This window comes from Manacus vitellinus, unplaced genomic scaffold, assembly GCF_001715985.3.
Source record: "Manacus vitellinus isolate BGI_N305 unplaced genomic scaffold, ASM171598v3 scaffold_30_pilon, whole genome shotgun sequence".
Lineage (NCBI taxonomy): Eukaryota > Metazoa > Chordata > Aves > Passeriformes > Pipridae > Manacus > Manacus vitellinus.
Window position 1 is genome coordinate 833,390 of NW_021940291.1, and position 68,196 is coordinate 901,585.

The 68,196-nt window shown below is 52.4% G+C and overlaps 4 protein-coding genes across 8 annotated transcripts; 1 reads left to right on the forward strand and 3 right to left on the reverse strand.

Moving 5' to 3' along the window:
• Nucleotides 1-5,261: 5,261 nt before the first annotated feature.
• Nucleotides 5,262-16,174, reverse strand: IFITM10 (interferon induced transmembrane protein 10). Its single transcript, XM_018076008.1, has 3 exons — nucleotides 16,081-16,174; nucleotides 14,717-15,131; nucleotides 5,262-6,137 (listed from the first exon to the last, which is right to left on the reverse strand). Exons 1-3 carry the CDS (start codon nucleotides 16,104-16,106, stop codon nucleotides 5,988-5,990), a joined length of 591 nt encoding a protein of 196 aa, XP_017931497.1. The 5' UTR covers nucleotides 16,107-16,174; the 3' UTR covers nucleotides 5,262-5,987.
• Nucleotides 16,175-20,422: 4,248 nt separating this feature from the next.
• Nucleotides 20,423-36,579, reverse strand: CTSD (cathepsin D). The gene is made up of 9 exons (XM_008922018.4): nucleotides 36,221-36,579; nucleotides 35,608-35,761; nucleotides 33,205-33,328; nucleotides 31,462-31,580; nucleotides 27,671-27,870; nucleotides 26,385-26,507; nucleotides 25,061-25,205; nucleotides 23,969-24,067; nucleotides 20,423-23,300 (listed from the first exon to the last, which is right to left on the reverse strand). The coding sequence occupies exons 1-9, from the start codon at nucleotides 36,280-36,282 to the stop codon at nucleotides 23,139-23,141; spliced, it is 1,188 nt and encodes a 395-aa protein (XP_008920266.1). The 5' UTR covers nucleotides 36,283-36,579; the 3' UTR covers nucleotides 20,423-23,138.
• Nucleotides 36,580-45,972: 9,393 nt separating this feature from the next.
• On the reverse strand, nucleotides 45,973-53,549 carry LOC103756056 (cytosolic 5'-nucleotidase 1A). Of its 5 annotated transcripts, XM_029961053.1 has the most exons (9): nucleotides 53,438-53,549; nucleotides 53,047-53,122; nucleotides 52,495-52,643; nucleotides 50,806-50,866; nucleotides 49,910-50,077; nucleotides 49,415-49,544; nucleotides 48,716-48,838; nucleotides 47,435-47,613; nucleotides 45,973-46,910 (listed from the first exon to the last, which is right to left on the reverse strand). In XM_029961053.1, the coding sequence occupies exons 4-9, from the start codon at nucleotides 50,848-50,850 to the stop codon at nucleotides 46,608-46,610; spliced, it is 948 nt and encodes a 315-aa protein (XP_029816913.1). In that variant the 5' UTR covers nucleotides 50,851-50,866; nucleotides 52,495-52,643; nucleotides 53,047-53,122; nucleotides 53,438-53,549; the 3' UTR covers nucleotides 45,973-46,607. The 5 variants fall into 5 exon arrangements, with proteins under 5 accessions (XP_029816913.1, XP_029816912.1, XP_029816915.1 ...); XM_029961052.1 differs by lacking the exon at nucleotides 53,047-53,122 and having other exon boundaries at nucleotides 52,495-52,703; nucleotides 53,438-53,546; XM_029961055.1 differs by lacking the exon at nucleotides 53,047-53,122 and having other exon boundaries at nucleotides 53,438-53,530.
• Nucleotides 53,550-56,586: 3,037 nt separating this feature from the next.
• SYT8 (synaptotagmin 8) lies at nucleotides 56,587-59,541 on the forward strand. The gene is given in 10 exon segments (XM_018087928.1): nucleotides 56,587-56,692; nucleotides 57,066-57,223; nucleotides 57,369-57,464; nucleotides 57,695-57,862; nucleotides 58,085-58,252; nucleotides 58,444-58,561; nucleotides 58,722-58,792; nucleotides 58,795-58,804; nucleotides 58,951-59,084; nucleotides 59,173-59,541. Coding segments are annotated over 10 exon segments (1,263 nt in total). The 3' UTR covers nucleotides 59,407-59,541.
• The last annotated feature ends 8,655 nt before the right edge of the window (nucleotides 59,542-68,196 follow it).

The window sequence follows — 68,196 nt, forward strand, 5'->3', positions numbered from 1 at the left end:
CAGTAGAAGTGGCTCAGCACTGGCAGGGTGCTGAACCGCGCGTGCACCTCGCAAAAGCAGCCACAGCACAGTTAATCGCAGCAGTAGCAGGCTGGAGGGCTGCGTGCTGTGCCATTCAGCTCCACGCATGCTGCAGAAACATTCATTCTGTGGCTCTCACTGCGCCGCCAGGCGCTCCTGCCAGAGGGAAAAAGGAAAAATAACCCATCATGCATTGAATAAATTCCCTCTGATTCCCTCTGCCCTGGACATGTTGCAGAAAAGCTGGGCTGTAGCGTGGAGATGTGCCAAATGTGGGGCAAGGTTGCTGAGTGCTGGCACAATGGGTCAAAGTCAGGGGATGGGAGGGGTGGAGGAGCAGGACCTTTGCACTGGCACGAATCTATCCTGACAGAGGAGCCCATGCTGGCAGCGTCAGCTGAGCTGCACGGAGGTGTTACAGTAACTGTGCTCAGGTGCAGGAAGTGTACCTGCTCCTTCGCCCCCAGTGCCGAAACAGCGTGCTGTGTTGGCACACACTTGGGTTTGCTCTGGGCAGTGATGGTAGGCGAGTGGCTTAGGTGTGCCTAGAAGCTGTCCAGGGTCATATTCACTTCTCTGGAGGCAGTGGGAGAGGAATAAGAGAGAGGACAGGGAAAGGGAATGAGGAGAGACACCAAATGGTTTTGTTTTAGTATATTCAAGTCTTAAAAATAATCTCTGCCCAGTGCTCCCAGACAAGTGCTTTCTTCTCTGTATGTGAATTGGGGATGAGAAAAACATTACCCTGGGCCAGCAGGCAGCACAGAGCTAGGCTCTGTGAATGGATCTGTCAGGTCCAGACCCTTTTTCTCTACCCTTGTGCTGGTTTTTGTTAGGCTGCTCACCAGTTGCTAGGTTTTTTTTGTTTTGCTTCAATCATTTTCACTGATGAGAGCATCTGCTGCCATCTGTGCCTCCCCCTCCTCCCACCGTCAGGGCCGCGGTCTGCCTGCAGAGCCAGGCACTCCTCACTGTCCAACCTGCCGCGCGTATCTGGGGATGGAGAGGAGGGAAGGGGCAGCTCCATCAGCGCCCTGCTCTTCCCCTGTATCTGCCAACCATACCTGACTGCTGCAATTGCACCAGTCACAGGATGCCCACAGTGCCAAGGTCCCAGAACCTGGTGGCGCTAAGCAAGGCTGCAGTTCCTCCTCTGAGAAGATATCAAGCCATGAGACAGTGCTGGAGGGGAAAACTGAGATGAGAGGGCTTTGGTAAGGTCACCCAGTACAGCAGCACGTGGCTGGAAAGGGAGGTGAGAGCTGCTACTTGCTGGACATGTGACTCTGCCTCCCGGCCCATGAAATGCCTGGGCAGCAGGGTTATGATGCTACAGCTTGGTGTCAGCTTTTGCTGGTGGCTTACACACCATGCAGAAGAATAGGGGTTGCCATTTGCATCTCTCTCTCTCTGTTAATTTGGGTATCCAGGCTGAAGGCTGCTCTGGCCCTGACTCACCATGCTTTGCCTTCATGCCTGGCAGCTCACCCCTGACAAGGGAACTCGCAGATGCCAGGAGGCCAGGAGGTCCTTACCTGAATTAGCTCTATCTCACCATGTTTATTACTGCCAGCCCATAGATAAAGGGGAGCTGTGGGGTCGCGTTTACCAACAAAACCCAAACCAGTTCTCCCCAGCCGGGATTCGAGGTGCTCTTGTCTGCAAACTGGTTCGGTGGCATTTGCACAGGAGCGTCATCACTGAGCCGTGCGTGGCAGCCGGGGCAGAGGCGCGGGTGAGCTCTGAGCCTTGCGTAAGCGCCGCGGGCTTTGCTCACACGCGCTGCTTGGCCCGCAGCCACCTTCCCCTGCCAGCGTGGAGGGTGAATGTGTAACAGCGCCCGGGACCTCGCCTGACGCACGCGCCCCGGCTGGCACGAAGGGGCACATCCCTGCGGGAGGCTGGGGACCCGCTCCTGGCTGGTTTTAGGGCTCAGGAGCCACCCTCACCCCACAACTGCTCCTTGCACAAGCCAGCGCTTGCCCTGTGTAGGGACTCGCAACTCTCCGGGGGTGAGGCTCGGGGCGGGGAGTCCCCGAGGAGCGTGGATGGACCTCTGCTCCCTCCAAGGGGCGAGTGCCCGGAGCCTCCAGGCCCGCCCCGTGGCCGCGGAGATGGGCGGTGCGCTGCCGGCTGCGGTGGAGCGGTGTGAGGGGGCCCTCTGCCTGCCTCCCGCAGCAGGGCAGCTCCAGCTTGGAGAGGAGACGTCCCCCTCTCTGCCTCCGTGACCTCCTCCTAGGTGCTGGGCCTGCCATCAGGGTACCCGCGAAGCCATTTCATCGCCAGCCTGAACGAGCCCCGTCCCGCAGCATTTCCTCCCCAGACGAGGGTGCCCCTCACCAGACTCGGTGACCTTTCTCCAGTCTCATTCCAAACGCTTTTCAGCTACCAGGGGCAAAAAACAGCGGTAGTGTTTTAGGCAGAACTGTACAATGTCACCTAAAAGGGAACAATGGCTCCCCTCCTTCCCCATACCTCCCCTCGAGCTAAAGAAAAAGCAAAAAGCAATCCTCATCAAGCTGTCAGGCTCAGTTTCCCGCAGGAATACAATTGAATCTCTATATGGCAACGTGACCGTCAGTTCTTCCCCATATGAAAAGATGCTTCTCAAGCTGCGTTCGGCTGTTCCGCTCTTCCACCCCCTCCTCTCAGTTTTCCTTCCCGCCGCTGAATGCAACAGAGGCTGCGGCTTCGCAGCCAAAAAAAGGTGCGATTTGGAGAGTGTGGTGCGACGTTGTGAGTGGCAGAAGTGAAAAGGCAGAGAAGCAACTCTTGAAAGCCTGCCTTCTGCTGTGGCGGGTGTCAGCCTTGGCAAAACCTGAACTTCCAGAATTTTCTTGCAAAATTAAAAAAAAGAAAAGCAATTAGAGGACCTGTCGGATTTGGCTGCTGCTTTTCTTTCCCTTGTTCCCTCAAAATGAAAAAAAAAAAAAGTTCTTTCTTTCACTTAACAGCACAGTTGGTGCAATCTGGGATGTACTTGCCTGACAGTATATGGGAACGCAGTTTTGCTGTCTCAGTTTGGGGTTCCATGACACTGACAAGATGAAATGAATGCTGAATACCTTGATGCTGCTGCACTTGGAACACTCTTGCATGAATAAATTACTTTTTTTTTTTTTCTGCTAAGCAAGCCTGGAAAAATTTATGTGTCCCTCTCATTTTCCCCATTTTGGGGGTGCTTTCCTCCTGCTGTGAGTTTGGAGGAGTCCATTAAAATGAAGGGGGGGGGACACTAAGAGAGAGGAAGGCAAAGTGCAGGGGCTTTGCTGCCCCCCAACCCTGAGCTGCAGATGAAGCCGAGGTGAGGGCTGTGGTGGAGCTGAGCATCTGCCTGGGGTCAGTCATCCCTTCCTCCAGCCACAGGGTTACTGCATCCTTCTCTGCTGCTCTGTTCTTGTTTGAGGCAGGTACAGGTGGACCTACAACCTGCCACAGCACAGTGATTTCACCTCCTACAACATGGCAACAAATAATAAATATGATGATTAATAATATTAGCCCTCCCTCTCCATCCCTTATGGTTTATACATGCAAAAATGCTGCAGAGTCAGTTCAGTATTCCCCGTGGTTCATTAAACCAGCATCCATATTCCCACAGATAAGGTGGTCCATCAGGGGAAGGGATGATAGTAGCTCATTTGTCACACTTGTTAAATGTAGAAAAGGCTGGCTTTGGGTCACTTCCAGTTTTGTATCAGCTCTGCCTTAATCTGAGCAGCCTCGTGCCTGCATGCCAAGCAGGGCAGCTCTCTCCTGTGTAGCATGGGAGATGGGAACAGTGGTGTTGTCCCCACAAGGTTTCACAGAGTTGGGCGAGGGTCTCTGAGTGCAAAAGCATTTGCAACATGGCTCCAGCGAGTTCCAGCTCATAGAAAGGAACACACTCCTTATTCCAAGAGGTGCCAGGCACATTGGTTCCACAGTGATCTAAGCCTTTGGCTTTGAGCCCCTGGTACTGCGTGCATGGTCGCCCTGTCTGAGTTATCCCCCAGGCTGCAACATGAGTAATTTTGTCTGTACCCTCTTTGGAGGCATTGCCATCATGGCAGGACACCTCCTTACTCTGCCTGAGACAAGGACTGGATATAGCCTCTAGGTATACCAGGATGGAAATGCTGATGGCTATGACTGCTCAGGTCTTGCTTCAGGGAAGGGAGCGAGAAGCATGCAAGAGAGGTTGGGAAGAGTCTTGACCTCTGGATGAATGATCATAGAGCAGTTCATGGCTGAGATACTTCCAGGGCAACACGTACTTTGTTACAAAACAGCCCCTTGATCTGCTCTGGTGTGGAAATACTCTCCAGCGAGTGTGGAGCAGGCAGGACTGCAGGTCTTTCTGCTCATAAGTCCTCCCATAAATGAAGGCCAGGCTGGGATTAAGGTGGGGAGACCTGAGAGGGAAGGAGGTGACATCTCATGAGGCTTTCAGGGAAGCATCCTCATGGTCTGCCCCCACACCTCGCTATGGCACATCCCTCACTGAGCACAGCCCAGAGACAGCCTGATTTAACCATGCACTCAGCAGATGATGAAGTGTCCCATGACAGCCTGTCTACTCTGCCTCTCTCTTGCTTCATATTCACTTTCCTGGTGGGTGCAAAGGTGGGTGGCGTTGCCTTTTCCCAGTTCCATGGCAGTGACTGGTGCCCCTTGGCATGAGGTCATCTTGCAGCTGGAAAAAGATGAGGCAGCTGTGGCATATGAGATGACTTTGAAGGGTCAGAGGGGCTGAAAAGCTGTATTTTAGTCCTGGTCTAGCCATTTATTTGTGGTGTTTTCAAATCAGGGCATGTTGATTTGCAGCCCCACAGGCAGCCTCCGGCAGCTATCAGGAAGGGCTCTGAGCTCCTGCCTCGTTCAGTGGCAAATGCACTTCATCTCTGAATCTGGCTCTTGGTAATGACCCTGGGAAGTGCTGCAGTAGCAGCATGTTCAGACTGTGGCAATTTATTTCTCTCTTCAATGTTGGTCCAAGCAGGAGAGGGGTGACCTGCCCACTTGGCTGCCTTTGTCTGCTTGCCATTGATCTTCCACCACAGGAGTGACTAAGGTGTCTGCTCTCAAATCTGGATCTGCACTCTCCTTCATGGCTGCATGTGGCCCTGACCTGCAGCAGCATCCCTCGCTCCTGCTTTAAATCTCTCCCAAGCAGCTGCTGGTGACATTAGCATTTTCTCTTGCCAGCCCATAGAGACCACGAGCCCAGCCCTCGTAAGGAAGGAATTAACCCATCAGCATCACATATCAGAGGTATCTCTTTATTGACTGTTCACAGAAATACAGTAGCACTCCACTTAGGTGGCTTAGGTGAATTCTCCAGGAGGTGCCCTCCTTCTCAGCACTGCTGGGAGATCCCAAAGAGAAACCTGCCCTTTAACACTTCGGGGCTTCTCTAGAGGCTTTGGAGCTCCCCAGTATGAATTTCCTAACACCCTCAGCTCTCCAGGGTTGGGAGTTGTTTGAACCAGTGGATGAAATTCAAGAGAATAAAAGGAAAAGAAATCCCCTTAAGCTGGGGGATGGTGGGGAGGTCTGAACACACCTGATATGTTATGAGACAACCCTGCCTTGGTCCCCGTCCATCACTGCATGTGTCTCCAGCTTCACAGGATTCCCCTGCTCACAGAGCTCAGCTGTCTGCCACTAGATGTGTGTCGCTCTGGGCTTTCCACACTCTTTTCACACAGCTTGTTGGCCATAAAATAAATATTTCTTGGTCTATTTTTGTCCCTGTACATGTGCAAGAGTGAAACCCTTTCCTATAGCAGTTCACGTACCATTTTGGGGCAGGAAGGGTATGCTCAGTTGATAAACTAATATAACTTTTATTTACGTACTTTTTTTTCTTTCTTTTTGCAATCAAGGTGTAGTGGGTTTTTTTGCGTGTCCTTGCTACAAGAAACAACTGCAGACACTTCTGGCATAGAGGCATTTTGGCGGCGGCCGCTGCTGTTGGCCTCACTCTAGTAGTCAGTGAGAGGGTATCGCAGGAAGATGAAGATAAGGATGATACAGAAGGTGGCAAGGGCTGAGCTGGTGATGTTAAAAAGCCGGGCTGTCTTGGCATCTTCAACTGCTCCATTTAAGTCATTGAGGAGTTTCTTATCCCGGACCTGAGACAAAAAATAATTAAATAAAGTAATTGTATTATGTATGAAAGATATAATTTGTTGGCTAAATGCAAACCCAGTGCACCTGTACATGGTTATATGTACAGCAGGTGAGGGCTGGGCTGTGCCTCTTTGTATTTGAATACTTGGGGTGCCATAAAACACCGTGGTGAGGTTTGCACTCTGCCTCTGCTATGGATTGAGCTTGTGAAGCCAAGTACTCTGGGCTGGAAATTTCTGGGAGCGGAGAAGACCTGGAAGAGTGACCCATTGCTGTTGCCAAGCAGGCAAACCAGGTCCCTGTGGTCCCCAGAGTGCGTCAGTATAATTTTGAGCCTGAGGGTCCACAGGGGAACTGAGATGCCGTTGTGCATCCCAGGCACACTGGCACTAAAGCACAGTGCCTGCTGTGCTGCAACCCCCTGGCCCTGCGGCACCAGGCTTTGGCTCACCCAACCCACAATGAGGAGACTGGCTGTTGTTCCAGCGTGCATCCCTGTGCCTCCATCTGCACTGAGGGGCTGAGCAGGTGAAGCCTGGCACGGCATCCTACTGCAGCTTCAGGGTGGCGCACAAGCCTCCAGCATATTAAGTAGTCCTGGGTTAATGAGTTCCTTTCCTTTTGCAGGTCTTATGCGGCTTGTGTAGCGTCTCTATTCTGACAGCACGGTCTGCTCCTTTCAATATCCTGCAGGCTGGGACTTTCATGGGCTTGCCTTGGGACAGCTCTGCAGTGCATGGCAATGACTGCACAGGTCCATGTCAGTGGCCTGTCCCCACCTCCTCCAGGCTGCCAGACAGTGCATGGCACTGCCAGGCAGTGATGCCACTGGCAGACAGCGACGGCATTACCAGGCAGCAGATGACACTGCCGGGCAGCAGATGGCACTGCAAGGCAGCAGATGGCACTGCCAGGTAGTGATGGCATTACCAGGCAGCACATGGCACGGCCAGGCAGCAGAAGGCATAGCCAGGAAGTGCATGGCACTATATGGCAACGATGGCATTGCAAGGCAGCAGATGGCACAGCCAGGCAGCAATGCCACCAGCAGGCAGGGATGGCACTATGAGGCAGTGGATGGCACAGCCAGGCAGCTGATGGCACTGTCCACCAGTAGCAGCTCTGCAGTTTGATCCCAGCAGATGAGGCACCAGGCTCCATCCCTTCCTAGCAGGGATGTCTCCCTGTCCCCAAGCTGCCCCCTCAGCCAGCACTCAGCAGACTCAGGCAGCTGGAGCCACAAGGATGAAAGAACCAGGAGACTTGACCCCTCATCCCTTTTCCATATCCAAGCCCAGGGTCTGGCAGGGCCTGCCCCACTGCTCGTTCTTGGGTGGGGGCTGTGTGCCCTTCACAGCCTGTCTTGCTCCCGGCAGTGAAAGCCCTGCTGGGCGCTGCCAGTTGGACACTAGATGTTGGTGGCAAGATGCAAAAACCAGCACCACAGTCATACCAAGGAATATTAAAAGGCTTTTATCGACCAGGAGCTTTCTGAAAAGACTCTGTGATGGATTCAGACCACGTCTTACAGACTTTTTCTCTCTTATTCCTGCAGTGCTTACGCATGGGACTGTCCTGAAAGCCTTCTGCAAGCTGCTGGATATAGGAAAGGGTTGCTGAACCCCTCATTCCCCTGGAATGATGCTGGTTCACGGGGCCTCCAAAACCACCTCTCAGACCCTCAAGAAACGTTCCTCTCTTCTGTCGCACCAGTGAGGACCTCTCTGCAAAGGCAACTCCTGATCTTCATTAATCCCGGACTGTGGGCAGGGAGGCTGCCGTTGGCACGAGGCCCACAGGACGTGGTGCTGGCAGGCACATGGGCAAGAATGAGAGCTCTGTTTTCATTCTCATATTAAATCTTATGGTGCCATGCCCTCGGCCTCTGATGTGCCTCACTCCTGGGAGCCTGCAGCTGGAGCTGGTGCCAGCCACCCATCATTTCACTTCTGAGTGCTCAGCTTACCATCCTTCTGGGATCAAAAGAGAGGACAGTCACAAAACTGCATGTGGCTCTGTGGCATGCTCTGCTGGAGCTCTCAGCAGTGGAGATGATCTCTGGGAAGACAGCAAGCCGGCAGCATGGGAGCCCACATGCCTTTTTGTGTCAGCTCAATGTCCGGGATGACTCACATCTGAAATTATTCAGTAAGTTTAGCATCCTCCCAGAATTGCCTGGACTCAGCAGCGCCAGGCATCTGGCACCTTCTCATCCACTGGTGAGAAGCAAGAGGTCCTTGCAACCAGAGCCCCAGGGGTGCTGGATTCAGGCCAGAAATCCTGCCTGCTGCTCCCATCAGACTCTCTGAAGCTCTCACACGCTTCCTTCTTCCCAGGGATGGGGCTGCCTCAGGCAAAACCTACATGGAGCAAATGCCTTTTGCCCCTTCCTCCGCTGTAACCCAGCCACTGCTGGGAGAATTTGCTCTCTGCCGCAGGTGAGGCAGCGTTTGCCATCAGCGTTTACCGGGCAGACAGAGGTTTCTCCAGCAGACTGGCATGGCCGGCACACCGAGCTCTGCAACCCTCCTGTAGCCAAGCCATTTTAGCTTTGTGGGGCCGGTTCTTCTTGGCCCCAGGAGCTCTCTCCTACTCCTTGTCTCATGTTCCCCCTGTCCCTGGGGTGCCCTGCCACCCTAATTTCCATGCCCAGCCTTCTCCCAGTGCTCCAAGCAGCCTCTCCCAGTAGTGTCTCCCACCTCCCACCAGCTCACTCTTGGGACCAGTGCTTTAACAACACACTTCAGCAGCACCTCTTCTTGACTTTCCTGTGGCTCTCCCTTTGGCCCTGCTCCAGTCTTGCTGCTGCTGCTAAGCGTCTGTAGTGAGGGGTGCCTGGGGCTGCCCTCTCCCCCATGCCACCATTTCCTCACAGTTCCTTTTTTTGTCCCTTCCAATTCTTCTCTTTTTGGTTTTTTGGGCCCAAACAATGGTAGGATGGCTGCCTTTGATTCCTACCTAAGGGCACCCAATGGCCTCCTCTCCCTGCACCTCCAGATGGTTCCATCTACCCACTCCTACCAACACGGAATGCAGTTCCGCCTGCATTCCCCATCTCCAGCAGCCCCCTGCTCTTTCCCTTCCCTACCTCTACCCTGAGTCTTCTCTGGCTGTTCTGGCCTTGGCTGTCTGGAATCCCCATCCTCACTGATTCCTTGGTCCCCTTCCCCTCCTCCATTAGTACTTTCCTGTGCGCCTACAGCTTCAATGGTCTCCCTCATGCAAATCATCCCTGATTGTCCATTATAATTTATATTGCAGCAGAGCCTCTAACTGCCAGACAAGTGCAAGGGCCCCTGTGGCACACAAGTGCAATGAAAAGGAGTTTCTCCTTACAAACCACTCACAGCTTCAGCCTCCCACATCTCTCCAGGGCAGCATCATCTCCTTTTGCATGGCCTTGCACCCTCAGGTGCTTCCAGATGTCTCCCTTTAAAGTCCTGCTGTGGTAACTGAGCTGGGCTATGGAGGAGCTCTCCCAGAGAGCAGACAAGTGCTTCAGCTCCTTCCCTGCTTTGTCCTTAAGGAGATGCTGGCGTTTTTATCATAGCCTAGCCTCAGCTTTTCCTGTTTTCATGCTCCTGTGGCCACCATCATCATAATGTGCTGACAGCTGGTGCACGAGCTTCTGGGAGCCCTGGAAGCTGCTTCCTTCCATAGCCAATGAGATGAGGCATGGTCAGGGACAGGTCCTCAAGGTCACAGACTGAACCCTCACCCCAGACCCAGGTTGTGTGTTTCCTTAGTCACAGACCCTTATCATCACTTTAACCTCATCTTGCCTAAAATTAGATGGGGATTTTTGGCCCTGCTTTGCACTAAGATGACTGGTGTGTGAGGATAATTACTTCTGCTGACTATGGGGTTTCCCTGGGCACCCCAAAGCTCTGTGTGGTGGCCTCTTTGGAGATCCCACCCCGGACAAGGCAGGGCTCGCCTCTGATACAGGTTGACAAGTTATACAGTTTCTTTCTTCTTCCATGCCTGTCCTCACATGAAACAAATACAGCTTTTGTGCTGTAATGTGCAAACCTTTCTCCTCTCCTCTCCCACGGGAAAAAGGCGGTGATGGCCTTTCCATTCATCCATGGTTGACTGTCACCTCCCTGCTGCTCACCTTGTCCTCCAGCATCTCCATTTTACCACATCCTCCCGTACCTCCAGTGTGCCAGTGCACACTGATCACCACCCTCTGCCCTTTCTTTCCTTGGGGTTTTGCCTTCTGCTTCCTCTCCAAGTGCTGCTCTTGGTTGCTACATACCCTTCCCCAGCAGTCACCTCCCTTCTCTCTGCCCTGGGGCTTGGACCCTCTCATTTTTAGGAGCAGGAAACTTGCTGCTCTAGTAAAAAGTGCTGCCTCAGCTTGCAGAAGAAGACCAATGGTTTGTTGATAATGAGTCTAATGAGGCTGTATTTAAGGCAGCCTGGCAGTCCACAGCTTGTTGTCAGTAAACCCATTTCTATGCAGAGCTCTGTGTCCCTACACATAAGGAGCTCTGGAGGGGATCCTTGGATTTATTTGCTCTGTGAATTGCTCAAGAGCTCTCCAGCCCACATACCTCCACCACACCGGCACTGGCATCACGGGACTGTCACCCCAGCATTTCACCCACCTCCATAAACTCCTGCTCCTCCCGAAAAGCAGGATGAGAGGCTGCCTGAGAGGTTGGGTGCGGCAGCTTCTCTGCTTCTCAGGGTAAATAAATAGCTAGGGATTTGTGCTGGTCTGCTTCCACTCGAAACAGGAAAGATCAACAAGTGGCAAGAGGGGAAGGCAAACAGTCGTGCCAAGAGCTGTGTGCTAAGGGCTGGGCAGAAAGCCGGCAAGAGAGCTCGACATATTTTGGTGACCTCAAGGGACAGGAAAATTCTGCAAGCAACATTGTGGGCTGCTGGTGGGCCTTAAAAAGCCAGCAGGGCGTCTTGGCATCTTCATCTCTATACAGCCACAGAGAAGCATCTGTACCACGGCTCATCTCAGACCCCAGCTCCTCTGATCTACCGCCTCACGGCATAATGGGTACTGAGAAGGACTTGGCTCACCCCAGCAGTCTCCAGAGACAGACCTTCTAATGACTGAAGTGAGATCTCCTGCCACCAGGCACTGATGCATCATTTATTACTGCTTGGAGCTGGGAAGGAGGGAGGGAGGGAGGGAGCTGCTGAATATCAGGCCATGACATTTGCTTCTGATCAAAACCGACTGAATCCAAAGTGTTGCTGTTGGAGTGATCATCACATCTGTGCTGAGCTGGGGTTAAGGTTACTTTAGGGTTTCTAACTTCCCTGGTCCTGCTGTTGATCTCTTCTTCCCCAGCACCCCCCCCCCCACACACACAGTTAGATGTGAGTGCCTTGCTTGCACTCTGTGAGGCTGACCTTGAGAAGCCTAAGGTGCTAGAAATGACCCCTGGAGGGATACATGAGTTGGTGTGACACCATTACAGCTCAGCAAGCTGTGGCTGCTGAGGATCTGGCCTGCTATTGGTGTAAATGAAGATGAGGCAGGCAGTCATACTCTTGTTCAGAGTGCTTGGCTGGGATGTCTGTCACACAGAGGACTTGGCTTGGATGTCACAGTCTCTGCCCTCACCTGACTTCATGTGTTTCTTTCTTCATAAATTCTTTGGTGCTGGGGTAGTGGTTTTTGGCATTTTTTAGTAAATGGTCATCATCATGAAATAGCATTTTCCTGCAGAAAGAATCTATAAGGCTGTAATTCTCATGCAAAAGGCCAGGCAGACAAGCCTGCTTTCCCACATGTGGCTGAAACCAATAAAATAGGGCATGGGGAAGGAGATAGCTTTAAGGTAATATTCAAGTGTACCAAGCATATATCTGGCTTCCAGTGTGGGCATTATGCTGCTGAAACCAGTGGAAATACTAGGGTGTGCTCAGATATATACTGAAACATCTCATGGACTTAGGATACAAAGTATGTACTGCTTTATTAACAGTATGAATCTGTCAAAAGCAGATGACCTTCATGACAGGGAACTGAAAATGCTATTTCTGATAATGCAAACAAGAATTCCTGAGGTTGCTAGATGTTTCAGTTATTTAAAGGAAATCTAAAAAGTGTAGCCCAGGAACCGCTTAATGGCATCAGTGCACTGATGGTCCTTCAGCCAGGAAATCTTTGCTCCACTGGCTGAGGGCTCTGCTGGGCTCAGGAAGAGGAAGGTGCCACTCCACTCTTCTCACTCCTGCAGCACATTAGTCAGTCTCTTCAGAGCACAGACATCCTAGAAAGGGTGGGACTTAAGTATCTACTGCTCAATTGTCCTTACATTTAATTGCAGAGGAACAAGAGAAGTCTGTTTAAAGGGACATCTGTCCTTAGGGCATTTTTTGCTCCTACTTTCTCTGAACTTCCTGGGAGAAACATTATTGACAGTAAAAGAGATGAAAACATGCTTCAGGAGAAATAACCCTGACATCCAGCCAGGCTAAGATGTTGTGAAGGTCTCTGCAGTAGCTGTGAGTGAGTATTCTGCCTTTCTGAACATCAGTCTTCCCCACAACAGACCTGCTACTGCCCCAGCATTCTTGTTGCCTCTTATCACCCATCCCCATTGCCTCTCATTGCCCATCCCAACAGCAGCTCGTGAGAGCACTCAGCATCCCTTCAGTCACTTGCTCGCTCTGTCCTCTGCCTCTGAGGAACATTTTGTTTCTATTTTCCCCTTGCCACAGAGTCACAGTCACTGGGGATCTCCAAGATCAGAGCAGAGTTATTTCTACCCGGTCATCATTACCTCTTTTTGGGTACCGTGGTTACATCTGACCAGCTACTGCCCCCTCAGTCCAAAAGCCAAGGCTGGTTTTTGACAGCCATCTTCTATTTTCCTTTCCCTAATTTGGAGTAAATTTGCCTTTTCACCTTCCTTCACTACTGCTTTTTTTTTTCATGATGGAGTTTCTGTCCTCTAGATCTTTGCAGACAGATGCTGGGCCCACGCCTCTGCTCTGTTGCAGGCCTCGGGTTACTTCTGGGCTTTGACCTTCCTTCTACCTCATGTCAGGGACAGTGAAGGGTCCAGCCTCTAAAAACTTTACAGGTGGCAGACCCTGCTTTGTCCTGTCTGCTGGGGAAGGGTCAGCCTTGACCTCGAGCTCTCCTGCCCCACTGCTGCAGCGGCAAGGGACCACATCTACCCAGATGCTCATTTGTAGCCTCTTCTATGTGAAAGATGTCCATCATTAAAGGCAAATATGGATGAGAAACGGCTTAAAAAATAAGGAGGAAATGAGTTTGTTCCCTTGCTGGCTAAAGGAGAGGGAAGTGTTAAGGGACTCCCTCCACCTGCTTGTGTTAGGCTGCTACTGACTGGATTTGCCCTTTGGTCAATCCTGCTTTTGGTGATGCTTCGCCCTGGCATGATTTAGGTTATTAAATGCCTCACCCAGGCAGCAGTGATGCCTCCTGCATGGGCAGTGGATGGGTGCTCATCTCCCATTTTGGGCAAGGGGAAACGGAGGCAGACACCATAGTGCCGGTGCTGAGTGAGCCCAGGACACAGGTCCCCAAGCCTTTCCGATGGAAACCCTGACAGGGTTGGGAGCAGCCTCCTTGCAGTGCTGGGTGCTCGCAGTCCAGCTCAGGGGAGCTGGATGGGGTTAATTGATCTGCTTCTGTGACGAAGCCCGTCTGCGCCTGGCCTTCCTCTAAATGCTGCCTGCCAAAACAAATCAGCTAGCTTCTCTCCAGGCCACCCAGCCGCCCCGGGCTCTCTGCACATCCATTCAGTTAGTTTTGCATCTGGCAGGCAGGGAAGGGGAGGGCAGCCCAAACCCCTCACTCCTGGCAGCTGCCAAGGGGCTGCCTGTTTGCTGGGCACCATCCCTGCCAAGTTGCTCTCCCCTGCAGCTACCAGGAATAATAACCTGGTCCCATTCCCATCATGGGCTGTGCTCCACGCCATCACGCTCTGCAACAACACAGCTCTGTATTGCCCCGGCCCCAATGCTGTGGGAAGCCCCCTGCACTCTCTTCCACCTCCTCATTCCCATGATGCTGGCAGGTCGTCAGGGCTCGCTCTGGGATTTACAGGGCTTGGGGTGGGGAAAGCTGGCCAGCAGCTCCGGTTTTAATTAGGGAGAGGGCAAGAAAGAAACAGGCAGGATTGCCCCGGACCTTGTCAGCTGCTTCCCCCCTGCAACTTGCCAGGAGATGGCTGATCCTGATCAGCTGCTTCTTACTGCTTCTGCCTGACCATCCAGTGCTGCTGGGTCCTATCCTGATGATCTCTAACAGACAGGACCCCGAATAAATGACCTAGTGCCACTGTGTCTGTGGGTGCAGCACAAGCCAAGCCAACCCCGTGTTGCCTGCCTGTCACGCTGCTGCTGTGGTACAGAGGAGCCTCTGAGGGTACTTGGAGCAAGTCAAAGCACCTCTTACCCACCTGAAGTAACATCCCAGGCTCCAAAACACACCTCGGCTCTTCCCATTCCCCATCCCCATTGGCTGCAACCTCTCATTTGGGTAGCAAAGATGTGTTTCACATCAGGCGCAACCCCCAAATGCTTCCCCCCTCTCCGGTCACCCCTTACCCCGTGCCTTGTGCTCAGTACTCACTTTCAATGAATAGGCCAAGGCGATGAAGCCAAGGCAGCAGAAGTTGAGGTATACAAAGTTGAAGATGGACCAGAGATAGTAGTCGTTCACCTCGGTGGTGTCGGGGTAGATTTCGATGACGGTGGTAGGGTTGGTCATCGTCTTCTTCTCCACCGAGTGCTTGCACGGGACCGCCGGCCGCAGGCTGTCCCCTTTGCAGCTCTTGCTCTCCATGAGATAAACAGCAGAAGAAGGAGACAGGACAGGCGAAGCTTGCCGGAGAGCTGGGGGCTTGGCGATGCAGGCGAAGCAGCCCTGTGGGGGACCCTGGGGGGGTCTCGGGGTCCAGGCCACCCCCTCAAAGGGGCATGGCGGGCCCAGCGGGGGGTCCTGTGTCCTCTCCGTGGTGGCTGCCGCGGCGTCACCGCGCTCTGCCCTGGCAAAGCGAAAGCACCCCCGTGAAAAATGGGGGCGAGGGGATGGAAAGGCCAGGTGAGGGGGAGGGAGAAGAAAAAGGGGGGAAGGAGCAGAAAAGGACAGACGTGGGGGGAAGGCAGGAGAGAGAGAGGGACCGGGAGACAGAGGAGAGAGCGGGGAGAGGAGTGAGGGAGTGGGCAGAGAGGAGAGAGGGAGGAGAGTAGGGCAGGCAGGAGGGGGAGGAGGGAGCACCGCTACACCCGGGGACCACGACGCCGCCGCCTCGGCGCGGAGCTGCCGCCGGCCCCGGCCCCGGCGAGGGCAGAGACGCGGACAGCGGCAGGACCATCCCTCCCTCTCTTCCAGGTCCTCCCCCCTCCGCTGCCCGCTGTCCTGCGTGACCCGAGCCCGAGTCACCAGTAGGGAAATATTTTTTTTTTTTTCCCCAGAAAAAGGAGACAAATAAAAGCAGAAAGAAACACTTGGGAGGCGCCGGGGGGCTGCGGGGGAGTTGCCAGCCCGACTGCGCTGCAGCCACCCGCAGCCCTCCCTGCTCGCCTGTCTGTCTGTCGGTCTGACTGTCGGGGCCTTCTCCTCTCTGTCCCATGCCGGGATGGGAGCGGGTGGCTCGGCTGCGGGCGGAACGGGTCTCCCGGTGCGGCAGAGCAACCCGCCCCTGCGCCCTCCCTCCGTCTCTCCTGGGGAAAGTGGGTATTTTGGGGGGGATTTTTTTTTTCCCTGAGTCCTAGTCCCTGCGGGATTCCAAATGGGGTTGCATTTCCGGTTCCTTCTACCTGCCAGCAGGTTCCGCCCCCCCCATCCTCTACTCCCCCCCCTTTTTTTTTTTTTGAGAATATTGTGGCCGGAGAGGAGGAGGGGAAGAGGAGATCTAGACAGAGGATGGGGAAAGGGATATTGGAAGAGGTTCCCCTCCACCCTAGCTTTGCAAATAGGAGAAACTAGTCCACCTCTGACTGCCCGTCCGTCCGTCCATCCGTCTCCTCCGAAGGCATCAGGAGGAGCGAGGGATACTCACAAGGAGGGATGCGGGGAGTCGCTGCATATCCGGCTCAGCACTGCCTCCGGCTCGGCTTCCTCGGCGCTGGAGTTGCGGGAGGAGAGAGGGCGGGGGGGGGGCACCCATGGACTAGGGCGGTGCAGGGGGCGGAGGGGGCACCCATGGGCTCGCGATGGGCAGAGGGGGAGTTAGGGAATGGGAAGGTCAACCTGCAGCCCCCTCCCTCCCCCCGAACATGCTTCACGCAGGAGAGCTCCTCCGCGTCTCAGCCCTTCTCCTCGTGTCCCCCCCACTGGGACGTCACCTCCTGCTTGGAGCATCCTGGTAGCGCCCCGCTGGAGAGGGGCATCTCCTGGGCCTCGGTCGAGCGGCTTCCCCGAGCATCAGAAGGGGATGGTCGGCCCGAGCATCACCCACAGAAACCTTTGCAGAGGGGACTCGCTGCAACCTTGTTTGCGGGTTCACTTCCACGAACCTGGGTGAAAAACTGAAGCAAGTGTGGCAGGAGTGCGTGGGGACAACTGGAATTAACAAGGGGAGGTGGTGGCGATGCAATGCTGTGGGGAAAAAAGGGCTCTGGTCATGGGAAGACGAATGGAAAGGGAATAAAACCATAAAACCTGAGTGGGGGGCAATAAATCCTTCTAACACTGAGCAAATCCCAGCGCAGACAGGGGTGGGAGCAGCCGGGCAGCAAAATGCAGAGCATGCGGCTGCTTTAGGGGAGGGAGGTGGGGATGTCACAAAGGATGGTCAAGACTAGGAGAATTTGGCCATGCCCAGGCTTAGCACAGCATCAGGGAAATGCTTGCTGCCTCCCATTGCTAGCGCTCTGGGAGCTGCTTGGAATCCCAATTCTAGGGTGCTGCGGTAGCATCCCCCCAGGGATGTGATGGAGAGCAGCCGGCGCCGCGCAGGGACAGCTTGCAGGTCATTCGGGAGGATGCAGCTGTGGCACAGGGAGGGTGAGGACATGAAGACACCCTGTGTCACCCCACAGTGATAGAGCCCAGCCTGGCGCAGGTGGCCTTGGGGCAGCAGCCAGCTCAGCTGTGGTGCTGGGGAAGGATAGCAGAGAAATCCCCAGAGTACTGGAAGTAGGGTGGGTAAAATAAAAGTTTGTGTGAGCAGAAACTGCAGGGGAAGGGAAATCCTCTGGAAATGCCTTAAGCCTACCCACAAAGTGCTGAGCTAAGAAATAAGGATGGTAATTCATTTGGCTGTTCACAGGCAGGTTTAGCACCAGCATAGGGGCACCCATCCCGTGCTCATCCCTGTGGGTTGGTATGAGGTGGGGGAACTTCTTGTGCATCCACAGCTCTCTGAGGCTGGAGGGGGTCCAGTTTCCACAAGACCAGTTTATCCTTCTGAAGGTGCCCACATTAGTTAAAACAAGTTCAGAATTTATTGCTGCTGGAATGGCATTGGGTTCTGCTAAAGTGAAAATGGTTTTATTAGGGCTACGACTGCCTGTGATGAGATTCAGGACTCTCTCCAAGAAGCTGCTGAGAAACAGAAACAGTGCTGGGGTGAAAGCGATGTTCCTGTGGGATTAGGAGGTTTGCAGGAGAGGCAGAGCCATAGGCAGCTGTCGTCAGCTTTTCTGGATGACTTGGACAAACCCAGGCAACCTGCAACCGTGCAGAGTATCCTTCCTGCAGGCTCAGGAGGAACAATGAAACCCCTTGGATGCAGAAGGCTGCCTTCCATGGGAGCTACTGAGGAGTCTGCTATTCATTTGTCTGGGGAAAGTTGTGTAGGTAGAGCTTCTCCTCTTAATGTCAGGCTGAGATGGAGGGTGAGCAGAGAAAAAGGTCAAAGGGGGTCTGGAGCAGGCAAGAGGAGGCAGCAGGGTGGTGTAGAGGAATGTGAGATCAACAGAGGTGGACACATTCTCTGGTATGAATAAGACTGAAAGGTCAGGGAGGTTGGATGGCTGCTTTTTCTCTTCTCTGGGTACCAGGTCATCCCTACAGTTTGCAGAGCACTTTTTGGTCTTTGGGTGGGTGATTCATCATCTTTCTCCATGTCAACTGCAAGCGGTGAGAGGTTTATTATGTGAATCAAAACAGCATATAGGCAGCATCATCAGTTCAAAAACCATTCATGTGACCCTTCAAAATAAGGAAACTGGAATAAAAAATAATGACACAAGGAATAAACCCCCACAACATTCTGTATTATATTAACCCTCCTTCAATTTTCTGGGGTCTTTAAAGGTCATGCATGCAAGTCCTCAACCATATGGTCTAGGACTACTTTTCTTTCAAATAAAAGGTGAGTATGAATAATTGCCTGCATTACTATGGCATCAAGGCTGGCATTCCCTGGTGCTAAGCATAGGACAAACAGAACGGAAAGATGTTTCCTGCCCCAAAGCAATTCTCCTGTAATCGTGTTACAGACATGTCGGCTGTAGCATAACCAAGCACTGTAAGACCCGTGAGAAAGTCTTGCATCTCAAATCCTACTCAAGTGCTTCAGAAAACCATTAGCAGAACCTGACCCTGGTTGTTTCTTTTCCACAGCCTCCTGAATTACCCCTATAAAATTCCTCAATAGGTTGATAAGTTCCATAAGCAGTAAGGTGGCCTGAGACTCAGAGGGGTAAATCTCATCTTCTCACTCTCCCTTGATCTCTGTCTCCCGTTCTCTGAGCTTTCAGTCTGCACTCGGCTTCTCTTCCCTCCCAAAGAAACCTAAAAATAAATAAATCCAAGAAAGAGCGGAAAAAGGAAAAGCCACCAGCCCCCAAAACAACGTGTTTAGTCATTCATGATGAATAAAAATAGTTTCCCAAATGAACAAATTGCTGAGCCAACCAGATGAACAAGTCAACTCCATAAACAAGGTTCTCGTGTTAGTGGGCTTTTGGTAAAGCCCTGAGCAGTGTTGCTTGGAGAAGGATCAGGCTCATGAAGACAGCCCTGAGGGTCAGGCCAAGCATCCTGCTACTCAAGGGTATTTGTAATGAAAAATTTTATCTTCTTTGCATCAGTGGAGACATTTAATAAAGAGTGAGTTATCAAATTGCCATGTGCACCAAGTTCTGCAGAGATGGTGCAGTAAACGGGGGTGGGGCTGGTGTAAACCTGAGGATTTGCTGGTCAAGATACTGTGGGGCTGCATGCAGGCTGCTCCTGGGGTGGGGTGTGCTCTGCTCCCTGCTGAAAAAACATGGGTGGGCAATTCTGGCTCTTGGCTTCTCCAGCTCTTGGCCAAGATCAAGCCTGTGATTGTTCCCAGTGAGATGTAATGCTCAGTACCCACAATATGACTGAAGGCTTAGACACAATCCCCCCAGCGCCCGGAAACAGCGCCCTTGTATTCCTGTCAATAAATATTTGGCAGCGGATGACTTGTTCTCCCCTTGGGCTATTGAGGAACGGTGGGCTGCATGATTGGTTTTCAGGACCTAGCTAGCCCTTTTGGGTTAAATCCATCTCTTTAACGCAGGAGAACAGATGATTTGGGTATTTAGGCATCCTAGGGGAACAGAGGCTCGGGATGTGCTCGTGGGGAAATCAGCTAAGCTCTCTGTTGCTTAGATCTGTGCTCAGAAGATGGGATGGGACTTGGCTGCATCATCTTGCTTATGTAGATGATGCTTTTTTCAAAGTAGGGATTAGCTCTTATCTTCCACCTGGCACATGGGGCCTTTATTCTGCATCAGAGTCTCCAGCTCCCATACAGCAGTGCTAGGACTAAAAATTACACAGCCAGGCAAGAAGGGTGGATTTTTCCTGCATTGGGAAAAAACCCCCATACCATGTTCTTCGTCACTGGGTTCTGGGACTTCCCCAGATTTTACACCTTTTTAGGCCAGACTTAGAAACTGAAGTTCTACTTTGGCTGCTACAGGACCACTCTACATCCTAAGTCAAGCAGGAGCTTGTTCTAACTGGCCCAGAAGACCAGGGGACAGCCTGAGTTCCCTGTTGGTGGACTACCCTTGGCAATGCTCAGCTAGGGAGGTGAGGCCCCAGAAGGCCATAGGCTAGCAAGGATGCTAGAAGTGCCTGCTGCCCTGGTGGCGCTGGGTCAGGCAGGTGACACTGTTATGTCACCCTGCAAAGGCTGGGTTGTTTTAATCCACTGAACAAGACAAATCCAACAGGCTCCCAGCATGTTCCCTTATCAGAGAGAAGGGAAGGAGCCCTTCTGAAACATGCATGAGTCCACTCAAGTGGGAGACCAGATGTCCAGGGACAACAGGTTGGGGAGACACAGTCTCTGGACACTGACAAAGAGACTGGCATCTCAAACTGCTTAATGAAAGACCATTCTCAGAGTTAAGGGGGAAAATACTGTTATTTTATTTTCAATTTTCTATGAAGAGACAATAATTCTGACAGCAAATTAATTTAAAAAAACCCAGTCACACGATTACAGAGTTTGGTTTAAAAATGCAAATAAAAGAACAAGGGGAGGAGACCCACTCAGGAAACACTGCAGTGAACTGGTCCTCCAGCCTATCCTGTCACTCAGGGCATAGCTCTGGACCACGCTCTTTCCCCAGGCAGCAGCCTCCTGCCCGCCTGCCGACCGCCACCACCCCGGTCTGGAGTCACTGCAGAGGTACAATACAGACGGCCTAAGGCACCACACACCCAGCACAGCCACGGCCCAATGGCTGGGTCTGGGGCTGTGCTGCATGTCCTGCTTAAATCTGATGCTGCAGACATTCAAAGCCCACTGCCAGGTCCACGTCAAGCCTCCCCCTCACATCAGGTCTGATCAGCGGGTACCTGAGAGGCCATCTTGCCACACTGAAGAAATCCTGCGGCTGGGAAACGATGTAGCAGGACTTGGAGAAGCTTTGGGCAGTTAACTGGTGAGAAACTGAGAATCTCTGGAGAGATGCTGAGTATCTGCTGAGTTTGGAGTACCTATTGAAGATTATTTTTTTTTCTTTTGGTAACATGCTACTGTTCTCTGGCCAGTCTGCAACAGATGTTCTTTGGTGTTCAGACACAGGGTTCCAGATGAAGATTATGACCAGGCAGAAAAAAAAACTTTGGGAGCAGCATTTGTCACATCTGGGGATACAGGAGACAATGTCCCTAGTGTGCCCATGTCTGTCCCAGTCTCCACGTCAAATGCCTCCAAGGCAAGGCATAGTTATAATGCCAAACTTATCAGCTGCAGCACACAGGGACAGGGGACCTGCAGGCTCTGTGCTCCCACCACTCACCTCAGGACTTCTTCCCCATCTGTGCCTCTGATGCTCATGGTGAATTCAGTACTGGGCATGATGTATATGCACTTCACCAAGCAAAACCATCTATTCACTCACTGCCCAAAGACCTTTCTTGGAAAATTCCTTGGCCCCACCAGTACTGCTGGCAGGATTATCAGTGAATTTTGGGTAGTCAGGATTTTGCTGTCTGTTTAGCCTTGTCTGGGGTCATGGCTGTTGCTGATCTGCTCCTGTTGCCACACTCAGCTTTGCCCCTCACCTGCTGCCACTCCCTAACTTTAGGACCTGATCCAGCACACTGGGAAAATAAAGAGAGCCTTTTACTCCTAGCACAGGGGCTGGGATTCTTGGCAGGCTCTTTTCTGCTTCCCGGTACTGCTTAGAACTCACTTTATCATCCTCCCAGCTTCACCAGTGTTTGCCTACTGACGCCAGCCCAGTGAAGCAAGTGGCTCCATAAGCGCAGGTCTCAGCTCTCTGGGAGGATCTGTGAGCACAGCTAAATCAGCTACAACCTCTCCAAAGCAGGATTGTGCCTCGCTCCATCTGCAACACAGGGTGGACATGAACAGAACTCACCAGCACTAGTAAAGCAGAAAGCAGGTACAGAGGGTGTTAAAAGCAAATCCAAGTCCAGCAGCTGCCAGAGCACGCTCCTGCCCAGGAGCCTTGCTGGCTCTGCCAACTGTCTCTTGGGTTTTGTGCAGTTTGAAAATGCTGTGAATCATGTTTCCAAAAGTTCTTACGTGACTGACAAACAGGTACAGATTTTATCAGTATGATTTCAGCTTGTAGGTCACTTAGTTGCTTTAGGAAACATTATTCTCAACTCACTGGTTGTGGATGACGCTAGGAAGAATTGCTTTTTGGGGAACCTGGGAGAAGTTCACCAAACTTCAGAGAACTTGTGTCACATAACTTTGCTCAGCAGAAGGCTGAATTCATGGCCCTTAATTCAAATAACCTCTATTAAAACCTATCTTGACCCCCTTAATAATCACACTGCCCAGGAACTCCCACTGGCTAGAGATCCCCTACAAATCCTTACCCTGTTAGGTCAGGCACATGGACACCATGCCTGCCAGCTCTCTCACTAGTGCCATCCATAAACAAAACACACCACAAGAGCTCTTGAGCTCTGAAACTCATCTCTTGGGCACGCTACCATGATTCCCCCATTGCTCCAGCCCAGGACATGCTCTCCTAGGACCAAGCCAGCACAAACCCTTGAGAAATGACCTACTGGTCACTGCCTCAACCTGTTGGGGAGGGGTCATAAAGACAGATTCTCCCCCATCGTCCACTCCCCCACTTCATGAGTGAAAAAACAAGAAATAATGTGTTGTACAGCTTTCCCTATCCCTCTCCCCCAGCACAGAAGCTCAAACCCAAGAGCAGCAGCACAGCCTCTCTGCAGGAACAGAGGTACCAGGGGCTGGCTCCAGCCAGCTGCCCCTCCCCAAGGAAAGACACCAGTGCTGGGAGAGGTGAGAGGGCCTCACTCAGCTCTGAGAATCATTCTGAAAAAGAACTACTGGAAGACCGAGCAGTAAAGCAAGGGACTACTCCAGTTGGAGTTGTCAGCTAGAGACCTCTCAGCACCACTTACTCAATGGAGTGGAAAAAGTAGCTAGCAGGGCACTAATGACTATTTTCCATGTAATTTTAAATCTAGTTCCATTTCTTTTTTTTTTTATCCCATTCCACTCACTGGGTTTCTAATACTGGTAACCTTTCTCTACAGCTCCCGTGTGTGTGTGTGTGTGTGTGTAAGTGTGTGTGTGGTAGAGGCAGTGGGGGTCATGTGTTTAGGCACTTTTGGCAAAGCCAACAGAGTTGTTATCACGGTCAAAGACAGTGTAGTAGGGACCAATGAAGACATCTCCCAGGATCCAGAGTGGGCCCCCAGGGGGTGGGATGTCCAGGCCTGAAAAGCCACTCATGCACACGGTCTGTCCTCCTGAAGAAACCTAGATAGAAGAACAAGAGCTTCAATCTGAGCAGGCTGTTCCCTTCCCTCAACCTTGCAGGCTTGGCAAGAACACCTGCAAGGATGGCTTCGCTTCAGCCTCTCCCAGCCTGAGATCCAAGATTGCAAAAGTAACTCGCAGCCTGCGGCTCCTATGGCTCCAAACCCAGCTCTCCCTCCCTTAAGCACTAAAGCATCGAGTAAAGCTGCATGTGACCATAAACCTCCCAGCCCACACAGCTCTGAATTAGAGACATTGGTGAAAGTGTCTGCAAGATGGTCCTTGCAAGTTGATTCTGATGGCTTAAACAACAGGCTGGTGGCTTCTGCTATGACAAGACTGGCCTCATGGCACCACAATCCAGCAGGAAAGAGCTAAATGTTTGTATAAGGTGATGCAACAGCCTGCCACCCCTTCCTCTCCCATCCTACCATCCCTCATGAGAATTATGCATGGGGTCTCATCCCTGAGAGACTTTGGTGAGGTTGCCTGCGTCCATCATCTGTGCCACCACCCCAACACACCAATCTTTCAGACTTTTTCCCAAGGACCAGAACTGCTTTGGCTGCTCTTGTGTTTTGGATTTCATGGCTGAGGTTTGAGCAGCAGAGGCAAAAGTCAGGCCTTGGGGGAGAAGCATAAGTCTGGCAAAAGCTGCCTGGACATACCTGGAGGATATACTGCTCTCCTGTGAGATCGTAGGGCTTCCCTCCTAGTGTTATTGTGATGATAGGCAGTGTTGGCACTTTATCACAGGGGACCAGGTACTGAAATGGCAACAATAAAGGCTTTAGATGGGAGCTCCCACGCTCTCTCAGGAAAGGGCACAGTCTTTCTTGGGCACAGTCATATCTTTGCTGTGGCTTTCCCCAAACCCAGCTCATCTCGGGGTACAGGAGAAGCTTGAGCTGGGTTAAGTAGGCTGCTCCTTGCCTAGGGCTGCAAGCTGAGGGGCCAGAGGACATTATGGATAGAGATGGAGCCAAAGAATGTTGGATTCAGCTTTTGGCTCTGCTGAGCCCCAGGGTGCAACAGCCGATGTGGCACAGCTGGGGGTCTTTACCACAGGAGAGGCAGCTGTGGCTCAATACAGCCTACAGACATACATAGGGACTCAAGATGTAATGAACAGATAAAGCCAGTTCCATTAACACTGGCAAGTCCTGGGGATGATGGCAGGCCTAAGCCAGCTGTTGCTGCAGCATGGGGTCTCTGACACTGCAGAAATGCCTTACAAGTGCTCATGGCTCTGTGATTTGTGAGGGGTTTCAGAGCAGGGCATTTTTTCTAGAGGGCCTTTATAATCCATGTTCTTCCACAATTTCAGGGAGGAGAGATAACCTTGTGAGATTAGCTCTGATGGTTAAAAACTTTGCAGCAAAGGGTTGTCATTTGCAGTAAATATACTTGTATTAAAGCGTCTCTGGACTCACATTAATGTGAATCCTTGGCCTTGGCTGCAACTCAGACCCCTTCTCTTCCACCTCCCAGAGATGGGTGGCAGAGGTGACCCAAAGTCTCCAAAAGTTCATGGGACCCAGGCCTTCTACCATGAGCATGAGCAGAGTGGTGAATGGTACCCAGGGTCAAAAGATGAAGGAGTCCCTGCTGTGCCAGAGACTTTTCCAGGAGCATAGGCTGGGAATGGAGATCAAAGGGAGCAGAAGACTTGCATCTCAACAAGCATCTGGGTTCAAAGTAGGGTGTAAGAGCAGATGCTATGGTGGCCATAGATACCTACATTGTCAGTCTGGCCTCACCTCGCCTTTGATGAGTGGTTTTGCACCGATGGCTTTCTGTATCTGCTTCACTTCTGTTTTAGGGCCAGTGATGAGTGAGGTTCCCGTGTCCACAATGGCCTCGCAGCCTCCGTCGCACACAGTTGTCCCGTTGCCAACCTGCAACCTGGGGAGAGATGCCCAGGCAGAAGACAATCCTTAGAGGCCTTCCACTGAAGGCTGCAGGAAGCAGCAGGCAAAGAGTTGATGGCTGAGCCCAGGAAGTACACAGGCACACAAGGGAGACCTGTGACAGACACCCAGGAAGGACAGATGCCCAGAAATACTGATGCAGCACCAACTCAGTGCACAGACCCCCTGGCTCCCTGTCATTCCCTCATGATTGAGCAGGTGCCTTGAGGTGTTGCTGCATTTCTGCAGAGAGTCTGGACCACTTCCTGCGCACTGTGCCTGCTACCCACACTCCAGAACAAGCACCGCAGCTGATGGATAAGGGAGCGGGCTAAGGGCAATGCATTATGGACTTGTATGGCTTGTGCTACCGCAAAAACCAAAGGGTTAAAGGGGTGGTGTAACAACCGTGGGCAAGGGAAGGGTTCCTATACAAAGAAGAGGCATGACAGGAGCTGCTTGGCTTCCTCACCCGCATCACATTTCACAGCAGTGCAGACAAACAAAGCCTTCCAGCCAAGGGTCTGCCACACTCTGCCAACGCAGCAGGGCTGGGGGAAAACGAGAACTAAAACCCTGCGCTGGGGAGGGATGCGATTCCCAGCAAAAAGGACACACTCTGATCACAGGCCACTTTTAAGTTCCCATCACGTGGGAAAGCTCAGAATAGACCGCGAGGCTGGCAGACGGCAGCTCAGCCTGCTCTCCTCCCCTCTGCCTCCAACAATGCGCGCTGATTGCTGCGCCGTGCCCTTCAGTCAAGGGCTGGCTTCCTGCGGCCTCATCCTGCTCCTCTGGAGCTGTCTGCAAGTGAGCCAGGCAGCTCAGGCCTTGCTAAAAGCTGAGCAAAACTGGGGTTTAACACGAGGTTCGCCCTGCCTGCAAGGAGGACACACTGGTGTTTTTCCCCCACTTTGCAGGGACGCAGTAGGTGTTTTTAAGGGTCAAGCCATAAAAAAAAAAGGAACAGATTTTGAAGAACACCTCCTTATGGCTTCTGCCTCTCCTCCCAGCGACAAACAACCCAGGTTGGGATTTTAATCTGCTTTTTTTGGTGTGGATGTGTTGCAGGGATAGAGATGATTCCTTCTGGGGGGATCTCAGCCCCGCCCCAGGCATGTGCTGTCTGCACACGTGACCACACGAATGTAGTCTGGTGGAGAGGGGAACTTACGAGTCCATGTGGATCTGCCAGTAAGCCTTGCGCGTGACATTCATCCAGTTGAACTCGCCGGTGTAATACTTGGGATCGGTCCCTCCCAGGAGCAGCTCACCACCGGGCTGAGCACTGGGGTCTCTGAAAAACAACACCCAAACCTGTGAACATCAGAGGTAGGGTGAGAAAACCCCCCTTAACGTGACTCCAAAATACATGCTGGGATGCTTGGGAGTGAAGCACAGCCTTAGCAGCACTGGAGATGGACAACTTACATTGAGCTGTGTTATGTCAACAGAAGGACAGATACTGTGAGATAGACTGGGCTGGGGAAACGGGAATATTTTGGTCTAAAGCATCCTGAAGCTTTTCCCCTAGTGCTTTCTCACAGATACCTGATGAAACTCGTGGCAGAGAAGGGGGATGGCAAAGGGAAATTGAGCACTGACACAAGGATCCCCCAAATATCTGCTTGTAAAAAGTGCCTGTGCAGGGCTGGACAAGGCTGATGCAGGGTTAGGTTATCTGCACTTGACGCTGTGCCAACCAGCAGCCTTGGAGTGAATTCTCAAGGTTACCATCAGATAGAAGCTCACTGCCAAGCAGATGGGAAGAAATATGGTGATGGGGGAGGGCTGGTGCTTGAACAGCCAGCAGCAGCTCTCTCTGCCCTCCCCACTCCTGACGTGCTACTTTTTGAGCTGAAGTAGTTCAGAGTCCCTGCTGCAGTGACAGGAGGGTGATGGGGTGTCCTGGGGGGAGCAGCAGTGGGTGGGAAGGTGCTAAAAGCTGCAGATTATTTCCCAGAGGGTGAGAGAGAACATTAGCCCCATCATTAGTGAAGACTGGTGGGGGGCACACTTGCTTGGGGGATGGCCATGTGGCTTAGGGATTTTAGCAGCAGACTGGGGCAGTGTTTACCCCTCTAAAGGGGACTGCACAAGCAGCGTGCAATTTCATGATCGCAGTCCTGTTTATTTTTTTTTCTCTTCCCTCTGGAATCATCTTTTCTCTTCATCTGTTAAAAAAAACTGGTTGCAGATCTACCCAGATTTTTATCAGTAAAATAGCTACATTTCTACTTCCCTTCTTGTTACTCCAAAGCAGTAAACAGAAGAGATTTTGGCCTGACTGCTCCTGCAAGCAGAACTTGCTGAAGCTTACACAACTAGGAAGTGCTGCCCAGAGTGTAAAATAGCAGATGACAAAAGGTACTATTGGGAGACAGAGAAGAGCCCTCTTGGCTTGCCCTCACAATGAGAGGGCAAGTGGAGTACTGCCAAATCCACCAAATCCAACACTACCTGTTCAGGTAGAAAGAGAACACATTTTTCTCGATCAGCTTCTGTTTCATGATGTTATCAAAGAAAGGGACGACCTGGTCCACAGAGATCCTTGGGAATGCCATGCCCAGGATGCCGTCAAACTTGGCAGCGATGAATGTCATGCCTGGCTGCTTCACGGCCTCCCCAAAGGTCTGATGCTTGATTTTCAAGTTACCGAGCTGCGGGGAGATGGGGAAGGAAGGGAAAAGCAGACTGTAAAGAAAACTGACACAGGGGACCAGGGTGGTAATGGTATCTCACTGAACACAGGCTGTAGTGTGTCCCTCAGTGTGCTGCCACACTCCTGCCTGATTTCACTGTTGCATTTGTAGGCAGCTGCCAAAAACAGATACCCCAGTACCACCCTTGTCAGGGGAAGAGACAGGCAACTCTGGCTGCACAGCGGAACCTCCTGAGTCCCTGCAAGGCTCAGCACACCTTTAAGGGCAGGAGCCTTCCTTTGCTCTTCGCCCACCTCACTCAGCCCTTTTAGCCTTTTCCTGGGTCCCAGCACTGGCCATGCCATTCTGCAGCTCCTCCTCTTTGCACAGAGGGATCCATATCACTTTGTCCCCCCTACATCCCTTCCCCTATCACCTACTTCATCATTTCCTCCCAGTCTGAAAAGCTCTTGTGCTGCATCTTTAATCCTCTTCCCCACCCTGGACATCTTCTAAGTCATCTCTGTATCCTGCCTCCTGGTGTGCTGCACCCATCAGCGGTTGGGAGCACAAATCCCTCTCACCTCTGCCCATAACCCCTATGATCTCCTCTACGTAAGAAATATCCCCAGGATATTGCTGCATCTCTTGTAAGAGCCACCACCCTGCAGAGACCTCCCGTGGCAGGAAGAAGACCAGCCAAGAAAGCGAGGTTGAGCCCAAAGCACAAAAATAGCAAGTGGAGTACTGAGAATTCAAAGGTCACCGCTTTTGCCAGCCATGAGAAGGACTGGCATTCCCCACTGGAAAGCTGAAACGACTTGCAAGGGCAGATCCCCAGAAAGAAGATTGCAGAAAGCAGGACAGCTCTGCTGATGAGGAGCAGAATGCATCTGCTGGCTCCTGGCTCGAGCAGTTCAGGAGGTTTGTGAGTTTCTGGCTGACCACAGGCAATTTTAGCATCCATGCTAGGACAATTTCAGCCTCTCAGCCTGCAGCCGGCAGCCCTGTAGTGAACCAGGCTGGACTGACAAGCTGGCCTCTCCTACCTGATGGCAGATAACGATCCCTGTAAATTACTAATATACCCTCAGGGCTAGACACTGCAAGGCTGGGATGGCAGCGCTGCCTTTAATGGTATTGGAGGATTGCACTAGGAAAGGGTGATCGAGCCTTGCAAAAGCTGAAAGCCACAGGGCAGGATGTGGGGTGAAAGAGTACAGCAATGCATCCGCTCGCTGGCACGTGGCGAGTGCTCCAGTTGTTTGCTGCAGGTTTACAAAAGCCACCACTCGGCAGGGCTGGTCCTGCAGCAGCTCAGAAAGTTCAATAAAGCTTCCACTTAAAAGAAAGTAAAATGCAATGGATTGATAACACTGAGCACCAGATTTGTTTGGGTATTGCCCTGTTTGCACATCCCAAGGGAGAGGCAGGTATCTGCCCAGTCACAGGGTCTCAGCAGACCTGCCTGCGCTTGGTCCTCAGCAGGACAGAAATCCAAGACCATCTATAGCAGAGCACTGCTGCCAGGTGACAGATCTTTGTCTCTGTCGCTCTCCTGGCTCTTGCCCAGACACAGAGCAATCGGAAATCACGATCAGTGGATGGCTGTGTAGTGGTTGCCCTCCAGGACTTTGCAGACAGGTGTTGGCACCCCACAGCTCATCTGACCTCCTTGTTAGGGGCCTCAGGCAGTGGGCAAGTGCTGGATGGCAAAGATAGACTTATGAGGTGAGGGCCTCTGTGGCACAGCTTGGCACCAGGGCTCAGGGTGCAGAGGCACAGGGGAGAGGCAAGGAAGGGCATCTCCTGTGTGGTGTATCTGCACTGCAGTCATGGGAGAGACCTCACGCCCCATGGCCAGCAAATTCCCTCTGCTGTCCTTGAAGGACATCCCAAGGTCAGGCTGCAATAAAGGGATGAGATGCCTGAGCAGCAGAGGGCGGCTGCCTGAACCCGCTGCTCTTGGGAGAGCAAGCAGCTCTGGACAGTGTGGTGCTACAGGGCATTGCTCCTCCACAGAAGGAGAGAGGACGTTTCATGCGAGCTCATCACCCTCTCAAAAAGAAATTCAGGACTGAGGGACTCTGGACTACCTGACAATCAACACCTTTTGGTGAGATATCTGGAGCCAAGTAGGTCACACTGAACACTATTTCCAATGCCTGTATTGCCAGACTGCACCTGACTGGGAGCTTGCCTATGGCATGCTGTGAATCAGAGGACACATCTTAGTGTCCAAGCTGAAGTTCCCCAACCCTCTGAGCTGCCCTTGCTCCTGCGTACTACAAGCCTGACACTGCTCAGCTACACACGGCAGGTTTCTCTTGTTTCTGCGCAGACAGAAACCAAGTGCTACAAGCTGTGCTGTTTGCCAAGAGCCATCCCCACTTCCCAAACAAACTCAGGCACAAAATCCTCACTCTGAGCTGCCAGGAAGTGGAGAGCTAATTAGCAAGCAGGCATTAGGGTGACAATTACTAACCAAAAAAAGATAAAATGCTGCAATTTTCCTTCTGATTCACTTCAGCCCCTGCATTAAAGCTGGAAAGCACCTAAATCAGCCCACACTTTCTAAGGACAGTAAAGTTTGCTGTTTGCAAACTTTGTTGCCTCTTTGGATGCATTGTAGAGCCAAAGGCTGGTGCTTCCAGGCTAGACTGAGATTTTCATGCAATAAGGATGAGCTAAAGAATGCACCTTGTCTGAGTCACATGCCTTAGGCTTCTCTTGGATATTTTTCTTTTGATTCTTATGAAATTGGTAAGCCAATACTTTTCAGCTGAACCTACACAGAAATGTCCAAATCCCTAGATTTATGTGCTTAATTCAAAACTTCTGCTTTGTCTTTCCCCCCCTGCAAAGCAAACATATGCTCTTAACCCTGCCAGGAGAGTGAGTAATCTGAGAGTACATGCACCATTGAGGTTCAGCAGCTGGCAAACTCTTAACAAGCATCTGGACCTGGGAGGGAGAAAGCTATGAAAGGCACCTGCCCTTCACAAGACAGAAAGCTCAGCCTTTGCTCACTGAAAAGGAAACTCTGAGAAGCAACCACCAAAACCCCAGCTAATTCAAGCTGGGGAACCTCCCCCCAGGGTGTTACCCAGCCTTTGCAAACATGAGCACCGGTTCTTGACATGAGACCAGGATGGGGCAGTCAAGAGACAACTTCTGGCCTGTGTTTGGGAAGCTGCCCATGTGGACATCCACTAATGTGTGGATACTGTCCAGGAACAAGCTGGGCACCACCAGCAGCCTGTGCAGTGGTGCTGGCACGTGCTTGGGCTGAGAAGTTTCTACAGTCATGAGGAAGAGGGTTGAAGAGATGGTCAGAAACCATGTTTGCAGGGCACCATGCATGCAGTCCCTGCTCCCAGCCTGCTGACTTGCAGATTAATACCTTCCCCCTTGTCTGCCTGCCATGGTCATTGTCACCTCCACAGTCATAATCACCATATCATTTCAAAGCACTTGGAAACACAGCACTGAAGCATGCTCTATATGAGCAGGACACTCAAGGAGGGAGACCTGTTGAAGTCAAACACCTTCAAGTACTCTACCAAACGGAGTCTGGGGCAGCTCGGGGCAAGGGTGGCTGTAACTCACCGTGACTACGTCCTCGCTGAGGAACCCAGTAAGGCTCCCTGTCCCATAGTGGATGGAAAATGAGGTGCCATTCTTCACGTAAGTGCTGGATTTAGAGGAGTCGTACTTGTGGTGCAGCACTGCAGTCAGGAAGGGGGACACAGGGGGACACACAGCATTAGTGCTCCTTGATACCTACAGTTCCCCGATACCTAACCCTACACCACCCAGCTTATCCGGACAAATGGACACTCAGTGATGTGAAGGTGGGCCTGAACCCAGCATTTACCAAGCCCAGACTGCTTAACAAAGCATTTCCAATGTCTGGGGAATTAGGTGGGCAGATCCAATTCAGGCTGTTAAATCGGATTTGGCCACTGGTTATTAAAAGCCTAGCAGTTATCTGGCTGGTGTGACAGGGTGCGTTAGCAGAGCAAAACATGTACCCCTCCATGTCCTGGAGAACTAGGGTGGCTTCAAATGCAGCCTGCTCTGGGCATGAGCATTTTCTCCTCATGGACTTAACTGTTTGTTTTACTAAGACTACTTGAAATTTTTTAATTTTTTTTTGTAGAGAGAGGGCTCAAAATATTCTTTTATTTGCAGAGGAGAAGGGTTTTCCCCTAGTCTAAGCTGCTTTTCCTCTTGGATGGATTGGGAGCTGTAAGATGTCTGTGGTTTTACGGCCAGGCAGATTCCTCCTCCACAGACTCCTCCCAAGTCACGAGTTGGCCAGTGCAGCTCCATGACTGCTTGCTGAGCAGAGCAGATGCTGGCTGAGGACCAGCTGAGCCGTACAGAAACCAACATTCTAGATGGGGCTTTCCCTGGCTAGGCTGTCTGGGTCCCAGTTTGGTTCCCAGTCTGGCAGGAGGTTAAAATCCTTGTATACTCATAAAATGAGCCCTTTGGTCCGAGCACCTCACAAGCCACTGCCTTGAGAAACCTTCTCCCTGCTACACATCAGGAACCCCCAAGACAGACCAGGTCTGGACCTCCCTACCTGTGTCCTAAATCTCATTTCACACAAGCAAAAAGGATATCTGTCTCCTCTCTGGGCACTACAGGGCCATAGAAAAAGTCAAAATTTCCACCCTACTCCCAATGAGCACTGTGGAATGCCTTTCATGGTTGCATCTGTTGACTCCACAGGTTTCTCCACTCTGCTTAAGCAGCACAGCTGGTGGCTTTTAAATGACATTTTGCCATAGCCAGGTTTGACACCTTCGGCTGCGGAGGTTTATTGCATAGGAATGCCACAGAGCAAAAAAAACTTGTAGTCCCTAAGATGTTCTCATCTCATTGTGCCTACCTGGCTCTTGTTAATTATAACTCCATAAACATGCATGCACATGCTCTGTGCAGCAATAAACCAGAAACTAGGACGGTTTGTATCAGATCTGGCAAGAGGCTGACTTAAAAAAAGTCAGCCTTGCGCAATGGGTAACAGCAGCATTGGTCTATAATCTGGGGAGAAACATCACAACCTACGATGCTGCTCCTCTGCTGCAGTGCCAAAGCTGTTGGAGAAGATTTGGCCTGTGTGTGGATGACTTGGAAGGGGAAAAAAAAACCCAGGAAGGGACTAATGAAGGATGGGTGCAGGAGGCTGGAATTGTGTTTCCAGTTCTAACCCTAAAGAGCCCATCAGCCTCTGGCAAGCCCTTTCACGTTGCTGCCTCAGTTTCTCCTCTTGCAAAGCAAGGACCTGCATTTTGCAGGGAAGAAGATGTTGAGCAGTTCTTGGCACCTGTAAACACTTACTGCAGGCGATGTCCATTATGGAACAGTGCACAGATGGCACCCAGAGGTTGGAGGAGCCAGTGTCAAAGATCACAGTGAAATTCTGAGGGGGGGTCCCGATGCCGATTTCGCCGAAATACTGGGCCTGCAAAGGAGGTGAAGGAAGCCATGAGCAGAGGGAGCTGGCTAAAAGCAGGGATTAAAGACCAAAAATCTCTTAGGGTTGAATAGGGGATCAGCCTCTTATCTAGACACTCCCCCCCTCTTGTTTTTGGCACTGATGGGCTCCCAGCCTTTGTTCTTTGGAAGGGAGGCTCCCCTTCAGTGTTCACAACTCATTACAGTGGGTGTGAAAAGGATAAATCCGGGACAACTGGGATGGGTGTGTGCGGGGGAGGGCATCTGGGACACGGAAACAGGGAAGAAGAGAAGAGGGAAGGTCTGCAGGCTAGCATGAAGTTCACTATAAGGAAGAGAAAAAAGATGGAAGGAAGCCAAGCAAAACACCTGCATTATTGAAAAGCTGAAACTGGCTGGGAAGCAGCTTTGCTGGTGGGTTCACAAAGGAGCCGTGGGTTGCAGTGAGCAGCAGCTCTGCCCACCACAGGTGAGGTACAGCTGCCGGGGCTTTTGGCGCTTGCTGGTGAGTTCCCAGGGTGGGGAGGAATAAACAATTGCTCAGCCATGGGACCTGCAAGACTGGAGGAGTGGTGGGAGCAAAGGGCATCAACAGCGCCACCAGAGGTGGATTTAGGCCTGCAGGGTGAAAGTCTGGGAGATGTCCCTTTGGCACAGGTATTTGACTGCACCTCTGCTGGGACTGGAAAAAACCTGAATGGCTGAGCTGTTTGCAAGGCATCCCTCTACCTGCAGAGGACAGGATGAACGGGGAATAACAGGCAAGTCCCCTTTTTGGGGCCTATTTTTTATGGACCTATTTTATCCCAGTCCTACCGAACAGGCAGAGGGCTGTGTCATGCCTGGTGAGCAGCTGGATCAGAGTCCTGGAGAGAAGGCTGCTAGTAAGGAAAGTCAGCCAGTAGCCTTTCCAAACCCCCCATGCACTTAATTAAGGTGCAGGGAGAAAACAGGATTATCAAAGCTGTTTACCTCCTGTGCACTTAGTTTGCAAGTAATTAACAATCCTTCGCAATTAGCCAAAATGGGGAGGCAGCACTTGTTTTTCAGTGTTTCTGTAATTATTGCTGGGGCTTGAAAATCAACCCCCCGTACAGGGGCCCTGTACCTCACATACACAGACCCACAAAGGGTCCCAGGGCTAGCATGGAACATATGAGGCAGTCAAGGGCAGGTTGAGCCTTTTGTCCCAAGAGTTCCTCCAGTGGCAAAAGCCTTTTCAGCCAGGCCGGGAAGGACCCAAAGGTTCCTTATCTCCCACCACAGGTTGTGCTGGTGGCCCTATGACAAGGGAGAACAGTCCTTCCCTAAAGCAGTCTGAGTTGTGGTTGCAAGAGACAACACCGTGACACAACCGCTAGTGCCCTGGCTTTCAACACCACCAACTGAAACAGCGGTGGCCCTTCCCAGCACAGGACGGTGCTGACTGGGTGACAAGAGCTCCTGGAGAAGGGAAGCAGGGGGAAATATCCTGAAATAATGCTATCTGAGGCTAGCTTTATTCTGACAGCCAGTGCTCACATCTTACTCTGCCAAGAGTGGTGAAGGTACCCAGTGAGGCACCCAGAAATAGTAAACCCCACATGTGTCTGGCAGCTGGGCAAGAGCAAACTTCACGCCCTTTATCTCGCTTCTCTTTTCACCACCACGAAGGTCCCCTTGCTCCCTAAGTTGCTGAGAAGAAATTGGAGGTGCAGGGTGGCTTTTCCCAAGGCAGTACAGAATATGAAGAATAGTGAGAGGAAGGGTCCTGCATCCCCAGTCCCGTAACAAGCTGGCTTCCAGTCTGAGCCTTCTTCCTCTACCCCATGCTCACTCTTTTATGCCCCAACACCTCAAGGAGTGGAGCATGATTTTAATGCCCCTGTCTTGCCAAAAGTATTACCCAAATGGGCTAGGAAGGACTGCAAGTGAGCAGGCCCCTATTTACAGTCGTTAATTACTGACAAAGGGGAAAGGAAATAGGTCACAAACTGAAATGCTCTTGCTTGGGTGGCAGGGGGTTGTTTGCTGTTGTCATTATTATTATAATTATTAGTATTTTTGATTTAGTAACGATGGGAAGCACCTTTTGACACCCACCCACTAAGCCATGGAGGTGCATGAATCTGTCCTATGAGACCAACATCTCTCCCTCCTTTACCTTCCCAGCTGTGGTGGGACAGTGAGGCTGGCAAGTCCCACCACGCCCTTGGGATGGGTACCCCCAGAAGTGACAGCTGCTGCCCGACACTGTGCTGGGGTCCACTGCAGTGAGGGGGTGGTTGGCAGGGGGTTGTTACTCACATCCATGTAGTTCTTCAAAATCTCTGGAGTGGGCTCCTTATTGGCGAAGCCCAGCTTGAACTTGAGGACCTGGGTGAGGGCATTCACATCTGGGATCTCGCTGCCCACCTCATTCAAAATCCGCCGCATGGAGGCGAACTTGGTCAGGGGGATCCTGTGTGGGGAAGGCAAACACCCACCTGTTAAACAGGTGTGTGTAAAGGGAGGAGGGCCCGTAGAGGGGGGGCAGCAGGGCTCTACTGAAAACAGGGGACATGCCAGCACGAGGTGGATGAGGGTTGGGCTCCTGCCAGCATCCCGGGCTGGACCCCCACGCTGTGCTGTGCTGAGTGCTTTTCCCAAAGCCGGGAGGAGTAGGGAGAAGAGAGGGGTGGGGGTGACTGCCAAAGGTCACCAGGTGTAGCGGAAGCTGGAGCGAGGCCCCTCCATGAGCAGGGAGAGCTTCAGCCCTTAAACCCCCATGGGGGGGGGTCCCAGACCTTCCCCCGCACCGTGTGGGAGTGCTGCCAGAAAAGCCCGCAGGCCAAGGCTGCAGCAGCACCGGGGGCGCCTGTCTCATGTCCCCGCTCCACCCGGGCGGCTCAGCAGCCCCCGAGGAACGCCCATGCCTCACCTGATGAGGGCGGCGGAGGACCCGGCCAGGGCGAGCAGCAAGAGGAGGCCGCGGGGGCCCATGGCGGCAATGGCGCTGGCGGCGGCGGTGACGGCGGTCAGAGGCTGGAGGGTCCCGACGCTGAGAGGCCGTGACGCCGCTCCCGGGCTGCCGTCCCTGTTTTTGTAGGCACGGTGGCCCCTCTCCAGGGATTTCTCGAGTCAGCTGACGGTCTAAAATTGCAACGGGAGGCGTCACGTGAGGGCGGGCCGGGGCGGGGCGGGGAGCGGGACCGGGGGCGCCGCCTCACGGCCCCCCCCGGGCTGACCCCCGGCGCCTCGGGCCGTGACTCAGCCCCCGCGAAACGGGAATAAACAGCATGAAATCAGTCACGAGGGGCCCGCCCGGCCCCGCGCGCTCCTTCTGCCCTGACTTTAACTTCCCCCTCTTGGGTGGTTTTTTGTTCTTTCCAGGTTTTCCGGCCTTTTTTCGCCCCCCCGGGGAGTGGTGTGAGGGGACGCACTCCCCAGCCGGCGGCCCCCAAGCCCCGCGGAGCGCAGGGCCCTCCCGAGCCGGGCATGACGAGGCCTAGGCTGCTCTCGGACCTCGGTCACTCACCAGGGGGGTTTCATTCTGCTCCTCCCGCCCCGGGGGTCCGTGGCAGCCCCCCAAGCCCCGTGCTTCTCCCTGGCCACAGGACACCTCCAGTTTGGGGGGACTCATCCCTCCAAGCTGGGGGTTTCTGAGGAAGATGGGCATGTAACTTGGCCACAGCTTTTTTTTGGGGTGGCACTGGAGGGGTGGCAAGCCATATGTGCCACCCCTCAGAATGCACTGTGGCAGTGCCGGGAGGGCACTGACCACCAGCACGCTGCGGTCAATCCCCCCCTCCCCCATTTGCAGGACTGAGCATCAGGGATCACCGGGATGGGCTCTTTGCCCCCACCGGGGTATCACGGCAGGGCTTACAGGTGCCACGGTGCTGGCTTGGGAGAGCTAACCCCTGCCCGGTTTGCCCCAACCGAGCTTTTACAGAACCACGAGACCCAGCGGAAAAACAATATAAATGAAACCGGATTTACAGACATTTTTCCTTCCAAGTCCTGAGGGCTAGGGGCGCTTTTTTTTTCTGCTTCTGCTTGTGTGCAGTCTTGGGGACAGGAGAGCAGCAGCCTGTGGAATGAGCTGGGCACTGCTGGAGTGGGGGACCCCTGGCTTCGTGGTGAGGTCCCTGTCCCTCTCCTGTCACCTTCACGTTCATGCAACTTCTGGAAAATTGCTGGGTCATGTTGCCGGCACCTCACTTGCACCATCTCCTTCCCACACGCTGTCCCTGAGCTTTTTCCATCCACCCATGGCCTCACAAAGGATCCTTGCATCCCTGGGTCCATGCCTGCCACTCCCCAAGTGAGGTCCATGCCAGTTGTTTTGAGGGGACATTTCTGCCCTGGGCTATCTCTTGTCCCACTAGTTCTCCAAATTGCCATGCCGCAGCCAAGCTGGTGGGTATCAGGAATCCTGCTGCCTCCCCGTGGGGACATGGTTCCCCATTGGGATGAGATTTTCTGGAATGATGGCCAAAGGCATTGGTTGAACCTGGTGGGTCCCGTTACTTCGGCCAGCACCTGCTTCCCTCCTGCCCCTGCGGGCGTGTGGTCAAGGCGAGTGCCACTGACCATGAGTCAGCAAAACCCAGCGCCCTCTTGGCCCCGCAGCACTGTGTGACTCAGCAAAACCCCGTGTGGTTCTTTTGGGCAAGGGGCCAAGGCATAGTGGGTCCCCAGCATCTGGAGCCTGACTGCAGAGGCATTGTTGCTGCTGCTGTGGGCTCCAGCTTGCGGGTCTCCTCTTGTCCCCCTGGGTACTGGCAGCCCTGTGCTGAGTGGCCGCAGGCAGGAGTGGGTCAGATATAAACTAACCCAAGTGTGGTCCCACCCAAACAAATCCACCCTCCTCAAGGGCTCTAGACCCCTTTGCAAATGCGCTTTGCAGACAAAAGGGATAGTCCTGACACCAGGCCCAGGGCTCCCCTTCACCCCTTACAGGCTTTTGTGGAGCTCATGGTGGAGCCCTCCTCCCTGCTCTTTGAAGTGGCTGGGAAACCATAGCTGGCCAGGCAACGCCGCCTGAGCCCCAGGCTGGAGCACCTCCAGCAGCTCCTCCTCAAGGGTTTCCAGTTTGGCCAGTCTCTGCCAGAATCCTGTGGCTATGGAGTTGGGTTCCAGCATGCAGGTGAGGATGGCATGCCCTGTACCATCACATATTGTAGAACAAAGTCTTTCAGCAGAGTTAAGAAGTCTGGACCCATCTGTGTCTGTTTTGTTAATTCCAAGAGATTTAAAGGCAAGCTTTGCTGTTAGCAAAGCTGTTATGAACGAGCCTTTGCTTGAGCTTCATGGTAAGAGGGCTTGTGTCTTCATCCAGAGCTGCTCTCATACCAGTGCAAGAGGGTTGCTGCTTTTAGATGGGCTGCTCCAAGTGACTTATGTGTCCATAGCACCAGTGAGGCCAGACACTTCCCAATGGTTTATTGGGAAAAAGTGAGGATGAGGCTGTATCAGGGAGTGTTACAATACTAATTGTCTCCTGGGTGCTTGCAGGATAGGAAGGGACTGGGGGGCTTATCCCCCAGAGTGTTTAATCTGGCTCTGGCTCTTGGCACCAGTGGTTTTGGAGCTTACACTGCTGTGCCTGTTTGCTGGGGGAGTGGTGGCTCCAGCAAGGAGTCAGGATTTCTGCATTTGGGCTCCCTCAGCACCTCTGTGGAATGTTTGCCCTGATGTCAAAGCCTTGAGAGGTACAGTGGGTATGTTTAAACAGGAGCTGGGAGCACGTCTGAGTATTTATAGGCTGGGACTGTGAGAGTTTATCTTAACAAGATAAACTGGCACGAGCCTGGGATCAGGGTTTTTTACACATTTTTCCTTATTTGTGGAGCAAGATGGAGTGCCATGTCTGAGGCGTCTAAAGAACGCAGAGATGTGTGAGAGACAGCTGAGGGATCCATCCCTCCTCACTCCTATTTTTGTCACAGTGGATGAACCCCTTTCCTTGCTCGTCTGTCTCCCTGGCCCCCTGCATCCCCCCCTGGCTCCAGGGGGTGAACCAGAGCACTGTCCCCTGCAGCCACAGCTGTGGGCGTGGGGCGACGCGCCCCTGGGAGCTGGCCATGCTTTCGCAACCTTGATCCCTGCTTGAGAGGATTCCCAAGGGGAGGGGGGTCAAATGACTCAGCTCCAGAGGCTCCAGCTGGGAACAGAACCCCAGCCCCAACTCTGGGAGATTGGGGTCTCCTTTGTCAAGTGACACCAGGGTGTCCCACCTGCCCTTTGCCACATGGGCAGGGACCTGATGCAGCTTAGTTTATAATCATAGAATCCTTTAGGCTGGAAAAGACCCTCAAGATCATTGAGTTCAACCATTAACCCAGCACTGCCAAGTCCACCACTAAACCCTCAGCACCACATTTACATTGCTTTTAAATCCCTCTAAGGATGGTGGTTCTACCACTTCCCGTTCCAATACCTGAACACCTTTTCAGGGCAGAAATTTTTCCAGTATCCAGTGTAAAGCTCCCCTCCCACATCTAGAGTCTGCTTCCTCTCATCCTGTTACCTGCTACCTGGAAAAAGAGGACAACCCCCACAACCCCCTTTCAGGTAGTTGTAAAGAGCAATGACGTCTGACCTGAGCTTCCATTTTGCTGAACACCCCCAGCTCCCTCAGCTGCTCCTCGTAGGACTTGTGCTCCAGACCAGCTCCACTGCTCTTCTCTGAACACGCTCCAGCAGCTCAATGTCTTTCTTGCAGTGAGGGGCTCAGAACTGGACACAGGACCCGAGGTGTGGCCTCACCAGTGCTGAGTACAGAGGGAATATCCCTGCCGTAGCCCTGCTGGCCACACTAGTTTTGATACAGGCCAGGATGCCATTGGTTTTCTTGGCCACTTGGACACACTGCCAGCTCATATTCAGTTTCAAACACCTTATTTTTGGGGGGCTCCATTTGCAGTCTGACAACATTTTGTCAGGGATGCTACGGTGGCCTGTTTGTCCTTACATATAGCTGTGTGTTTGCCTTCACCCTTTCCTCCATGATTTTTTTCTATATTTATTTATCATAATGGTAGCCAATGCCCTGAGCTGCAGTGACCTAAAGGGCAAGGAAGCTTCCATTCAGAAATGCAGATTATTTTTTTTTTTCCAAGCTGCAGGTGGGATGTTTAGAGGACAAATGTCTTCAAGTTCAAAAAAATGCATTTCAGATTTCGAAGCTTGTTGCTAAAAGAGAAGACTACTCCTCTGTCTGAGCTGAGCAGAGCCACAAGCCTGGGCAAGTCTGGTTTCAAACAGCCTGACTCCGACTCAAGGTGCTGGTGCCAGTGTGAAGGTGCTGGATGCAGCTCATTAGCAGAGCCTGATTCACCATCCCTGGGATTCTGAATGTATTAGTGGTAACTTTTTCCTGGCACGGTGCCAAGACCTCGCCCACTCCCAACACCATTTCCTAAACTGATGTACAATTCACAAGGTGAGGGTGCGTTTTCCAGTGGCACTGGCACATCCCAAATTACACCCTCTTTCTGGGTGACACCCACAAAAGTAAACCTGAAGGTGGTTTAGTAGTAGCTCCGTCTGATGGGAAACCTGGGAGCAGGGGAGGGTTTGCACTGAGCGCAACGAAGTGACTCATGCAGGCCCTGATGGTTGTGTCCCATCTGTGTAGGCGCTGGGGAAGATGTCCTTGGCATCATGGGTTGGGGCAATCCTCGATCCATTGGTGCCGACTGACTAGGGCTGGTTTGGAGGCAGCTGGCCAGCAGCCTGCTTAAATGTGTTTTGGCTGCCAGCATGGGCTGCAGTGACCTTGGGGAGATGCTAAGTGGAGTTGCAAAAGGCTTAGGCTGGGTGGTAATTGTTCCCTTGGTCTCTCTCATGCTGCAAAAACCCTTGTCCTGGTGGCAGGTGAGGACGGCTCACTGGTGGCTGGGTGACACAACTGGGTGTCACGACAGGCAGGGATCCTGAGAATGGCTCCATCCCCATCAGGGCCATTTGCAGCAGCCTTTGAGCACGAAGTGCTTTCACCCCAGTGGACTTCTCCATCAGATCCTGCTCTTCCAGCCTTTCCCATCTAGCTATTGAAAAAAACCAGAAAGCATTTATGTGGCAAAATACTTACGGTCTTTAAGCCTGTGAGCTGCCCTGGTGTTTTCACTAAGGTTTACTTGCACACCACCTTGCCTCAGTGGGCTGCTGCCAAACTCGGCATTGCCTGTCCCTGTGTCCCAGGCACTCTGTGGCCCTGCCCAAATCCTTGCCACCCCCGCACCACCTGCCCGCTCCTGACCCTGCTCGGCATTAGATGTCCTTCGTCATCCCCTGGCCCATCCTTCTGCATGGCTGGTGACACACCTGGGACCCACCTTGGGGAGGAGGGGACCTGCCTCTCCCTGGCTGCTAGCCCTGTCTGCTCCTCAGGGCAGGGATCTCGTGTTGTTTGCCTCACCCGAGTTATTTTGCAGCAGGCTGAAATTGCCAGAGACAGGCAACAACAATCCTGGTAGACACTGGCAGCAGGCAGCGTGACCGGCGGCTGACGGGATGGGATGGTAAGTGGCAATGATGGTATTGATTCATCCCCACCCACGCCAGGATGTGATGGGGAGCACAGGGACCCAACTCACCTTGTCACCTCCTTGAGCAATCCCTGCTGCAGTCCCCATGTGAGCCCAGCTTGGGGTGGGGGGGTATTGGCTTGCTAGTGGGGTTTCCACACATGATGAAGAAAATTGTCTCCAGCCACATCCAAGCACACCATCCGTCTCATTTTCTTAGCCAGCACTAGATGTCATTTATTTTCTTTAATTTCCAGCAGAAGCTGCCTCAAGAAGGCCATCATTTGTGCAATCATGTCTCCTCAAAGTGACAAAACACTGAAGCAATTGAGACTTCTGATCCTGGGAGGAGTGTGGGCTCAGGAAGACGAGGGTCAACACCCCATTGCAACCCAAGGATCAGCTTAAAGTTGCAATGTGTTTTCTTGGATTGGGAGCAATCACCTTCCACTGGTAATTTGGTGAATCAATCTGGACCTCCTGGGGCAGTTTCTGCTGGGTCAATATGCCCACATAAGCTCTGAATTCTAATTGATTGTCACCTTTCTCCCAAGCTCCATCTTCACATGCCACCACAGCCATTATATCCAGTGTGACTGCCTGCGGTTAAGATTTTGAACCCAGGTTTAAGCACGTCAGCAAACAGAGTCTGTGGCTTTGCACACCCTCTCTCTGACTTTCTGCACACAAAACACCCTGTTAATAATTTTTTGCAGTGTGGGATGTGGCATCTCAGCCTCTCTGGCTAACAACCCCTGAGTGTTTCCTAAGGAGCACTGCCACCAGGGTGACTTAGGGTTAGGGTTATGGTCAAAAATGTGAAGATGCTTTGCTCCGTGCTTGTGGCCAAAGATGCTTATTGATTATGGGTGGAGGGAGGTGTGGGAACATCCCTGACAGACACTGCAGCTGTGCCCAGGTCTGCAGCCTCCAGCATCCTCTCCTGCTGCAGCCAGAAGTCAATGAAGCTGAACAGTTCGGACACTGCCACTGCAGATGTCTGTTAGCAGATAAATACCCACCAATCTTCCCTCCCTGCACTACCACCATTTCATAAAACCCTTTCTCTCCCTTAGTGCTGGGTTGTTTTGTTTTTAGCATTGCAACTCTGAATTGACTGGTGAAGTGAGTGGGGGATTAAGGGCATGGTCCTGGGCAAAGGTCTCCTGTGAACTCCTCGGGGCCAGGCAGCTGCAGTCTCTGATCCCTGGGGTCACATGCCCCACCCCGAAACAAGGGCCACTTGTTTGACATCGCTGGCAGCACTGGGCTTGGGAGAGGAGGCAGCTGGTCTGCTTGTGGCTGAGCAGAGGAGGACATTGCCCGCTTACCTCTCTGGACTGGGAGGGTGTCTTGGGGGTGTCCCAAGCAGTGCCAGAGGGGTATACCTGGACACCAGGCAGCTTTGGCTGGGGTTGAAGGGGTTTGTTGGAAAGCAATGGTCAGAATCAAGTCCAGGTCCTCAGAGTCCACTTTTCACTCCCTTGCACTTCTTTTACTGGAGTGGGAAGGTGTGAAACCCAGCAGGGTTCAAAGGGAGCCTGTACCTGATGGTGACACAGGTGCTCCTGCCTTGCCCTAGCCGCCAAAACATGAGATGGATATGAGAGAAATATGTCACAACCAGCCCCAGCACCTAAACCCTCTTTGGGCTGCAGTAGCAAGAGACCCTTGGGCATCAGCAACCCCTTGAAGGAGGGAGATCAAGATGCCTTAGAAAGCCAAAACCTAAGGAGCATCCTAAGCATTAATGAACTTATTACAGACACCTCTAAGACAGAAACAGCAAGTCTGTCTGTGCAGCGGGGCATGAAGCTGCATCAGTCCTTTCTGGAGGGTGTTTCTGATGCTCCATCTTCAGAGCAGGGCAATAAGGGCAGTTTTGATGCTACACATTTGAGCCAAGGCCTGAAGCAGCTGCACTTGGCCCTATATGATGCAACCCTACAAGCCTTGAGTTTCCTTCCTTTTTTTCCTATTTTGGGCACGTTTTGCCCTGTCATTCCCCACTGTGCTGACAGTGCTGGAGGGAGGCATGTGGCACTTTCCCCCTGCCTCAGCATCCCACACACTGCGATGGCTCACGTGGGCCTGTTCCCACCACTCTTGACTCAGCTGATTTCCTCTTGCCCAAGGCATTGACCAAGCTCCTGCTGGCTCTGTCCAGGCATCGGCAAATGTGATGGATTGGAGTGGGGGAGGATGTCGAGGACCACCGTCACCCCCACCGCTGGCTCCGTGCCCCCACCACCAGTTGCCACCGAAGCAGCCGGCTGTGCACGGTGAGCGGGGCTGGAGGTGGGCGCTTGGATCACTGCATGGAGCCTGGTGGTGTCTGACCTGCATGAATGTGGGACGAACATCTGTACCTGCTTACCGGTCGTGTTTTGAGCATCCTGTAATTAATGTTTGCTCAGCTGACGGCTGCTTAGCATTATTAGCAGATGATGAGTAGCTGATGTTGTTGATGTTGCTACCTTGAAACATCTAATTTCAGCATCTAGACTGAGCAAAAGGGCAGGGGGCCAGACTCCTGGTGCCAAGACTCTGCCAGGCTTTGCTGCTTTGGAGGTGGCTTCCTATTAAAACCCTGCACACAGGCATCCCTGCCCTCCCTTAGCCACAACAGTAGGGGCAGGACCTGTGCTGGCAGCATGGTGGGGCCAGCAGCACTCTTTGCTGGGCCGAGGTGTGCAGAGTCCCCAAGCCCAAGGTAGCAGGAGTGAGCCTGGGGACACAGACGCAAGACGACATTCAGAAGCTTAATCCAAAGCCCATTGAAAGTTTATTTTTTATTAAACCCATCTTGATGAACGTGTGTAACACCTAATAAATAACTGAATGTCTGTTAAGGAGCACTGAGTTATCCCACCCCTCCTCCCACACTGCTGAACACAGGCACGAGGAACAAGCACTCACAATGGGATGCTTGTTTATTTATTTATTGGGTGGGAAAAGCATTGAAAAGAGAGCAACACTTCTGAAGCCTTTAAAAAAATTACTGATTATGCTGAGATTAAAAAAACGAAGCCAGTATTGTCTTTATCTCCTCAGTCCATAATCCCACTGCCACCTGAGCAGCCAGTTTGGTTTTTTTTACGAGGCAGTTCTGGAGAGCTGACAGGGATGTGAGGTGCCATGTCCCCAGGCAGCACAGTGGCCCCTAGTGGCGACTCACATACAGCCCTGGGGTAAGAAACCTGCAACGGAACCTTGGGGGGCTGCTTGTTGCCAAGGAAAATTAGGAGCAGAGTCCAAATTGCCAGAGGAGAGGCTCCCCTGCATGGGGTGTGCCATGATGCCAGAGAGAGAACTGAGCACACCCACGAACCCCATCAGCAGGGAGCAGTTGCTCCCGAGACCTCCACCCACACCCTCCATACACAGCTCTGGAGGCCCACTTAAGCTTGGCCACGGCACCCAGTCCTGCCCTGGCCCCTTCGGTGGCTGGTCTGCAGCCCTGGCTCCTGCATGGCTTGTGCTGCAGGCAGCCCATCTCCACTGCCCTCTCCTGGTAGGACATCGGAGCTATGTGGCAGCTCTGTCTCTTGGATGGACTTCAGTGCTGGGTTGCAGCTTGTCCCTGTCCTGGAGCTCCTGGAGCTGAGTGTCCTACAGGTCTGTGTCTCCTAAGAGCACTCTGTGAGCAGCCTGCATGCCTAAGGAAAACTGACTTGTGCTATAATCTCTTTTATAAGGGGTAATAATTTAATAAGGGCTTTCTTTCTTCAACCTGTTCACCCATTTCTAAAAGGTTTGTAGGTCCTTTACAGTTTTGAAATCTTTCTCTTCTAAGTTTGGATGGAGCTGCCTGAAGGACTTGCTAGCAAATCAGTGTCCTCAGGAAACCAAGCTGAGTGTGTCTGTGAGGCAGGGTCTTGAGGGCTCCCTTTAGGCAGAGAACCTGGAAATAAATCACAGAATCATAGAATGGCCTGGGTTGGAAGGGACCTTAAAGATCATCCAGTTCCAAATCCCCTTGTGAGGGTAGGGAGGGACACCTTTCACTAGATCAGACCCAGAGCTCCACCCAACCTGGTCTTGAACACTGCCAGGGATGAGGCATCTACACCTTCCTTGGGCAACCTGTTCCAGTGCCTCACAGCCCACATAGTAAAGAATTTTTTCCTAATATCTAATCTAAACCTATGCTCAGTTTGAAACCATTACCCCTTGTCCTGTCCCTCCAGGCCCTTGTAAACAGAATCTCTCCCATCTTTCTTGTAGGCCCCTTCAGGTACCGGAAGGCCGCAGTTAGGTCACCCTGAAGCCTTTTCCAGGCTGAACAAACCCAATTCTCTCAGCCTTTCCTCGTAGGAGAGCTGTTTCATCCCTCTACTCATCTTGATGGCCCTTCTCTGGACTCGCCTCAACAGGCTGATGTCCTTTTTGTGCTGCTCCATCTTGGAGACTGTCTGAGAACAGCCAAAGCTACCATTTTCAGTTCATGCTTCCTTTAGCTCATGTGTGTGGCATTAGCTTCACTTAATTCTTTGAGAGAAGTCCCCAGGTCCTACCGGGCAGGTAGGTGTAGTCCTCAGTGTCACAGCAAAGGTGTCTTTCTCTCCTAGAGCAGTTGCATCTTTTTGCTTTATCCTAAGACCTAAAGGACCTCATATCAGGAGCAGAAATGAGCATTAAGTTTTGCATGGGAGTCCATGCTCTTGTCCCCTTTTCCTGAGATTTACTTGCTGCATGTCAGGAAATCTCTCCTTCTCCACCAGAAGGTTTTCCTCCAACTGACCCAGTCCCCTGTGTGGCTGGGGGGGAGGACTGCAGGCCTGCAGCCCATCAGTAGCAGGAGGGGACCCAGGCAGAGGGCACACCGACATTTTGAGCCCCTTGGATGTTATGAAGCCCATCGTCAAAGAAGATGTGGGGCTGGATCTGGGCGAGGATGGGGCCCTTGGGAGCCCCATCCATGAAGAAAGCCTCATCGATGGCCAGGCCCCATTCCCGGAGCGTTTTGATGGCTCGGATGCCCATGTCCCGGCCGCTGCGCGCAGTCACCAGGTAGGTGCGGATGGGGGATTTTTCCTGGCTGAACTTCCTGCGCATCTTCCCCAGGTGCATGGCAAAAGTCTTCAGGGGACCCTGGAAGCACAGCAAGACAGTTGGGAGTGGGTGAAAAATAAGGAGACATCTACTCTGCCTGTACAAGCTACTTGTTCCTCTTCCAGGGTTCCTCAGGGCTCTGCAGAGCACAGCAATGCCTGTGGGCTGCAGGACTGGGCAGTCTGGGACTGGTGCGGTGCACTGGGGTGCCTGGGAGGAAGGTGAGCCTTGTGGTGCTCATCCTAATCCCAAAGTGACCAGGAAGGTACATCTCAGTGACCAGTGCCGCTGGATCTGAGTCCTGCAAGTGGTCACATCCTACAAAAGGTGATGTTGAGGATAACCACAACCCTGGATATTTGGGAGCTGATGCTCACTTATAGGAGAAAACAGGCCAGATCCATTTCCAGGGGGACTCCAAATCAGGCCCACACCAGGGACTGAATGGTGGATGCCTAGGGAATTTGTAAGGATTTGCACTTTTTTGGCTGCTCATGGCAAAGCCCAAGTGGCAGTGATGGCAGAGCCTGTGGGTGCCCAAGGAAGGGAGGTGGCATGCTCACCTCTCCCATGGGCACGGCCTCCATCGCCTGCTCGTACCGCACTGCCCCCTCCAGCCCGTGCTCCTGGAAGATCTGGTCTGTCTCGTCGGAGAAGAGCACGGCATCCCCGTCAAACACCACGCGGAGTGGGGTGCTGGGGGCCTGCACCTCTTGCTGGAAAATGAGCGCTGCTGAGACCCCTGTGAGACAGAGCAAGGTGGGGGTCAGGAAGGACACGGCCCCCAGGGGCAGCTCGTGCATGGCAAGCTCTTCCCCACACATCTGCTGCAGCCCCATCCCACACCACCATGTCAGGATCTCCAAGCCATGGAGCCTTCTGTGGGAGTCAGCCCAGCCTTTCCAGGGCTGTGTTATGCCTCCATGGGGATGGATAAGGAAGTGCTGCTGATCAGAGACCAAGGGATCTCTGCTAAGAGATGGTGTGTGGTTGTCAAGGCATGAGCAGCCCTCCTCCTGATGCTCGCTCACCCTGCCAAGCCTGGCTTTAATGTTCAGATTTAGCTCTGTGCTGTGAATAACACAGACTGGCATCTCCATTGATTGGGGTAATTGGCTTAATTTGGCTTAATTCCTACAAGCTACACCCTGCCCGCCCTCATCCATGGATCCAGGTCTCCAGATGGGGGACACCTGTCAGAGCAATGATGCTCTCAAGGAGGCTCCAGGAATGTCCTGTGTAGACAAGGAAAGTCCAGGCTGCAGATGTCTTGCTCCTGACCTTGAAGAACGTGGCCAGCTGATGTGCTCATACCCAAGTGAATTAATAAGAAGGCAATTAACCCCATTAGAGCTGTGGGGAGACTGCACTCCCTCCCATCTAGGTCAAACGTGCTTTCATCTATCTCTGAGCACACAGTAACTCTGTATGTACCAAGGCAGCAAATTTCTATGGCATCCTCACAAAGCCCTGGAAATCACTGATGCACTCTCATTGATCCAGGGAGCAGCCATGGCATTGCATCTCTGGTTAAAAAAGCTTAAATGTCAGGCAGGGTATGACCAGCCCATGGCAGAGCATGACCAGCCCATGGCAGAGCTATGGCAAGAACGATGCATCAAGCACTCAGTGACTTGTGAAGGCATCTGAGCAACCCTGGTGTGTTTGCAGGCTACTGGTAAAAGGACAGAAGAGGAGATTGAAATGTTCAGGACTGTACTGATATTCAATGCCATCCACCCCTTGTCCCTGTGAAACCTTGGGTCTGGCGCTGCCTCTTGGTATTGGGCTACTTGGGAAAAGTGTGGTGTGTTTGGGGACGTGGGATGGAGAGGAGAACGCACCTCTCTGGAGGGCATTGCACACATCTGTCCTGTCAGCTGAGAGGAAGAGCTTGACCCCGTGGGACTTCAGGTACTGTGTGGAGTCCTCATCGCTGACAAAGCAGAACTTGGAGATCTCCAGGCCTTCAGGTCAGGGAATGTGAGAAAAGTCTGTTATGGATCAACATCCTCCTCACAGCCCCCCAGTCCCTCCCTGGGTTTGGCATGCTTTGCTGCAGGAGCTCAGGGCAATGGATTTCCCAGTGCTGTGTGGGGAACCTGCCCATGTTCTGGCTGCATCTTCTTGTTCTATTGCTCCTACAAAACTGTGGAGTGCGGTTAAATATTCCCTCCATCCCTCCTTAAATGAGCATTCCTCATGACAGCACTCTGGGATTTAGGGGTCTTTTATAAAGAACTGGGTTTTATCAGTAGCTGACTGAGGATGTCCAGGCTGTGCAAAATGCTACCAGACCTCCTGGTGGTGCGAAGGATATGGCTGGAGGGAGCTGGGCTCTGCCAAGGAGCCTGCGCCCTGGGTGTGCTCCAGCACCCTGGGCAAGCAGCATGGGGCTGGCAGGAATTGAGCTTGTTTCCAAGAGAACCCCTTCCCCTTGATTCCCCTGGCTCTCCATTTGCCACTGATGATCCACTGTGGTGCCTTATCTGTTTCACAGCCGCCCGGGGGAAGCAGGCACCCCGGGGATGGGTCTCTCTTACCGTAGTGCTTGGCGCTGTTGATGATGCGCGCTCCGCTCTCTGGGCTGTTGTTGGAGAGCACCAGGATGTCAAAGAGGTCATTCTCTGCTGGGTTGCTTTCCAGCATCTTCTTGTTCACATACTGCACTGCCTGTGAGGACGAGATGGGACTCTTTTGGAGAGGCATGACTGCAGTGGCTTTGCGGGGCTCTTCTGCAGTTGAGTTTAGTGGTTTGTGCTGTGTCAGCTATGGCAAAGCTGACATGTTATGGACAGTCAGACGGAGCAACCATCCTGCAAAACCCATCATTAGGGAAGCAGGGAGCAGGATACCTCACCATGGGGGAGATGGACTGATGAGGAGCACAGGTCTTTATGCCCTGCCATGAGGCCAAGAGGCCAGGCCAGGGTCTGCACCCTGTGATGATGGGAGCTGACACTTACAGCTGAGAAAGCTGAGCTTTCACCCCATCCTGCAAGTGTCTGCATGTGCCACCAGCCAGGTGTGGGGCTCACCTGGATGAAGGCAAAGGCTGTGCCTGGTGGGAGGGGCTTGTCCTGGTTGGCCTGCTGGTGCCTTGTGTACTCCTCCTTGCCCTTCTCCAGGTAGAGTTTGTGCTCCTTCTCCAAGTTGAAGATGGCTCTGGTGGTCACAGCAATGACCAGTGCCTTGCTGGGATCTTTCTGCAGGACAGGGAGGAAAGAGGAGTCAGGGGACAGCAAAGAAGGAACTCATGGAGGTGGGGTGAGCAGGGGGAACAGGGCTCCACCGACCAGAGTGGTGGGGTTGGGTGTTGGAAGTACCACCCATGTGTCACGGTTCCTGATGCCAGAGGTACGAAGCCCAATCTTCATCTTCAGGACACCAAGGATGGGGCTGGCAGTTGTGAAACCCTAACCTGTCTGGTAAGTCCCACATCCTCCAAGGACAGCTCATACAGAGGGGATTGCTTCATAATTTTGCAGTTTGTGGGCACAGTACAGCCATGGTTTGTGCTGAGCTGGGCACTGCTGGGTTTCTCTGCACATGCTGGTGGTTTTACCCTTTGTGTCTGTTCTGGACAGTCTAATAAAGTTTCTGTGTATGTACAGAAGCTGCTGCTTTCTCCCTGGCCACTCCAAAATTTAAGTGTGAGCAAATGTACCTGCCCTTTCCATACAACTGGAGGTTCAGCCCTGCAACTTCTTTCCATGTGGAAATCACATGGACCTCCCTGGGACCAGATGCTCAGCAGCCCTGAGACAGGCCACTTCTGCTAAAACCTAGGCACAAGCAATTGAGGCCACCACAGCTCTGGGTTGCAATTGAGGCCACCACAGCTCTGGGTTGCAGTGTGTCCTCTCCTGTGGCGGCATTTCAAAACTTGGTTTAGAAATACCGGATGTGTGTTTTGTAATGAACAACCTTTTACCTGTTTCACATTGGTGTTTATGACTGTGCTTTCAGGCTCTGCCATCTTCAGTTTTCAGCTTCTAAGAGAAAATATAAAATGAAACTGACAGGTTATAATATAGCCAATCTACAGAAGGGGAAGAGTGGAAAGGAGACAGGGGACATCCTACCCACCAAGTGGAGCAGCCCAAATGAACTTGCTTCTGCTGGCAGCAGCTCTGCTTCCAGAAAAACTGTTCTAATAGTTCCAATTAAATATGATGGAAAAGTGGCTTTTCAAACACAGATCATTGCTTTATTTTTATTTATCTCAAAGAGTACTTTTCTTTGAGTGGAACTGCTGAAAGCTGTTGTGGAGCTATTTTCCCAGCAAAATAAGGCTGTCTTTAAAAGACAAAATAGATCAGATCTTATGGGTAGGTTTCTAGTTCACATCCTTATTGCCTTTTTTGCTACTTTTGCTCGAATGGTGAATTTGCATCTACAAATGAATGAGTTCACTGCATGAGAACATCATTTGCAGCTGTAAAAGGCCAGAGTAAGTAGAGATGCGTGGTGAGGGCTTGAGTGCAGGCTGGGACTGGGGCTGGTCTGCCCCTCCACAGCCCTGTGAGCCAGCCAGGCCATACACTGAAGGTCTCAGTGCTACTCCAGGTCTGGCAGATGAAAATCTTCGGGGAGGTACATGGGTCTGCCTGTGAGGGCAACTGAATCATAATCCCATTTATTTTTGTACACCCAGGTCCTGTGGTTTCTGTAACCACCATGCTGTGCACTCCACTTCTGTGCACTAGTCAGTGCTAAAAGTGGACCTTTAGGATTCAGCCTGTGGGATGGGAGCTGTTCCCATTCCCACCAAGGGGGATCCCATGGGGGTTATTTCCATCCAGTAGCTCCGGATGGAAACACTGCAGGGTTTCTCTGGAGAGCAGAGGAAGAATGACAGCTCTACATGGATTGCTGGGAATGGCAAGGGGGTTAAAACTTCATTTACCAGTTCATGCCCTACCTGCTTACTGGGCTGGGGGTTGTGCAAGCATAGACCAAAGCCAGCATGCAGTGTGAAGTGCAAGTCAGGGTCTTCAGGGAGACCTTTCTTTTGTTCCAATGTCCTTTAATTGATTTTTGTTATTCAGGGACTGCAAAGCGTTGCCTGGGCTGGTAGGCAATACACTTGTCTGAGAGCCAGAGCCTTGCCATGGGGAGCTCCGGGCTTGCATGTGCACCCCCTGACTGCCTCTGGGGTGGAGAGTCCTGCGGCAGGGCTGCTCCCCCAGCCAGGGGTGCGTGGAAAGCCAGGAGATATTGAGCATCTCTCTGCTTCCTCCATCCCATACCCCATTCTGGGAAGGGGTCTCCTCCCAGGGACCAGGGCAGAGGGTGGCAACCACCACCCTAGACGAGCAGGGAGAAGCTTTCCTCTGACAGAATCTCAGCCAAGTACTTTTCTGAAAGTCAAAATTTAATGCAAGGAGGCAAAGGAGCTGAGCAGCCCTTCCTGGTGGGAGAACCCACCTCCTAATGTCTGTTCTTTCAAGCGCTGCAAACCAAGCCTGACTTCTCCTTTCCACTCCCTGCCCCTAATGCCCACAAGTGCAGTTCGCACACCGGCGGGTGCTGCTGGTCCCCGCAGCTGCGAAGCGGGGGGCAGATGTTACCCCCCCTAGACACAGACAGGATTTTGTCAGAGAGAAAAGCCCAAACTCACCCCGAGCGCTGCCTCTGCTCCGCAGCACAGCCTGTCCAGCGGCAGCATCCCAGCTCTGCCCAAGACGCCGCTGTTTATATTTCCCCCTCCCCGCGCTGGCAGGAAGCAGGCAGGAGCCAGGATGGGGTGCAGCTCCGCTTCCCGGCGTGCTGGGATTTGTAGGCAGCCAGGTGGTTGGCGTCGTGCCCGGGCCAGACTGCATTTCCCAGCTGGCGTTGCACGGGCGGATCGTGGTCACCCGGGCCTGGTCAGGGACACAGCCGCGGGCAAGCCGGGGAGGCGGCTCAGCCCTATTCCAGCTTCTGGAGCTCCCTCGGAGCTTGTGCTCAGTGGCCGCGCACTGCCCACAAGCGCTGCCGCGGTATCTATTTCTGTAGCCGGAGTATTAATAGCATGCCTCTAGACCTCTCCTTTCCCAGTCTCTGAATACACAGTGGTTGTAGTTTTGACCAAAAATATAGGGGTACCTGCACCAGAGTGGCTCGCAGCGGTTGCAGGGATGCAGGGAGCAGAGGGTTGTGCAGAGTGTGGCAGGGTGCAGAGGGAGCTTACCATATTTACAATTTTCCTGTAATGTTTTTGGATCCCTTTTCCCTTCTTTTCTGAAAGCTGTCTCTCAGATAGTGCCCTGAGCAGGGGTGATTTTTGGGCTAGGATCTTGCTTTTCTGGGTAGCTGTGTGGTACCCAGCCCTGTGAGGCTCATGGTGCTGGATTATTTCAACACCCCCTTTCTCTGCAAGAGTGTGATTGGCCATGGGGAGGGGGGAGAAGGAGGTAGGGGGACAGGGTGGAAAGGAGAAGGGGAAAGGAGCTGACATGACCTGCTGCCATCCTGCAGCTTTTCCCTTGCCCAGCTAGGCCATGTCCCTGCCCCAGTGCTGGAAAAAGGCCCAGTGCAGCAGCCTGCCCAGCCTGGCTCCTGCCAAAGGAGACCAAACCCACCTGCACTAAGGCAGCTGTCTCCCTGTATGGCACCAGGTTATCACCAGTATCACCAAATCTCCTCTGAAAATGTGGGAGGCCTCTGGGGTCCTGTGCACTTGGCTTCACTGAGATCATAGAATCAGAGAATGGTTTGGGTTGCAAGGAGTCTTAAAGTTCCAACCCCTACATCATGGGCACTGATGCCACATACTAGATCAGGTTGCTTAGGGCTTCATTCAACCTGGCCTTGAACTCTTCTGGGGATGGGTCTCTGGAAAACCTGTTCCAGTGTCTCACTACCCTCTGAGTAAAGAATTTCTTCCTAAGGTCTAAATCTCTTATCTTTTAATTGTCTTTAGCAAACAGCCTGTTGAAAAGACTGCTGATATACTCAGCTTTTAGCATGCTTATGCAGACCCTCTTTCCCTGACTGATTTTATTGGACATATTCCCTTTTCCCCCATCCCCATAATGCATTTCCCCTGTGCATCCTCTGGGCCTGCCAGTTTAGAGCAAAAAGTCCCCCCCGACGTTTGCTGCAGCATCATTCCTGCAGCATCTCCTGCTCCTGGAGGTGATGCTTCTCTGAGCAGCAGGAGTGCAGGGCACTTGTGAGTAGGGTTGTGGTTTGGATGGCTGAGGGGCAACCCCAGCCCCTGTCCCATGGCTAGGCACCTGCTATGGCAATGCCTTGGTGGTCATGTGAAAATCTGGCAGGACCGGTGAGCCAGGGTTGTGGGGCAGAGCTGGGACAGGTCTGGTTTCCGGGACATCTCCTCCCACGACTACGTCAGCCATCAGGCACTGGCAGTATTGCTTCCCGCTTCTGACACCACACCAAATTTACGTGGTGATAAGGCAGGTTTTGGGCAGACTTTGCTGAACTGGCAGCAAGGGAAGAACTTTACAAGCATAAATTTAATGCAACAGGGATGCCCGTGAAATTGCTCCTGGCTATGTGCCTAGTGCTGCACTCGTTGGCACTTGGGGGATGAAGCCACTCAAGCAGTATTCCCTTACCCTGTCTGTCCTCCCTGATGTGTTGGAGCAGAGCATTCCTGTTCATCCCCACTGCCGCACACATTTCCAAGGCCCTCACGTGGTGCATGCCCTGTGGGCCAGGGAGCTGGGCTCTCCAAGTACAGAGCTCACCAGGAATGGATACAGTACTGCACCCATCCCATTGCAAGTGTCCATTCCCTTGTGCTAAGTGCCTGCAGCCACACAGTCCAGCCCAGCAGGGATAACTTGGAGAAGTGAATTTCCCAGTGCACAGAGCTGGGCAAGGATGCCCATCAACTTCTCACAGGTAGGAGGGCAGGTTTTGCTTCCTGGTCCAGCAGGGAGTTCCCTACTGGCTTTTCGCCTGCATGAACACTGCTTGGGTCAGCGGTGAGGTGGGGCTGACGGAGCTGCTGAGGCCACCCGGTTCCTGAGCTGGCAAAGCAGACTTTCCTGTTTTGGCTGTGCAGTGCAGTCACCATCCCTTCTGCACCCTCGGCTCCACGCCCAGTGGGGTCCCATCTCACCCCACAGCATGTCCCTGCTACGCATGGTGGCTTGACCTGGATCCTGCACAGCAGGGAAGGGAGACTGAAGCTGAGAAAGATACTTGTTGGTAAGTCTGGATTTGGGAACTCAGTCAGCACAGGGTGGGAGCAAGAATCAGGATTCTCCCAGCCCCTTTTCCAGGAGCACGGATGCTCAACGGTCCCTGCAGACTGCCCACTGAAGCTATGCTGCCTCTCCCAGACTGCAGCAAGGCTGTAACTATCATTCCCAAAATGGTGGCTCAGATCATTCTGCAGGGCTGGGATGAGTTTTTTTTAAACAGGGCTAATGTTAGACTAATGTGGGGGTCTGGTGGCAGGCAAGAAGTACTGAGACAACTAATTCTGAGCTGGGTGGGTGCCTGCTCGGCTGAAACTGCAGGCACCTGAAACTGCTGAAACCTCTTAAATACCTGAGCAGAGCTTCAAGTGTCCAATGGCACAGATGTCCCAGGTGGTACTGGACAAGTCACTTAACCTGCACCTCATTGTCCCAGCAACGATGCCACAGGGATGACAGCAATTCCCATATCTCTCCAACCCTATGCCCACATGCAGCAAAGCTCACTGCTGGAAAAATAAAAGGCTCTTGCTGGCTTTGCAGGCTCAGCAGAGGGAAGTGCAGATGTGATTTCTCCCCAGGAGAACCCCATGCAAGGAGCACCTTGGAATGGGCAGAACGTGGGCAGAGTGCAGGCAGGGTGAGGTGGTGTTGACTGCTTGAGCAGGGACCCACGGGGACACAGGGCAGGAGGCTGGGGCTGCCAAGGCAAACAGGCACATACCTGCCAGCCTTGCTCATGGCACTGAGGCTGGGTGCCACCCTTGCCGTGGTGGCTGCAGACGCTCTCACCAGGCAGCCTGGCTCCTGGCACATCTCTCCTGCTGACGCAAAAGGAATTTCGCTATGAGGAAGCACTAATGCTAGAATAAGAGCTTTGCCATGGGGAGAGCAGTGCTGTAAAACCACCCTGCTTTAAATTTGAAGCCTTTCCTTATGCCGTGTCAACGTTGCCATGTGCACGGGTCAGGATCACAGCAAGTTTCCAAACCGCTGTGACCCCAGCATGGTGGTGCCACTGCCACTGGCAGCGAGGGCAGCAGCCCTGCTGCAAGCCCAGGAGCCAACCATCCTGCCCCTCAGCCCTGTGAGAGAGAGGAAAATAGCCATAAAGAGGTGTTAGCTAGTGATGGGGCTTTCCTGGAGCTGAGCAAACCCTTCAGCTCATGCTGCCTGGCCAGGGAGGAGCCAGCACAAAAGAGGTCTTGGTTTTGTCCCCTACAGACAGGTGACTCCTCTTCTCAAAAAAACACCAGAAAACTCCCTAATCCATCCCCCTGATCTCTCTCCTTTCAGAAAGCAGACTTGCAGGGATATGAACGAGAAGGCTGTATGCGAAGGGCCGGCTGGCGCAGAGCCCTCCCTGCCCACGGCTCCCTCCTGCTCCATTTCACAGCTCATTGCCAATGTGGCCAAGCCCTAACCGCTTACCCTGGGCTCTGTATTTTAATTGTGTTTGCTCTCGTTAGAGCCCTGGGCCACGGGCAGCACAGGTGCTACTGGAAAGGAAATCCCCACCCTGTTAATTTTGCCTGTGTCCCCAGGTCACACCAGCCATGGCAGTGGCAGCCAGGATAGTCAGGACTACGACCTCCCCACATGCCAGCATTACCACCACGGCTTGGCCAGGCTTCTTGGACAGCTGGCTTAGCCGGATCCCATGTGAGTACAGCAGCTCTTGCCCTACTCTCAGGCAGCGTTATCTGGTGGGGCTCCTGGACTCTGAGGCTATGAGGCTCTGAGGACTCTGAGGCTCTCTCCCTCCAAATCCCTTTTCCTAGTGGGGTCCTTCAGGGTGGGGATGCTGCAGAGTGGTACCACGCTGCTCCAGGAGTGCAGGGCATCCTTGCTGCTCATTTGGGGAATGGTCTCCAGCTGCAGCCTCCCTGAATGGGGACTGTCCAGGAATATAGGGGCAATTTTGAAAGTACAACTCCTTAATGCTGAAGCATCAGGAAGGGGTTTAAATGCACTCCATATGTATTGCTTGGTTTTAACTGTTCTGTCCAATTCCATTCCTTGAACATCACACCAGTACCCAAATGGGCGCTCATCACCGTGGCTGTGGCAGGGGCCATTCTCCTCCTCCTCTTCCTTATCTGCATCATCAGGTGCTGCTGTGGCAAGAAAAAGCCCAAGAAGAAGGAGAGAATCAGCTTGTGCCCTGTCAGCAACTCAACCACAGCCAGCCTCGTGCGTCCTGCTTTCCCCTCAGTCCCACCTCCCTTCTCCCTGAGAGGTTTGCTGCTGCACTTCCCAGTCCCAGGGATTGTGGGAGCACGGCATGGCGGGGACATGGCTGAACACATCCTGAGGGTAGTGTTGCTCTCTGCCACAGGTCCAGCCTGAGATGGAGGACCTGGAGCGAGGAGTGGAGCAGATGCGTCGAGGAAAGCTGCAGTACTCCCTGGAGTACAACTTCCGCACACAGGAGGTGGGGATGTTCATGGCCATGGCACAGCAGGGAAACAGCTTTGCTCTTGCATGATCCCTTTTTGCTGTCCACTGAGGTGGGCCCAGGTTTCCACCTGGCTGCAGCCTGCCAGCTCTCATGCCCACATGGTGTGAAGGCGTCCTCACTGTTGCACTCGCTTCCCACTGAGCCCTCAATTGTCTGACCCTGTCCTCCTCCACCCGGTGACCTTGTGCATCACTCCTTTCAAGCTGAAAGTCGGTGTGAAGCAGGCAGTTGAGCTAAAGGCCATGGACAGTGGAGGCACATCCGATCCATATGTGATCGTCTACCTAACATCTGATATGAAGAAGAGATACGAGACCAAGGTTTACCGCAAGACCCTGAACCCCGTCTTCAACGAGAGCTTTACTTTCCAGGTAGAAAACTACAGCCAATGATGGCTTTTGGGTCCCATCAAGAGTGTTGTTGCATAGGCACTGCTCCCTGGGCAAAAACCTCTCCAGGCAGGGAGATGCTTGTGCAAGCAGGATGGGGAAGAGTCAGAGAGAAATATCTGTTATTGCATTGTTACTGCCACATCCCATGGGGAAGGGCTGCCACTGAGGAGTAAATCCTGGCTTTTGGGTCCTCCCCTGTAGGTACCCCAGGCAGAGGTGCCTGAATGCACACTGGTGATGCAGATTTATGACTTCAACCGCTTTGCCAAGCATGACATCATTGGTGAGGTCCGGCTGCCCCTGGCCAGTGTCAACCTGCAGCACGTTATCGAGCAGTGGAGTGAACTGGCGGCGGCCAGTAAAGTGGAGGTCAGTCCTGTTGGGTGGGAAACTCTGCCAGGAGGGATGCACTGTTGCTTCACTTGCCACCACCCCAAGAAGCAGGCCCTTAGGGGCAAGCACAAGAGTGGGGGAGACTCGGGAAACCTGGGGCCTGGTGTCATAACCCCAGGCAAGCTGGGTCCTCTGCCTGCTACTAATTGCTGGCATCACTCCATCAGGAAGAGCAGCTGGGTGAGATCTGCTTCTCACTGCGCTATGTTCCCAACACTGGCAAGCTGACGGTGCTCATCCTGGAAGCCAGGAAGCTGAAGCGAATGGACTCCCATGGACTCTCAGGTCAGCTGGGGCTGCTGTGCTCAGATCTTCCTACTCCTGCCCAGGCTTCAATGATGGTACCAAGAGCTGCAAAGCCTTGAAAGCTCTTGGTGTTAAGACCTGCTTCCTGCTGCCACCACCCTACCCAGACTTTGTCTGACTCCCAGCCCTCCCAGCACAGATACTCCAGCTTTGTGCAGAGCTGGAGATATCTTCCAGGAGATGTTATGGCTGGATTGTACAGGAAGCTTGTGGCAGGAGGAGGTGAGCTCTGGGGTGGCTGGCTCACCATGAGGAGTGACAAGTAGATGCCATGCTCTGCTTGGGAATGGCTCAGGGAACCTGTTTTGTGGCTGAGCTCCTCAGTCAAAAATTATCACTTGTGCCAGCTGTGTCCTCTCTCTCCTCAGATCCTTTTGTCAAGGTGCATCTCATCCTGAACAGGAAGAAATGGAAGAAGAAGAAGACAAGTGTGAAGAAAAACACCTTAAGCCCTTACTTCAATGAGGTGTTTGTTTTTGAGGTGCCTTTCAATCAGATCCAGGTGGGTTTCCCTGCAGCGCCCAGGGCTGAGCAGGTCCCCACTGCAGCAAGCCCCCTCCCACTGACCCTCTTTTTTGTGTCCCCCCCAGAATGTGGATGTGGTCATCTCCATCTGGGATCACGACAAAGTGACCAAGAATGAGCCCATCGGCAAACTCTTCCTGGGCTGTCGAGCCACAGGCAACCAGCTGCGCCACTGGTCCGACATGCTGTCCAACCCACGCCGGCCTCTCGCCCAGTGGCACAGCCTGCAGCCCCCCGATGTGGTTGACAAAGCCCTGGGACTGAAGTCTCACCTCAAGCTGCCCCTGGCCTCCAGATAGTGGAGGTCTCCTTCTCCACCCATGGAGCAGGATGGTGGGCTTGTGGAGGAGAGAGGGGCTTCTGCTCGGCAACATCTTGGTCCCAGCTCAGTGTCAGCAAAGAGGGGACTGGGACTCCTTTTGGCTAAGAGATGATCTGGCTGCTGGTGCAGTTCATGCCCTGTGTAATGCCTGGGGTGGGGCAGCTTGGTATCCCAGGGCAATGCTGGACATGGAGCAGAGGATGCTAGAGGAGATGGCATGGGCACAGGAGCCAGCTCACCTCAACTGCTCATGGGCCGGGGGCAAAAAATACACAGAGCTTCAGGCTCATGCAAAAACACTGAGTCCATTGATATTTATAAAGCAGAGGATTAACATTATGGTGGCATGGGTGGGAAATTTCTTTGGTTGTGAATAATTTGACAAGAGGTGTGTTCTTGGAAAGGTTTTATGTGTCCTGTGAAGGCTTTTAAACAAGACCAAGATGTTGAAGCACCTAAGAGGCTTGAGAGGAGAGAAAGAGTAGAGGTTGGTGAGGAAGGTGTTGGAGACAGAGGACTACGTCTCCAGCAGAGAGCTCTTTAGTGCCTCTGCTTTAAGCGTCCTCTGTGTCCTGGCTAGAGGCTAAATGAGGCAGCAAAATCACGCACTGATTGTCCACGTGGCTTCACTCTTAGCTCATTCCCAGCCCATGATGATTTGTGCACTCTAAGATGTCAGTCAGGCTATGGGACTCATCAGTGAGCATCCCCATGGACCACACAGATGAGGATGCACAATGTCAGCTCCATTCGCCCCACACAGTCCTACAGTAGTGGCACAGCAAGGTTTGCACCTCTGGCACCTGGAGGTGCTGCCAGGGTGGAGGGGCTGAGGCTCTTGCTTTCATAGTGTGATCACACTACCCTAATAAGTCTGGGTTGCAGCCTTCGCGTCACTCCTGGGCAGGTTTCGTGTGATCTGGAAGGTTTTTGTAGCCACGTTCCTGCCCTGCCCTGCTTTGTGGGGGCAGGGTGGGGGCTACATAAGTAAAGATCACTCCTAGGAGGATGAGGGCATCAGAGCTGTGCCTCTACATGCCCTTGATTACACTACAGTTAGGGGTGGCTCAAGAGCAGCTCCTCTGAGCCATCTGCAGGAGGAAGCTCCTTGGATTGGGCTAGAGGAGGAGGGAATTGCTTTTGCTCTAAAATACTTCTGCTACAAAGCAGCCACAGCACACACAAGATCTGAATTTTGGCCCAAAAGACAAAGGTCCTTTTCACCACAGGGAGCTGCAGGCACAGTGCTAATAGCTATTGCATGGACTGTGGAGGGGAGAGAGCCCAGTGCATTAATGAAAAGCCATTAATATTAAAGAGCGGTTAATCTGCGATTACCCAGAGCTCCATGGAGCGACTATCCAAGAGTTAAACAAACACGAAGCTGAAGAAGATTATGAAAACTCTTGATAGAGATTAATGACCTGATCTTAACCATAAAAACCTGCTGTGTCTGCTCCATGATAAATATTCTCCAGGCTTCACTGTGGCCGTGAGGAGGGAAGAAATGGCAGGGTGGTTTTGAGATGACTAACAAGTGAAGTGTGGCTTCTGCTGGGGAAACAGCATCTGCTGGCAGCCGCTAATGAGATGGAGGAGGAAATCAGTCACCTGAGAAAGACTTGTAAAGGGATGTTTTAAAGCCTCAGCCTTCAGTCTCAGCCTAGAACAGGCTGTGCAGAAGGGAACGTCTCTGAATTGGGTTTGGGGTCCAAAATTTATTGCGAGGCTGGTTTTTGGTGATGCTATGTGATGATTTAGAGCCATGCAGGACCCAGAAAGGCTTTTGGAGGTGTTTGGAACAGGCATTTGTGTGTGCATATGTTTATGTGTGTGTGTGTATTTTCTGGTTCCCCTATTTTGAAGTCAAAGCCTTGGGGTTCACTGCATAATTTATGGGGCTGGGCATAAAAGCATGTGCATATTACTCCCAAAACAGATGCAGTTGAAGAATGTACAGGGACATCACCTCCTTGAGAAACATTACCCCCTGTACCAGTGCCTGCCCCTTCTCTCTCCAGCTTTGGCCCTGCTCAGTGCCTGAACTGAGTGAGCAGAGCTGGTGAGGCAAGCCCGTGGTGCTTTTAGGGGGAAGGCCAGGGAACCCGGAAGCGAGCACCCAGCTGGACTGGCTCCGGGAAGCCTGGAGTGAGCCTTGGTGCAGTAAAACTCAGCAATCTGAGTTGTTTGTTCAGGAGGGAGAGGCGAGCATGTGGGGATGTTCTCCACCTAGCTCCAGTTTTTAATGCACCGCCAAGGCTGCTTTTTCCCTCCGTCATCGCTTTTCCTTCTCAATATGCCTTGTGCGTTTACAGCAAGGCTTTGAGCACTCTCATCCTCTGGCAGGATCCTCTTAGTATCTGCTGGCAGCTGTTTGAAGCAAGGCTGGTGGATCTGGGCTTCATTTCATGGCTAATTTCACCCAAAATGAACACAGCCTGCTTGGGAGCCTGTTCACAGGAAGGCAAACAGCCCTGTCTTGTCTGCAAGCCGTCTCCTTTTCACCTCCCTGTGGCCTCAGCAAGGCTGGTTGTCCCTCATTCACCAAGGCCAGATGTCTGACTATCTTCTACCTGACCAATGCTGCTCGTGCACCTGGAGAGTGGAAGATGCAACAGAAAGAAAAGTTAAAGGAGGGGGAAACCAACCCCTCCTCAGCTTGTGTCTGTGCTGGATTCCCATGTCTGCATCTAGGGGGCAGGGCAGGTACATGCTCTGAGCTGCGTGTCTCTGTCTCTGGTCTGTGACCCTTGTTAGAGCCTCACTAGCCCAGATTTCTTCTCCTGGAGATGGAGAGTGTTTGCAAGAAGGGGAGAAGGAAGCAAGAGAGAAACCACGGGCATAGAGCCAGCTGGTAGCCAACTGGTGGCTGGAAGCTGGGGGTGTCTGAGTGGCTTTTTCCAGAAGGCAGGAGCCAGCCTTTGGCTGATCCTGCACCTCAAGGGCAAAGAGGGTTTTGCTGGTGGGTTAAGGGGGACAAAAGCAGGTATCCAAAGCCAGTCTGCATGGTGCAAGGTGCCCAGGTAGTGGGTGTGGATTTTGTCACTCTGCACTTAATTAGAAGCTTTGCAGGTCGGTGTCAAGGTGAAAAGCAGGGCTCGGGCCAAGCAGAGGTCTATTAAAGGAGACAAGAAGTACTGAAAATTGAGATGTTTGCTATTAAGATTCATAATCTCAATTATTTACATCTAGATCCAAGACTTCTGACCTCCAGAAGTTGCTCCCAAAGTGAATTATTCCCATATTCAGTGATTTTTATGGTATTTGTCCCTGCACTTTAAGAAATCAAATGGGAGAGCTGCACAAGGAGAAGGCTGAGCCTCATATGTGCTTGCAACCAGTCGTCTGCCGTGAGATAAAAATGATTACAGGCTGTCATCATTCGGCCTGGGTATGGACTGGCTGTCCTCCAGTCTCAGATTTCTTGGCTAGTCTTAGAGTTTTTAGAGCTGGAGAATATCTAAGCTCTTCACACTAGGAGCAAGCATGCCTGTTTTACAAATATGCCTTAGCTAGCATCTTTCTACCTTGCAATTTTGTGGGCAAAATGGGTGCTTTGTCCTGCATGGGTTTTATTTTTTAAAAGCTCTAGCTCCTGGATTTGTGGGGTCTTGTGCAGGTTTGCAGGTTTTTTCTTTCAAGGCATGTTTGTGGTTTTTTTGTGTGCTTGTGTAAATATATGAGGAAGCCTCTCAGCTCAATATCCAGAAGCGAAGTGGAAGGGTGGCTGGCTTTTGATTGAGGCCCTTGCAAAGGAGCAGGGCCCTGGCAGCCACTGGCCATGCCGTGAGCCCGAGGTTTTCCGTGGGAGGCTGGTGATGTGTGATGGGGAGGTTTGCAAGCTGGGTGGGGGGAAGGCCAGCACCCCTCAGCTGGCACAGTCAGTGGTACAGTCAGGGGGCAGCTGCTGGCCCCCGGCCCCCTGCCCTTGCCTACAGAAAAGCACTGCAGCAGCGAGGGGAAACCGGTGAAGGGTCCTGCACGACACAGGACAGGAGAGACAGCTGCCATCAGCCAAGGGGTGTCTGGGAAACTGTGGTAGGAAAGAGGGCACTGGGAAGGGGTGCTGGGAAACCCTCCCTGATTGGCATTGACGGCAAAGGGGTGGAGATTGAGAGGTCATGCCTGGGTGCTGGGGTCTCCAGGGCCTCGCATGGGAGGGAGAGAGTGGAGGCTTTGTGCTGCAGCCAGGAGCAGGGTGGGGGAAAGGAGAGCGGGAGGAAGGCTGTGGGATGGTGTGCTGCTGCCTTTCTGGGTGATTGCTTCCTCCTCTGCCCCATCCGAGTCTGCTGTGGATGTTACTCTCAGTTTCTGAGAGAGATGCAAGGAGCCCTGTCCCTATTCCTATCCTTATCCCTAGTCCCCTTTCCTTACTGCCTTTTTCCTAGTCTTTCCTCTCCCTTTATCCTGCTTGCTTTTTCCAGCCCCTCTTCCCTGCCCTGACTGCTTCTGGGTCTGTTATATCTGGGACTGTTCCTGCCCCAGGTTGGGCTTGTTTTACTTCTGTATATGAAGATATTTTTAGGACCACTTTACATCTCAGTGCACCTTGCCCTGCCATGGGCAGGAAGGGAGGAGAGTCTTCCTCATGGGGTTAGAAGCTTTCTGCCCCAAACAGTCCGGTCCGAGGACCAGGAATGATAATGGATGTGTGGAGGTGCTTCCCGAAGTTCCATTTGAACTTTATGGGCAGACCTGGTAAAAACAGACCTCCCATTTCTCCATACTTCAAGCATAGGCAGGATGGAGCCCAGGGAGAAGCAGCACAAGGATTTCATAGCTTTTATGCTGCCAGGCAAAAAGTGCTCCCCAAAGAAATTCAGCATTATGGGTGAGTGGGTACCCACCAGTGATGACTTGTTGCATGTCAACAAGATGGGAGTTTCTTGACCAGCCCTGCTGACTTCACACAGAGGTGATGAAACCCCTGCAGGCACTTATTGCCATTCAATTTGAGCAGAAACAAGAATGAAGTATGTTAGCAAGAGGAGTTCAACTGAGCTTGAAAAGAGGCCTTGGCCTGCAAACAACCCAACCCATATCTTATTTTATGTCCTGTGAGCAGCATCTGGGAAGATGGTAGGTTTGCAAACAAGTGTTTCATCACCCTGACATCACACAGACATTGCAGATGTCCCTGTCTGAGCCCAAAAAGCCCTCTGTAGGAAATGGGCACTTCGAGCTGTGAATCAGTCATCGTTCCCTTAGGAAGAGAAACATTGTACCCTTGGAAGAGCCGGTGAAGCTCATTGCCTGTGAAGACAAGGAGAGGTTCGTCTAGGGTGGAGACCTGCCCAGCTGGCATCTGGTTTGGCCCTAGATAGAGAGCATTTTCCTCTTAACTTATATAAAAGACAGAGCAGTTTAGACATAGAAGCCTGAATTTTGGCATGAAGGGTGTCACTTAAGACAGCCCAGTTAAAACACTTGGCCTTGGTGTTTACTCTGGAAGGGACAAGGGGTGTGTTCACATCTACAAAGGCCTCCACTGAAGGATTCTCTGCTTTGGATGCACTCATCCCACACCACCCCTGACTTTTTTGCACATGTGCTAAACTCAGGTCTGGCTGCATAGGGGAAAATTCATGTCTCAGATACCCCCTGAATTAAGCATCTAGGGGTGTTCTTGAAAGATGCTCATTGGGGTTAGGTGTTGAGTTTTCCTGGCTCAGCCCCCTTGTACTCTGAGCTCATCCCCTCCCTTCCCAAGCCTGACTGAGAAGCACCTTCCAGAAGACCTTCCAGAGGTCCATCCTCTTGCAGCTGTCTTCTCCCATGGCTCTCTGTGTTGTCCAGGTAGGTGAGGCTGCCAAGGGTCTTTGCAGCTGACATCTTTTTTGAAAAATTAGGTGTCTGGGATCACACAGCATTTACAAAAAGCCAGTGTGTTGAAATAGATAAATTCCGGAGGATTGTTCCTTGCATGGCTACTGGTTTGTAGGGTAATTTCTGACCTTGGGGAGAGAAGAGCTTTGTGATTTATTACTGTTTCTCTTGAGCTCTATGGCCACTTTTTTTTTTTTAACTAATACCATATTCTTGCTGCTGCTTTGTTTTGGCACAGAGAGCCTGAAAGACCTTTCAAGAGCAGGGACATGTTTCAGCCATACTCATTTGAGCACACAGAAGTCTCAGTTTGTTCTCCAGACATGTTCTGGGTCATGTCCTAATCTTAACCAGGCTTTGAGGATGCACATACAGATGAAGGATTGTGATCAGGTGTCGGGTCACTTCGGTAATGCTATCCAGGGGCAAGCTTGGTGGTAATTCCACAGGGATCACCTCCTGGACACATCAACTGCTGAAAGCCTGAGCATGCACCAGCACTGGGCAGACGTGTTCACTTTCCAGAGAGCTGCCAACTCAGCCTGGGGTCATGGAGAAAGGGCCACGCTGTGGCAGAGTCCAAAACTTCTGGTCCTGGGCAGAAGTGGGTAAAGCTTCTGAGAGGAGTGAGCTGTGTGCCCACGGCTGAGCTGGGATGCAAGTGATCCTAACCCTGGCTACAAACACAAACTCTCCATCGCTGGAGACTGAAGCCCCTGTGTGCTACTATGGTCAGAAGGGGCTTCATCCAGAGGCATTTTCTGGTTTTTGCCCTCTCCCTGAAGCTGCTCTTCCCCCCTTTGTGTTTTCAGTTTGAAATGCTGTCCTTCCTCCAGGCTCCAGTTTGCAGTGAGTTGCAAACACTTCCAGCAGCACCAAAGAGTGTCCCTCTGAAATGGAAGGGATCATTAAAATGCCTTGTTTCTCTTCAAGGCCAGTGCTTATGCTGAAAGTATCCCTATGTTAGTACTTATGGGTGTCCATATGGAGTGATTCTGTTCCTTGTCCAAACTTGGTGATGATAAAAGTGAAGTGCATGAAGAGAAGGGTGGCAATGTGGTGTCTGTAGTCCTGCAACTTGCCAGGATACCCTAGTCACTCTGCTTAGCATCATCAGCAGGAGGGAACAATTGCTCCAGCACCCCAGTGCTGGCAGAGTAGTCTGCAGGTCCAGGCAAGCCTTTATGGTATGTCTGTACCTGTCCCAGGGCAAGAGGATGGCTGGTTATGTGCAAGGTCTCCAGGACCTCTAGTGTCTCTAAGTGCTGCTCTGGGCAAAGCCAGCTACCAGCTCATGTCTCCTTGCATGTGCAGCTGGAGAGATGAGTTTCCGTAGTATCATCAGTCCTTTCCTTTATTTTTTTTTTTACAGGTGGAAGAGACTGAGAGCAGAGGGGCAGCCAATAGCATGGGGTCCCTGGTGCAGGCCCACAGATCCAATCCCACCCCTGCTCCTCCCCTGCTTTGTTCAGCAGACTCCCCTTCAAGACCAAGCTTTCCAGTCACTTCTCCCTCTCTTGCCACTGCTGTGGGGCTCTGAGTCTGATTCCAGCCCCCTTCCACATGCCAGCTCCAAGAAATCCCTCAGGGGGAGCTGGAAGAAAAACCCATATCCCAAGGAGTCCACTGGTCAGAAACCTGCACATTGCCCCTTCACAGGACCTGTTATCACTCAGATAACTGACTGCATCTACTTGGGGAACCTCAATTTCATCTACAGTGGGCAGGTGCTGAGCATGAACAGCACTGGCAGCATCACTGACCTGCCTAGTGACTACAGCCTGAGTGGCATCCCCTACATCTGCCCCAGGGAGGGTTTAGATCATGCCTCAAGGTTGACATCTGGGCTCTGCTCCATGGGGATCGTCTTCCCTCTATCTGGCCTCATGGGATGGTGAAAGTCTTCTGGGAATGATGGACCATACCTGTGGTGCATTCCTCTAGCTCAGGTGAAGAGGAATGAGGGAAGGGAACAAGGTCAGCTGCCCCACATGAAGATACCCAAGTGTGAACATTGCATCCATTGCTGGCCCCTGTGTAAAACTCTCACACCTCATACTCACAGAGCCGAGCACCTCTCCGAAGGACTTGCCTGGAGCCTTCTTATGTCTTCCTTGAATTTTTCTGCAAGGAACTTGTTTATTCATCACTCAAACATTTACATAATTCCTTTGGAAAAGCCCTCTGTCTTTCTTAATGTTAACCATACCTTCTAACTTTGGCACATTTCTGTTTTTCCGTTCTTCCTGGTCCTCACTGGGTTTCTTCCTCATGACATTTGGGTCTAGTGCCTCTCTGTTTCTGGGAGATCTGCCCTACAGCTTAACCTCTGTGCAAGGCAGCTCCATGGAAAGGCTTATGGAGACTTGGAGGCTCGACCTTCTGCTCATCCTATTACCATACCTCACTATCCACTCCTTCTGTATCCTAATAACACATCTGTTGGCCAAAATTTTGCTTATGGGACTTCTTTTTTTGAACTTCTTTATTCAACTATTTCAGGCCAACACTTCCCTATCACAAGGTGATAATCAAACCCTTGAACTCTGAGCAGATCTCATTTGCTGTGCTGCATGCCTGGACTCCAGGGGGTCCAGGAAGCCTTCATCTCACGGGGCTGAAAGGAAACTGCTTGGCTGTGGGGAATTTTTGAGTGGATAACTCCCTCAGTTTTGATTCCTCCACCAAGAGCTGAGCTACTCTCTGGAGGAATGATGGGCCAGCACTGGCCAGAATGTGTGCAGCTGCAATGTTGCAGCGGGACAAATGCTGAGTGGGCCCAGCCTAGCCCACGCTAGGGGTTTCTCCCTCCTCCACATGCTACCAGGGCAAGCCCCTGCAAGACACCAGCTCATCCCAAGGACTTGCTTTTCCTTTACAGGCATCTGTGCATCTGTCCTTCACTTGCACAGTGCTAAGAGTGGTGGAACAGGAAGCCTTC

Bases quoted from the DNA above. Each gene is read 5' to 3' on its own strand.
- LOC103756056 (XM_029961054.1), bottom strand. From the start codon at position 50,850: ATGGCAGAGCCTGAAAGCACAGTCATAAACACCAATGTGAAACAG. The intron at 49,545-49,909 runs GTGAGCCCCACA...TCGTCCTCACAG, and splicing joins CAGCCTTTGCCTTCATCCAG to GCAGTGCAGTATGTGAACAA. The intron at 47,614-48,715 runs GTGCGTTCTCCT...TCTGTCTCACAG, and splicing joins GTGCAATGCCCTCCAGAGAG to GGGTCTCAGCAGCGCTCATT.
- IFITM10 (XM_018076008.1), bottom strand. From the start codon at position 16,106: ATGGACGGACGGACGGGCAGTCAGAG. The intron at 15,132-16,080 runs GTGGACTAGTTT...TCGCTTTGCCAG, and splicing joins GGACGGACGGGCAGTCAGAG to GGCAGAGCGCGGTGACGCCG. The intron at 6,138-14,716 runs GTGAGTACTGAG...TTTTTGTCTCAG, and splicing joins CCTTGGCCTATTCATTGAAA to GTCCGGGATAAGAAACTCCT.
- CTSD (XM_008922018.4), bottom strand. From the start codon at position 36,282: ATGGGCCCCCGCGGCCTCCTCTTGCTGCTCGCCCTGGCCGGGTCCTCC. The intron at 33,329-35,607 runs GTGAGTAACAAC...CCTCCTTTGCAG, and splicing joins TTTTGAAGAACTACATGGAT to GCCCAGTATTTCGGCGAAAT. The intron at 24,068-25,060 runs GTGAGGCCAGAC...TTGCCATTTCAG, and splicing joins AACCACTCATCAAAGGCGAG to TACCTGGTCCCCTGTGATAA.